The sequence below is a fragment of the Arachis ipaensis genome, chromosome B5, assembly GCF_059453495.1.
Source record: "Arachis ipaensis isolate K30076 ecotype BB chromosome B5, ASM5945349v1, whole genome shotgun sequence".
In the NCBI taxonomy this organism is placed as follows: Eukaryota; Viridiplantae; Streptophyta; class Magnoliopsida; order Fabales; family Fabaceae; genus Arachis; species Arachis ipaensis.
Window position 1 is genome coordinate 23118604 of NC_142440.1, and position 72089 is coordinate 23190692.

Consider the following 72089-nt stretch of genomic DNA (forward strand, 5'->3'; position numbering starts at 1 on the left):
TATATCATTATTATTCTAGCTAAAAAATATTAATTTATAATCATATAAATAAAACAAAAAATATAAGTAAATGATGAGAGAAAAATGTCCATTATCAAAAAATGAAATTAGATTATTAATTTCAAATTCTAATTTTTTCTAACTATCTTTCCTATAATATGTATTTCTATTTTATGTGTATATTTTTTACTACTCAATCCTATCTCTCGAACTCTAAGTAAAATCTCCTTTTATAGAATAAAAAATGCATCATTATCAGCCCCCTAAATAAAGAAAATAAGATCGTGGCATTTGAAATCCAAAACCTAGCATGCATCATTATCTCCCATTCGATCTAGTGTCTATATTGAAATCCAAAACTCTTTGTTTGTGGACCAATAGCTTTATTGTAAGAAGTAACAACTAAGAACCCTCTTCTTGAATTTAAAAATGAGACGTGCTACACATACAAATTTTTTTGACATACAAGTTTATACAAGTTAATTCTAATTCAATAAAATTCATTTTTATAATGCAAGGAAGAAGAGGAAGAGTTTTGAATTATATAGAACTTATCAATACACATACATAAAAAATTCTTAAACAATACAATATAAATAATTTGTATGGACTTATATGTGTAAATGACTTGTATGTAGAGAATAATCCTTTAAAAATATCAGTTAGTCAATTCATTGCGATTATTTTTAAAGGGTTCAAAATCAGCCGCTCCTCGATCGTATCATATGCATAAATAACTTACCTATTAAGATGTGACAAACGTTATTTATTTATTTACTATTATTGTTGTTTTGGTATATATATTAATATTGCAACTTTTATATTTATCAAAAAACATTTTCTTTAGTGTTTATAAAATAAATCATCTCTTGTGTTGTTTGGATTAGTTTTTATAAGGATAATTTTTATATATATAAATAAGTTAAATAATTTATTTTTTAACATATGTAGTTTGAGAGATATTTATCAATTTACGTAATATTTTTTATCTCGTTAATGGTGCAAATGAGATAATTATGAACTAATTGCGTTTTCAATGTAAATGAGATAAGTCATAAATATTCATATCTCGTTTATAGTGTAATATACACATATCTTGTTTATATTATAAATGAGATATGATCAATTAAAAATTTTACACATCTAGTTTGTACCTAAGATATGGTGTAAAAAAGATAATTTATCTCGTTTACAGTGTAAACGAGATATGTGTATAATTATCTCATTTACAGTGTAAACAAGATATGTGTATAATTATCTCATTTACAGTATAAACGGAATAAAGAATATAATATAAGAATAAAGCTCTACAACTAATTAAACAAAATACTTAACTAAGTCTAACCAAGTTGTTATAACCATTTTTCACATACATCACACGCGTGCACTCTTCTTCATCCTCCTTATACTCTTGTTATTGCTACTCTTCTTCGTCCTCCTTATACTCTTGTTATTGCTGCTGCTTCTCTCTCTTGAATTCCTCCTCCTCCTCCTCCTCCTCCTCCTCCTCCTCCTCCTCCTCATCATCATCATCATCATCGTTATTGTTATCGTCGTCGTCGTCATCATCATTATTGTTATCATTGTTATCGTTATCGTCGTTGTTTTCTTCTTATATGTAAATAACATTGTTCATTCTTTTTTAAATTTTTTTTTGTTCTGGTTAATTTCGTTGTGTTATCTACAAATTTTTTACTTATTTTATTTTCTATCAAAATTTGTAAGTTTGCAACTCAAGTCTTCATGAAATAAATTCTTACTTTCATTACATCAGTTAGTTAGAAATTTTGGTCTTAGAGTGAATTCGGTATTATTTTTTAAAAATTTATGTGTTTTATATATCAGATACGTCGTCCTCTTCTTATATATAAATGTCATTGTTCATTTTCTTTCAAATTTTAACATTTTTTCTACTTAATTTTACTGTGTTATCTACGAATTTTTTTACTTATTTTCTTTTCTATTAAAATTTGTGAATCTGCAACTCAAGTCTCCATAAAATAAGTTTTTAGTTCTATTATCACATCATTTAGTTAAAATTTTGGTGTAAGAGTGAAGATATTTCAGTGTTATTTTTTAGATATTTTTATGTGTAATTTTATATATGAGATAAGCATTCAATTCATTGAATGCGTAATATTTTATAGAAAGATTCAATTTTTTTTATCATGTTACTGAACTTCTAGTGTCGGTGTTGTCTTATTTCATTTATAGAGTCTGATCTATACAATGGAGTCAGATAGCAGAGTGTATGATAGAGTAATGATTAAGCTAAATTGAATTAGTTACACACTCTTTTTCTTAGTTAGATTAGTTACAAGCTAGCTGTTAGTGTAAACTCTTCTTTCTTCTTCTTCAATTCTCTCTTCTTGTTCTCTATTTCACCACTCTTCGTTCCTCTAGTTTAGTTTAGCACTGATACTTTTCATGGTATTAGAGTTGTAGTTCGTTCAATAATCATAAAGGTAAACTTAGGGATAGCTGAAGCTCATGTTCAGCACCAACCTAACTTCACGTCCTCATCAATTTTGATGAAACTTGATGAAGACAATTTTCTCTAATGGAAAGATCAAGCGAAATCGACAATCGAAGGACATAATCTATTAGCACACATCACAGGAGAAGATATTCTAGCTCAGTACACAGCTTTAGGATAAAAGAATCCGAAATTTGTGAGGTGAAAGCGGTAAGATGCTCTGCTCAAATCTTGGTTATTAGCGTCAGTGACCAAGCCTTACTTGAATGGTAGGTTGCCTGTACACATATCAGGTATGTAGAAGGTTAGAAAGTCACTTTGCATAACAAATTAGAACAAGAATTCTGCAATTAAAGAACAAACTAAGTAGCATTAAAATTGAAAGTTCTACCAGTAGCTATGTATTAGAAATTAAAGAAACAACTCTGATGGAACACTCCAGAAGTACAAGGCTAGGCTGGTTGCCCAAGACTTCTCTTAGAGACCTGGGTTTGATTTTATCAAAACCTACAATCCGGTAGTGAAACCAATTTAATCAGGTTAGTCTTGACACTTGCATTAGCAAACAATCGGTCAATTAGACAATTGCATGTAAATAATGTGTTTTTGCATGGAGAGTTACTTGAGGATGTAATATATACAACATCTACAGGGCTATGTACAAGGTGATGAAAAATTAGTCTGCAAACTTACCAAGGCGTTGTATGGTTTGAAACAGGCTTTGAGGGCTTGGTATCATAAGCTGTCTACAGCTCTGCATCAATTTGGATTCTCTGCCACAGCCTCTGATGTTTCAGTCTTCACCAAATTTGATGCCAATGTCACCACCTTTGTTCTAGTATATGTAGATGATGTGATCATCATTGGAAGCTTAACCAGTGCTATGACTGATGTGGTGAATCAGTTGAATTGCAAGTTTGCACTCAAAGATAGGGGAGACCTTCATTACTTTCTAGGCATTCAAGTTAGCAAGACCAATGGTGGAGGACTATTACTCAACCAAGAAAAATATGTCAATGATTTATTGGGTAAGGCAGGTATGATAGGTTGCAAACCTTGTAAAATACCTCTCCAATCATCACTAAAAATCTCTCAGTTTGGTGGTGACATGTTTGATGAACCAGCACTTTATCGCTTAGTGGTAGGAAGTCTTCAGTATCCCACAGTTACAAGGCCAGAGCTCGCTTATGCTGTGAGCAAAATCTCTCAGTTCATGCAGGACCTGTTAGAGTCTCATTGAAAACTAGTAAAAAGAATCCTCAGGTATATAAGTGGCGCTATCAAATATGATTTACATCTCTATAGAAATGACTCTTTGAATATCACTGCCTACTATGATTCAGACTGAGGGGGACACCTTGATGACAGAAAGTCGACTAGTGGTATGTGTGTTTTCTTAGGAAGGAATTTGGTCTCTTGGTCGTATAAAAAGCAGTCTGTGGTAGCTATGTCAAGCACAGAGGCTGAATATAGAGCTATGACGGATCTAGTTGCATAACTAATTTGGATTAAGAATCTACTAAGCAAGTTAAAGGTCATAGCCTCTACTCTTACCATATACTGTGATAACCTGAGTGCTATACTTTTAGTAGCCAACTCCATTCTACATTCAAAGTCTAAACACTTTGAAACTGATATTAATTTTGTAAGGAATTATGTCACAAAGAAAGTAGTGCAAGTCAGTCATGTTCCGGGATATGTTCAGTTGGCAGACATTCTTACAAAAGAAATTACTTCTGGATCATTTGATAATGTTAGGACAAGGCTAAATGTTGAGCCAAATTTGTCATGCAATGCCACTACTGAAAGAGCGGTAGAAACAATTCATGAGCTAAACATGTCTAGTAATGAAAGCATTCTATAGAATTGCAGAGAAAGCTTAAAGGCCTTAGTAGTAGAGTGCATGATAGAGTAAATGTTAAGCTATACAATAGAGTCAGATAGCAGGTGCATGATAGAGTAATGGTTAAGCTAAATTAAATTAGTTAAGCTAAGTAGCTAAGTCAGCAGAGTTAGTTTTCTCTCTCTCTCTCTCTCTCTCTCTCTCTCTCTCTCTCTCTCTCTCTCTCTCTCTATTAAATTAGTTATAAGCTAGCTGTCATTAGGCTCAATATATATACTTCTAGCTGTTAGTTATAGAGTCACTGTAATAGTTCAATTCACCTTTACTAAATCAGTAAAACCATTTTCTCTTCTTCTTTAATTCTCTTCTTCTTGTTCTCTATTTCACCACTATTCATTCCTCTCATTCAATTTAGCACTGATACCTTTCAGAGTTAATGTGTTCTTTTAGTACGTAATTTACTTTCTATATTCTGTATCACTGTATTTAAATTCTGGTGTCACTTTAAACAAATGTCTATGCTATTTTTATTTTTGACAAGAATTAAATTCAATAAGTATGAACCTACATTTATTCAACTAAATAAGATTGTAATACAGACATGTTCATTCAACTCTAATATAAAAAGCAATGCTTCTAAAAGAGGAAGTAAGAACAACAGAAAAAAAAAGATAGAAAGAAGAATAATAATATAAGAAGAAAAAATACAGCATTAAAGAAGATATTTCTGTATTTTTGTAGCAAATTTTTTGTGTCAAAATTAAGAAATTTTAGTGTTATTTTTCTGCATAGTTCAAAATTTCTTGTTTCGCATTCTCATAATTCTTGTTTTATCCTCTTAATAAAAACTTATGTCACAGTTAAGAAATTTCTGTGTAAAAATCGAGAAATTTCTATTTCACGATTAAAAAGTTTCAATGCTATTTTCTGATATATTCTGCATAACTAAAAACTCTTCTTCTTCTTTATTATCATCATCTTCTTTTTCTTTTTCATCTTCTTCTTTTTTGTTTTACTTTTTCATAATTCTTCTAATTTTACCATCTTAACAAAAATAAAAATAAAAAAATCAAACAAAGAAGTAGAAAAAATACATAATGCTGCAAAATCACTAGAAAGAGGAAGAAAAGAAAAAATACAGCAACAATAGCAGCAATAAAAGAACAATAATAAAAAAAAATACATAAAGAAAAAGAATGAACGCTCGATACAAATATTTACATTAGTAGGAATAGTTAGAGTGTGTATTTACGCTCTCAAATAAAACTTATTTTTGTTGAGTTTGAACCAAATTAATTGGATTTGTTTGTCAAAAACATTAGATGTATAACAAAATTGATGATATAAATTGATAAATATTTCCAAATTACATATGGAAGTAAATAAAATATTTAATTTGTTTATTTGAAAAAATCCGTTTTCATAATTGAATTACATCTATTTAATTATAATAATATCAAATTATAAAGTTAATATTAGTTCAAATATAAAATAATAATTTGTCTACACCTTCGATAGTCAACCTACTAATATTAGATTTTAGTAATTTTACTATATATCTTTCTTATATATTGATTTATGAAAAAAAAAACCAAAAGAAATAAAGGTTCGATTACTAATATCTTAACTTTTGTGGCGAGTGATAGTGTGTTTATTAGCACATCTAAGAATCAAGTGGCATTATTTAACAAGGTACAATGAGAGATAATAAACCAATATTTAATGTAAACATAAGCAACTTCAGCCTTTATTGGTTTGGAATATAGCCTATGGCTTCAAGTCTTCAACTTCATATGATTCGATCAGTATTGCCGTCGGGGGTCCCACAGTGTTGAATCCCACTTCCCTAACGCTAACAGACACATATATATGAACAGAAAAAATTGTGTCACAATCATATCATACATCATATTATAATTATAATTATTTTAAGTCCATGCTGTGTTGATACTTTATTAAGAGAAAAAGGATCACATGTATTCTTTTAATCAAACGTCTCTTCCAAAAGTAAAAGCAAAAAATCTACATCCGTTCTTGCTTAACAATTTCTATTATTGGGCTAGCTAGTACTTGAAACATAAATAATAGATATGATGTGTGTATTTTACTTAAATTAAAAGGCTTTTTAATTATCTAGAAGAATGTTATTATGGATAAATTTTTTAATTAATTCTTTTTAAATTCAGAAGTTTAAGTTGAATTTAGTATTAATATAACTAACTCAATCAAGATTAAGGTATGTACATATTTAATAATATTTACTAATTGTCTATTAAAAAATAAAAATTTGCATTGTTAAACCGACTTCTATACACAATATTCCAAATTTTTACTAGGTGATCGAGTTGAGATATTTCTTCGTTTCTTCAAAGAAGCAACAAAGATATGATAACAAAGGAATCTAGGTTAATAAGGATGTTTTAAAGAAAAATGTTATATTTTGGATATATAGTTTTGTACTTTTTATTTTTACTATGAAAAGTAATTGATAAAAAAAAAAAAATTGTACCATAAAAAAATTATCAAAAAATTTTAAAATCAAAATTTTTTTATTAATTTTGACCAGCATTTAACGAATACTAATATTAAATTATTTTTTATATTAATTTATGTGTATAAATTTTGATAAATATAATTACAAATTATATTATTATGTATATAAATTTTGGTAACTATAAAAATAAATAATATATTTCAGTGTGTAAATTTTTATAAATATAAATATAAATTATTGCTAGCCAAGCATTAAATTAAAATAATAATATTTATTGTCCAATAGCATTACTGAAAAATAAAAAATAATAGAAATATATATATTTTACTTCAAAAGCTCCTTAACTTGCTCTAATTAACCCTACTCACTTTGTTCTCTCTCTTTATTAATTCCTTCACTAGTTGACAGATTAGTTAGTAATCTCTCTCATGATGAAGAACACCATGGCTTCTTTTACTCATCAACTCCCTCTTCTGCTTACCTTTGTGGCATCATTTGCATTTGTTCTTACCACAACTAGTGTGTTCTCATCGAAAGTTTCAATGAAAGAAACAATTTTGGAACCTTTCAAGTGCTCCACAAACATAAAAACATGCAATGCCTCACTCTACCACATAACCTACGGTGATAATGATGATGACCAAACCATACAACATTACATATCTTCCAATTACACAAACTCCTCCCAAATCAGACCAATCACACGTGGCACAAGACAAGACCACCTCATAACAGTGCCTTGTTCATGCAGAAACAACAACAACCTCACCGGTTATTACTATGACACAACCTACACTGTGAAGCCAAATGATAATTTCTATGACATTAATAACTTTGTTTACAGTGGTCAAGCGATGCTTATAAATGGTGTTTTGTACCCGGGTCAGAAACTGAGTATTCATATTCCTTGTGGGTGTTCAGAAATTGAGTCACAAATTGTTGTGACTTACACGGTTCAAAGAAATGATACCTCATCTGAAATAGCTAAGCTTTTGAATTCTACGGTTGCTGAGATGGAGAGTGTGAATCATCTTTTGGATCAGAACCCATCATACATAGATGTGGGTTGGGTTTTGTTTGTTCCTAGCCATTTTAATGGAATTCCACTGCCTCCAACAAAAGGTGATTATGAGTTTGACTTTCCATTATTTATTCGATTTTTATGCTTGTGTTTTATGTGCAACAACTTTTAAGTCCCATATATAGGTGAACAAAAATGCTAATTACATATAAAAAATTAGTCATTAAATTAATTATTTTATAAAATATTTAAAATATAAAATACACATTAAAAAAAATTAAATACTACATAAATTATACAATTATATAATGATTGATTTGGTAGAATTTTAATATATACATAATATTTTTAATTTTTCAACAAAAATATTAAATATATATAAAAATTAGTCATTAATATCACTTACCATTATATTTATATATGAATACATGTATAATATAATTTATTTTTAATATATATTTTATATTTTAATATATATTTTACACTAATAATTAATATTGATAGTCAATTTTAATATACATCTATATAATCAAATTTCCAATTATATACTTATTATTCTAATTAAGGCTTATCGTTATCGGCCAATATACAAAATTTAATCCATTTATTAGTTCTAAATAATTTGAATCTACTTTAGTATTTTTTTTTTATCCAGATATAATATATTTCTTTACTAATATATATAATAGAAAATTCTATGTACTACCCAAAATTGTTTTTAATAAAATACAAAAGAAAAAAAAACTATAGAATCTGAGTTCAATTTTTAATTATATATGTAAACTCATGGAGTTTAGAAGTATGATAAATGTAAAACCTACTTAAACTTTTTTTTTTCTATCAAAATGTAAAATTTTTTACTTGAGTTCTTTACGTTATATACATATTCTTAAAATCTTAAGTAATTAATGAATCAAGGGAAGTTCTGTTATGTAGTTTGTAATTTTTGCTTTACAATCAAGGGTTTTTTTTTTTTTTCGAAGAAGCATTCATTAATAACTAAATTTTAATTTTTCAATATTTTTTTAGAGGAGTATTTAAATTTTGTGATTTGTAGTCATTAACTAATTGACTAAATACTAGTCAAATACCGGCCAAATTTTAATAAAAATACTACCCCTAAACTTTCTCTTTTTTGTTATACAAAATTGATAACCCATACTAATTGACTAACATATATATCTATCTGTTTTTCTCTAATTGAACGTTTTACTCCTAACCAATCTAAAATGCACTAGACACTATTTCTAATACAAAATGTTAAAGGTCCATTTTGCTTGCATTTACTCAATCATCTATTTAAACTAACTTCATCAGCAATGAACAATGAGTATATGTATCTTCCATCTTATTGCTTTTTGGCAGAAAAGAAACCAAAGTGGCAGATAATCATTGGGGTCTTAGTGAGTGTGACATTACTTTCAGTGATTGCCGTCATCTTTCTCATTCTCAGGAGAAATAGGGATACCGCAGCATCCGCCACAAATAATCCAAAAAGTGTCACTAAAAGATCAATTTCCAAAAAGAACTCTGACATTCATAAAGAATACATGCAAGGTATTAGCTTACTTCAACATATAGAATATAAAGTTTTCGAGTCTCCAATAACAGGTAGAAATTAAAGAGCTTGTTTTATTGATAGTAAATGTTGGTGCAGATGCTACATCATTTGAGTCAGAAAGACCAGTAATTTACTCAATTGAGGAGATAGAAGATGCCACAAATAACTTCGATGAAAACAGAAGAATTGGGGTTGGTGGATATGGCAGTGTATATTTTGGAATGTTAGGCCACAAGGTACATGAAAATCGCATACACCTTATGTATCTTGATTACTATTCTTCAATGGAAAAATGCAAGTAGAATAAATTGTTTTAAACATAAATTATTAATTCATTATCATCAGGAGGTTGCTGTGAAGAAGATGAAGTCCAATAAATCCAAGGAGTTCTTCGCAGAACTCAAGGCCTTATGTAAGATCCATCACATAAACATTGTAAGTACATATTTAATTAAAGAAGTTTTGGCTACAAAATACTCAAGGCCTTATGTAAGATCCATCACATAAACATTGTAAGTTTGTAAGTACATATTTAATTAAAAATACTCAAGGCCTTATGTAAGATCCATCACATAAACATTGTAAGTTTGTAAGTACATATTTAATTAAAGAAGTTTTGGCTACAAAATAATATATTTGGCCCATGCAGGTCTCGAACCTGCGACCTTCGCGTTATTAGCACGACGCTCTAACCAACTGAGCTAATAGGCCTTGATATTTTGCTTGATTATTAATTATGGATATAATAACCAGTTTGTTTCATATATATAAGGTGGAGTTGTTAGGGTATGCAAGTGGAGATGACCACCTTTATTTGGTGTATGAGTATGTTGCAAATGGATCTCTGAGTGATCATCTTCATGATCCTTTACTTAAAGGACATCAGGCTCTATCTTGGTGTGCTAGGACTCAGATTGCATTGGATGCAGCAAAAGGAATTGAATACATACATGATTACACAAAAGCACAATATGTTCACCGTGATATAAAGACTACTAACATTCTTCTTGATCAGAAACTCAGAGCCAAGGTAGTGTATGTGCTTCAATTCATTCATATGACTAATCTACTACTCTTGGTTGCTGCTTTAATTTAATTCGATATATACTTATTATTAATTAGGTAGCAGATTTTGGCCTTGCAAAACTGGTGGAACGGACAAATGATGAAGAATTCATTGCAACAAGGCTTGTTGGAACACCAGGCTACCTTCCACCTGAGTAAGTTACGTTTTTCAATTTCTTTCTCCGAATGGTTATATAAAGATGGTAAACAAGGTGAAAACTTAAGTGCATTCGACTTCACGTGAAGTTGATAGTTGAGAGTCATTAGATGAAAATTTAGTCAAATCAGTTAAATCATCTAACGGCTCTCAGCTATCAACTTCACGTGAAGTCGACTGCACATAAATTTTCACCAGTAAACAAACCCAAGTCTGTGGCACTGACCTGTTTAATCAACCATAAAAGGTGGGCCGAACTAAAAAATAAACCTACCTTTTTAAAATGATGAAATTATATGGTAAATATGTGAGTTTACAGATTTTTTTTATGGGATGAAAGAGAAATTAAAAAAGTTAGGACTCATATTTTAAATAACAATAAAATAATAAAAAATAATTATAAAAAAATTTATATTCTCTTAATATTCGTTTTAAAATATATCCACCTAATCAGTCCCACTTAATTTGTAAAAAAAACTCGTCAGGACACCGCTTTTCTTTTTCTTTTTTAAATAAAGAATTCAATTTATGTCCTATTAAAAAAAATCTATAGACATAGTTAGACTAAGATAAGACGACATGAGACATAACAAGACAGGATGCATTAGTCTATTTGTCATTTAAGATTCAAATTAAAAGACAAAAATTTAGATATTAATCATTTATGAATACCACAATACCACACTCCAATAATCAAAATTTGGTGGAGTGGATGTTGTTAACATATAGTATGATATCAATTGGATGTTGAGAAGAATATTTTTCTTTGTTTCTTACTAACACATTGTTACACTTTTTTTGTGTGTTGATCCCATTAAGATCTGTGAAAGAATTACAAGTGACCATAAAAACGGATGTGTTTGCATTTGGAGTAGTTCTATCAGAGCTGATAACAGGAAAACGTGCGCTATTTCGTGACAGCCAAAAACCCAATCAAATGGAATCTCTTATTTCACTTGTATGCCAAACTCTTTTCTACATTACTTACACTCTTTTCTCAGAATCAAACTATGACTAACTGATGCTGATTATATATATTTTTTCTTTCCATGAGATTGATTCAGGTTAAGAAAATATTCCAAGATAATGATCCCGTCACTGCTTTAGAAAATGTTACAGATATGAATCTTCAACATAACTATCCTATAGACGGTATCTACAAGGTCAGATTCAAGTCTTTTTGTATTATTATTAATATTATTGAAGCTAAAATGTGATGCAATAATAAGAAATGGTGTTTGGTTGGATACGAATGAAGATGGGAGAAATAGCAGAGTGGTGCATGAGGGAGGAACCAATGGAGAGGCCTGAAATGAAGGAGATAGTTGGCGCGTTGTCACAGATAGTTATGACATCCATCGAGTGGGAAGCATCGCTCGGAGGAGATAGCCAAGTTTTCAGCGGCGTATTTATTGGAAGATAACCATTCAATTTCAAGGATTGAAACGTTTTATTTTTATTGTAAATGCTTTTTATTTTTTTGTGATTATTTTTTATTGTAAATGTTTTATTTCATCTTAATTTAGTCTTTTGGTTATTTTTTTTTTAAATATTTTTTTGTTATGATTTTTTTAAGGTAATAGCAAAATACAACTGTAGAGTTATAACGGTAATTTCTATGATGCACGGATACTGATATAAATATGAGATACGACACGACACACGAATTTTAAAATCTTATAAGACATGAGGACACGCATATATATAAAATATAAAGTATGTTTTAAATAAATTATAATGATATTTTGTTATTTTATTGATATTAAATATAAATTAATTTTTTAATTATTTTTAATATCTTATTTTAATTATATAAAGTATTTAAAATATTTTTTTGTTTTAATAAATAATAATATATACTATTTCTAAATTTATTTCAAGATTACATGTTAAGAATAAGGTTGGACACGCTCATACGTGATGGTATTTAGATGTATCTAAGCGTGTCTAGAGTATAATTTTTTATTTTTTATTTTTTATTAAGACACGGTTGGATAAAGCAGACACGCATGTCAAACGAGTATCGTGTCTTAAATGTATCCAACACACAAACACAACAACTCAGCAAAGTGTCCGTACTTAGGTAATAATTTAAAAGTAAAAATAACAATTAAAAAATAAGAGAAATGAAAGGATAATAATTAAAAAAATATATTTAAAATAAAATAAAATATTTAAAATATTAAAAAAATTAAAACTTAATTGAAACCTTAAAAACTAAAATAACACTCTATATAATTTTATATCTCTCTTTAACAGATATTCCAACATCAACCACTCAACTAATCAATCCTAATTATTTTTGGTATCTTGTGGAGTGTTGAATATTTAGGGCTGTTGGTCGGAAAATATAATTTCAAAGCTATCGAGGTTAAGTTTTGATAAACATTATTTTGAAGAATGTAATCTTTATTGAAAAAAAAATCATCGAGGAAAAGAGGTAGAATTCAATCGAGGAGCATGATCGAAGAAGAAGAACAAACAGAGTTGATTAATGGTAGTTACCTACGTTATACAAAAGAGTAGGAATGGTTACTCAAAAATCAATGCACGTGGGAGTTACATTTGAAGCTGATTGATTAAATATTTCTATAAATAGGTGAAAGATCAAAGAAAAAAGGGTTGAAATTTCTTGTTAGAAAATATTCTTGCTCACTCACATCCCCAGCGAATTTCTGAGTCTGCTTAGAACTTTCTTTTTTGTAGTGTACCTGACTTCCTTCCACTATCTTTACTTTTCATTTAAATTTCTCGTTATCTTTACTTTCTTGGAAATTTACCTTTCCAACAAGTTTACTTTTTCCATTTTCTTTTAAGATTAAGCACTTTATTTTTTATTTCGAAGTCCTTTGATCTTGTCAGAGGCAATTTACTGCTTTATTTAAATTCAATGCCATTTATTTCAATTTCAGTCATTTTACTTTCAAGTTTACTTTGCTTTTCTTTCAGATTTTCTTTTATTGTTTTGTTCAATCGAAAAACCTTTGATGCACTTTCGAAAATTGGTACTCGCAAAACGAGTAAGTTTTGCTCCCAAATCATTAGATATCGAACTGTTTCGATTTACTAAAAATTGATAAAATAAATTGGCATGTCCGATGGGACAGTTTTTAAAAATAAGTGTGTTAAAAAGTGTTTTGAAATGATCTAGTGCATGCAACTTAGAAGTAGCAAGATTATTTGAATGGCAAAAGAAGTTTCTAATACTAATGTGGAATTATTTATAAACGATAATGTTGCTGTGGTTGCACCAATTCTGATGGAGACATCGTCACATGTTGAAAATAGTACAATTGGGAAGAATGTAACAGTTACTAATCCCCCAATTGGGAATAGTGGACAAAATCTACGTCCACGGATTGTTGTAATGCAACCGTCAGTAACTGCTGGTTGGCCTCCTTATGGCTTTCTTCCAGGTTATACTCCACCTGGGTATGCTCCTCCAGTTAGATTTGGAAATTCATCAAGTTTTGGTGGTAACACAGGGCCTCCATTGTATTCTGAGTTTTCTCGGAATTATCAATTGGGTTCTACATCGAATGCTTCTAGTTTGATGGTTGTTTTTCGACAACATGTTGATGAAAGTCATCATGATTTGGTCAATTTATTGACCTAACAGATGACTACAATTTTGAATCCTATGATGGCTGATCAATAATTGAAATTTGAGCACCTTGCTAGGCAAGTAGAGAGAATTGCTCGAATTATAATGAAGGAGATCAAAATTTACAAATGAATCAGGAGGATGGGATGCCTAAAAATATGAAAAATAATATGCATTTTGAAAGAGATAATCTTCGAATTGTTCATCGAGACCAAAATATGTATTGGCACGAATGAGAATTAATCAGTGTAGTGAGAGATATCAAGCAACTAGCCATTCAACTAATAATTGTATCCGTTTCAGGGACTTGATTCAAGAAGCGATTATGGAAGGGAGGTTGAGGTTTGATGATAGCAAAAAGGACATGAAGGTTGATTCTGATCCTTTCGATGTTGGTGCAAATTTTGCGAAACTTTTTCTAGGGGTTAATATGGTTGGTTTTTCCTATGAGTTCGATACTGTTTTGGGGAACTTCGAAACTAATGTCCGATCAGTGTATCCTAGTGTTGGTGAAGGATTGTTGGAATTTTTGATGCAGCAAAATTTAAAGGATCGAGATGTGTCTTTATGTCCTCGATGTAATGATGTATTTGATGCTGATGCTACAACAATTTTCAAAAAAGAGAGAATGAAAAAGGAGTTAGCTCATAAGGAAGAACAAGTTCAACAAAGACAACCTCCTTGAAGGCAGCAGGGACAAAGTTCTGGTGTCCCTCAAAGGAATTTTCCTCCTCCAATGAATTGTTCTCAAGTTCTGGGTGTGCAATAGATTCGAAATTGTCAAGAGTTTCATAATTGAGATGCATGATATAGGTATAATCCTCAGAGGGGTCATCGAGGTTTTCATTGTGGCCACTATCCATATCCTCGAGGACGAGCCAGAGGAAATCGAGGAGGGAGGAATGGACGTCAAATGAGATAAAGAGAGCCATTGAATAACAAAGGCAAGCGGGCAACCCCTTCTGTTCTTTCATGAGTATTTTTCCCGTCTGATGGGGAAATGGTTCCTAAGGAAATCCCATCACCAGCTAAGTTCGAAAAAGGTAAGGCTGTTGCTGTAGCCCAATCGATAACAAAGAAAAAGATGTCAATCTAGACGGAGAGTATTTTGAAGAGGGTGATGAAGAGATGGTAAGCACCATTTTGATTATACCAACTGAATATTTGGGTGAATATGAAGGAAACCCAAATGAAGATTATGATGTAGATGACGAAGAGGCATTTGCGTTCATTCGGCCAAAGGATGAATTGAGATGCTTTCAAAATCTCACTGAAAAACAAAAGTCACATCTTCGACCGTTACATGTCACTGCTTTTATGAGTGGTATTTGTGTTAACAAAGTTCTGGTCGATGGAGGGGTAGTGATCAGTTTGCTGCCAGAAAGGATGTTGACAAAAGTGGGAAAATATTTTGATGATTTGGTTCCCATTAACATTTCAGTAACTGATTATAACGGTGTATTAACTCATGCAAAAGGGTTAGTGACCCTTCAAGTGCAAGTGGGATCCTCACATCGAAATACTATTTTTGTTGTGGTGTCATCAAAGACCAGTTATAATGCACTACTGTGACGAGACTGGATTCACGGTATTGGAGCTGTACCTTCGATCGTGTATCAGAGTATTCTTCTTTGGACTGATGAAGGAAAATCTGAAGTAGTTAAAGCGGATTCGAGCTTATATGTCAAACAGTTATATGTTGATTTCATGGTGTATAATCAGAAACTGAAACCTCTTTATGTCGACAGTGTGCTTAATTCTTATAATTGTGAAGACTGCTTTCTAACTTCAGAAGGACTTAACGTGAAACTTCGTCATCCAAAGCTCGATTTTCCTCCTACTGGATGGGAGTAGTGCCTCTAAAAAGGTTGGTGGTTTGAAAATCTCTTGTCATGCCTGAAAGTCAAGATATTTCAGATTATTTGATTTTTTTTAAAAATTATTAAAGTAATTTCAATTCTGGTGAAAGTTTTTCTCATGTTAGAAGTGATTCTTCTGATGAAGTTGAGTCACTATAGGGATTTCAATTCTGTTTTTTCAATTTCCAGTACAAATTTGATTTCTCAAGTCAAATTTAGGCATAGTTTAAATTCTAATGTTTTTTCCATTCCTGCAAATAATGTCATTAACCAGTCTTTTGTCAAAATATCTCATGGTCTTTATGTTGAAATTAATTTGATTGTTGATTTGGTTAATAATAAAGCTTGTTTATCTTCAAATGAGTTGATCGATTTATCTTTTGATTGCATTTATGATTTAAAACTTTTGGGTTTCGAAAAATATTCAGTCAATGATGATAATATGGAAAGAGGTTTTGAGTCTCAAGATCCTCTTGAGGAAAATAACTTAGGATCTAACAGTGATGTTAGACCTACTTATATTTATAAAAATATCAATGAGCGATTTCGAAAAGAATTAATTAGTCTTTTAATTAACTATAAAGATTGTTTTGTTTGGGATTATCATGAGATGCCTTGGTTCGATCGTTCTTTGGTAGAACATCGGTTGGCTTTGAAGCCATTTGCTCGGCCAGTGAAGCAAGCGCCAAGACGCTTTGCACTGAAATTTATCTAAAGATTAAAGAGGAGATTGAAAGATTAATCAAAGCAAAGTTCATTAAATAGCTCGCTATGTTGATTGGGTGTCAAATATTGTACCGCTGATGAAGAAGAATGGGAAGTTACGAGTATGTATTGATTTTTGAGATTTAAATAATGCCATTCCCAAGGATGAATATTTTATGCTTGTGGTGGACATGCTAGTTGATTCTGCAGCAGGAAATGAAATTCTAAGTTTCATAGATAGTTATTCAGGATATAACCAAATTTTTATAGCCAAGAATTATGTCTCGAAAACTTCTTTTCGATGTCCTGGGGCATTAGGAACTTATATGCCTTTTGCTTTAAAGAATGTTGGTGCGACGTATCAACATGCTATGAATACCATCAGAAAATTTATGGAGGTATATATCGATGATATAATGGTCAAGTCAAAGTCGATAAACCACCATCTCGATCATTTGCGGCAAGTGTTTGATACTATGCGCAAAAAGGGTTTAAAGATGAATCTTTTGAAGTGTGCATTTGGAGTCTTAGTTGGAAATTTTTTAGGATTCGTGGTCCAAAAGAAAGGGATTATTGATCAGAATAAAGATAAGGCAATCTTGGAGTTACCTCCACCAACGTCCAAGAAAGAGGTATAGTCCTTTTTGGGGAAAGTTAATTTTCTTCGACACTTTATCTCTAATCTTTCTGGATGCACACGTGTTTTCTCATCTTTAGTTAAACTTAAAGATGAAATGCAGTATGTTTGGACAGAAGAACCACTATAAGAAAATTATGTTTTAGCGACAAATTTTTAGTGGCAATAACATAATGGCCACTAATTTCTTAATTTAAGTTATGTTTTTGCGGTAATTATATATTTGCCATTATTACTGTATGTTTTAGTGGCCATTATTACTATTTTCAAAAAATTATTATCTTTTTTTTTTACTTTTAATTTTAATTTTTTTAAATTATTATGGTGGCTATTGTCATTATTGCTGCTAAAATCTTATTCTCACCTTATTTTTTATCTCATCCAAATTGAAAACACTGTAAGAGAAAGAAATGAAAATTTCACTTTTACATAATGCGTCTCGCCTTCCTCTTTCACCTGCGAGCTTCCCCAAACCCTTTCCATCCCTTGTTTCTCTTCGCTTTCTCGCTCTCTCTTTTCTTCATCAACGAAAGATTGATTTCGCTACTGGCCTAGGTTAACTTGCGTAACCATTGCCATCGCCGACCACCATCACCACCACTGTAACCATTGCCGATAGCCGCCGTCCATCATCCTACTCCTTGGACTTTGTTTCCATCCAATCTGCTTCAGATCCGCATCTCTGTCATTGTTTGTTCATCTTAGATCTATGTTGCCAAGGTCTTTCGGTCACCGTTGCTGCTCTTGTTGCAACACCACATCTCCGCCGCTTGCACTGCTGCCGTTCTTGCACGTAGACGCACAAGATCGTCGCCGCCGGTAGGGCTTCTCTTGATGTGGAATTCTGCATAAATTTGATAATATCTAATAGTTAGGGTTAGCTGAACTTGATTTCATTACAATTTTGAACTCTGGATTTTGAAATTAGGAATTGTTACACCGAATTGGATATTATCTCTTAATATTAATTTGTAGGATTTGAAAGATAGGAAGCTCAAGCGTCAGCTATCTCTTAGAGAATAATTATATGGCAATGCTATGAAAGCTGCTTCTAAGGCGGAAAAGGTAAACTGTTTTCCATGTATCTTTTATGTTCAACAATTGAACTAAATTTATCCTTTTGTTTAATGATCTCTATATGACATGCTATAGGAAGAATTCAATTTTAGTTGTGCATTATATTCTTATTCAAAGAATTAAAAGAAATTTGATGTGTGAAGAACTTTGAGAATTAAAAGAAATCGTGTGCTCTGGTCTCTTTCTAATTTTTCCAACATTAAGAATCCTAATCTGATGATGGACGACCACATTCACTTCTCTGCTTTCTTCAAATATGATAATCCACCGCATAAGTTCCTTCCCGCCACAGCAGAGCAACCAATAAATTTGCAACATCCCTTGTCTTAAATTGCATCTATGAGCCTGTGGCAATTTCATTTGATGGCCAAAATCTTTGCAGCCTAGAGTCAATTGCAAAACAAAATTTTTATCATTCTATTGTATTATGGTGTACATAGGGAGGTATAGGGGTGTTCATTACTTTATTTGATATCAATCACAGAAGTGTGAAGTTGTAGGTTTCTATTTCCTGTGAATGCTAAGTAATGTAAATGAATGCTAAGTAATGTAAATAGGTTTCATGGTTTGGATTATAGGAATTATCAAAGTAAAATGCTGTTGTTTTGGGCATAAAAAATACCCTTATTCAAGAAGTGAGACTTAAAGAAGAAGAACCCTTATAAAATGCAATGCAATTTCATCTTCCTGTTTCATAAAATATTTAGAAAGTATTAGCTTTGTATTAGAAGAAACTTCCATTTTGTTGCAATTGATAGCTCTGAAATATATCTAGTTGTAGTGATTTTTATTTCTAACTTTTTTCATTTGCCTTATTTAACTCTCGACAATTAGTTGTAGTGATTGACTACTCTCAATTTTTTTTCTGCTACACATAGGTCGCATTGTAGATGAGGAAGAAAATAAACGTGACTTGAAGGACCTTACAGGGGAAGGAAATATTGAGAGCATACGTTTTGTCGAGCAAGGGTTGCGGGAATTAGCTTCACTAAAGGTGTCTTTTATATCTTTAGTTTAAAATTGTCCAGACATGCCCTTCTTTTAGTTTAGTTTAATGGTTTTATATGCTTTTATATTATTATAAAAAATATCCTTATTAAATTAGTGCTTAGGCCACTTATAATATTCTTGATGTATCAGAATCTTGGCTTAGTATGTTCTTGTTTTGTTTTTATTGGATTACCAAAGCTGTGATGGGATTTGTCTTTTGATTGTTTCTAAAGCAAGTGCGCATTGGTTTCAAGATTAAAATATTAATTACAACTAATTCTTAGCCATATATGGTTGGTATGATTTTTAACCTTATCATAGTCTCCTTTGGTTATTTAAGGCACTGCAATTTTTCTGTCAGACTGTGTCATGTGACTCAAGTCATTTTTTGCCACGGTAATTATAACATTACTATTCCTACCTTTTAGATTTAAGTATACTTCCTAGCTCCTTCATTTGCATTGATTTCATTCTGCTAGTCTTATTTTCTCTAACTTCTTGTTGATTATCTATCATCTCTACGTACATTGGAACAAAGCAAGCTGCACATAGGTTGAAGATTATATTTGGATTAGCTGGTCTGAAATCTGCTGAGCTTCATGAAAATCTTACTCAAGCCCAGCGCCTTGAAGTATGTTTCTTAAATTAATAAATTGGCAATAAAGTTTGCTTAATATTTATATTTGTGTTATGCTAGGATTTTTTTGCTCATGCTTGGTAGGCTTTGGAACAATTCAGGAAGCAAGAAGTTGACTTTTTGATTGCAACTGATGTGGCTGTTCATTTAAGAATCAATTAAAGTTCATTTTTCTTTTATTGGGTCTTTGAGTCCCACATTAATATTAATCATTCCGTTACTTTGTTTGTACCCTTTATATTGGGACACATTGTAAGGATAGTGAACTTGCTTCAGTTAGATAGAAACATCCAAAGTTGTCACAGTGACTTATTAGCTTTTTCCTTTGGAATTTTGGATATATATTTGACCCCAGTCAACCTATTTTACCTATAGGGCCTTGACATCATGGGTGTTCAAACAATTATCAACTATGCATGTTCTCGCAATCTTTACCAGGTAGAGTCTGTGATTCATGTTGTTGTCAACTCTGTTTTTGATGAATAAAATTTTGACATGTTTCATGTGTTACAACTCTTGTTTTGCATCCTTCAGTTTGTTTCGCTTACCTTAATTGTTACTTGTTACAATATCTCATACTGGTCTAATGGTCTTGCCTTTGACATCATTTTACAATAAAATTTTATGCTGGTCTAAAGGACATAATCTTTCTGTTAAAGCTAGTTTTCAATTGATTAGGAAAAGAGAGCTGGTTCAAAGCTGAAGAGCCGAATTGTAGCAGAGCGATCCATACATAAATGGTCTCATATAATTGGGCAATTTGGAGGATCAAATTGCAAAAATACTTGAAGAATAGAGGTTTTTGATTGTTAATGGTTCTCTTATTTTAACTACTGTACTGTATTTTTGCATCTCAAATTCTCAATTTTCTTTTTTTGGGGTCCAGGGAAGGAAGAGCCCTAATAAAAGCTGAAATAGGGGCCACAAAGGTATAGATTAGCGATTCATTATTTTATTTACTTGGAGTTCTGGGATGCCTTGGATTACAATTCTGTGTGTTCACTTCACATTATTGTTTAAGAAATAGTACTTCCTAATAGTAGTGTTATATTATGTGGCTTTGAACCTTCCATTTACTCTCTGCATTTTCTCATTCCTAAGATTTTTCATTTAAATATAATCATGCTCTTATGAAATGGGCAGGCTGAAAACATGATTACTCATAAGGAAGAGATCTTTTCCCACCCAAAAGAACCTGGTTTGTAACAGAGATAAAAAAAGAAGGTTGCTGCAAAAGCAGCGAAGGTAAAATTTCTTGTTTCATTGTTGTGATATTCCTCAAATTTGATATATATTATTGTCTCACATAATAAGAACGTGGTTTTTATTATTGTACCTATTAGGATATATATTCAAACTTGTTTCCATGCATTATTCAGTAATTGCATGATGGATTTTTAGCCAATGCATAAAAATTTGCCGAGAAAGCATAGAAAATTGGAAGTGGCTAGAGAGATGTTGGAAGATGAAGGAGATGATGACAAACCTGAAGTATGCACTTCCTGTTTGCATTTAAGGTTGTAATTTTCGTCATGCATCAGGAGAGATGTATCTAATATCATGAGCCTTGGCTAAATTTGTATCAATAAACAGGTTGGTACCAAATTTTACTGTGAAAATTCTTAGCTACCATCCAACTGTGTATATAAGTAAATCTTGTTCCCATTATAGCTTGACAGATTTGTTCTCTGTACCTATGTCCAAGATGATGTTCGTGCTGGATACTGGTTAATTAAAAATTGGGAACTTTGCTTCATTCTCTCTGCTGAATTATTGTATTGCATCTGTACTAGGCTCTATTTGTTTACTTTTGATTATTAACTATGTGCTAATCATTGATGTAACATAGAATTATAGTATTTGTGTTGTTTAAATTTGTATTATACTTTATTACTTTTCAAGAGAATTTTTGTATAAATATTTAATTGAATTTAATAAAATATTTTATTTTGTAATAATTAATTTTAGTATATTTATATTATGTACAATAATAATAATTGTTGGTAAAAATAATTTGAAATTTTAGAAAAATGATAGGTTGTTATTTCTAAAAGAGTGAGTATAATTAAAAAAATCTTAAAATTTTAGCGACAATAGTAATGGCAACTAAAAGTAAATAATATTATAATTTTAGAATTATTTTTAGTGGCCATATAAATTGCCGGTAAAATGAGTTTTGGCGGCAATAGTGATGGCTACTAAAAGTGAATAATATTGCAATCTTAAAATTACTTTTGGTGGCTATATAAATTGCCAAAAAAATGGCCACTAAAAATTATATACTTTTTGCGGCCATTAAAAGGTCTTTACCGGCAAATGTTATAATTGCCACTAAAACCTTTTAGCGACGAAGCATAAGACGGCTAATGTCTAATTATCGATAAATGTATTAGCGATTATTTTTATTACCGCTAAAAACAAAATAAATGGCCGCTAAAAGTGATATTTTTTGTAGTGAACATCTAAAAGTATTTGATTCGATCACAGTTTATCTGTTTAAGGCATTGATAATAGCAACCGTTTGTCCTCATGAACCATTAAAGTTATACATTGCAGCTTCAATGAATACTATAGGATGTATGTTAGCTCAGGATGATGAGTAAGGTCATGAAAGGGCTATTTATTATTTGAGTAGAATGATGACCAATATTGAGTCGAGATATTCTCCTATCGAAAAATTGTGTTTGTCTCTTTTATTGTTTAAAATAGTGAACTTTATGTTATGTATTAGTCCCACATCGTCTAGATTATGAAGACTTTTCCTTCTCCCACTAGTATAAATATAACAACCAAAATTTTTAAAATTAAATTTTATACTTTGAATTAAAAAAAAAAATTAATTTAATTATGACTTATTCTATTATTTTGAATTATCTATTAGAAACTATATTGATAGTTACAGTCTAAATTAATTATTATTATTATTATTATTATTATTATTATTATTATTAAAGTTTACTAGAAAAAGAAAGAAAATTAGAAAGAATGGACGAAGCCATTAAATGGAATCAAAGAAAAAGGAAAGTTAAACTTGAATTGTTATATATATATATATATATATATATATATATATATATATAAAAGCATCATCTTGTTTGCGTATTTACATTTGATTGTGTTTGTTTTATTTTATTTATTTGTGTTTGTGCTGTTGTTTTGGTGATGTGCTTACGTGTTTTATGGATATTTTACTTGTTTGTGTTGTGGTCTTAATAATGTATTTAGAAATGATGTTTATGGATAAGGAATTGTTAATGTGAAATTTCTTCCTTGGTTGCTTGTCGTAAGACTCTTTGTTTCAAACTTCTTTCATGAGATATGGTTTCTTTCACATTTGCAAAACTGAACATGCCACACCTCTTTATTTCTTTTCTTCGATATTTTTGAAAATGGAGTTGATATGAATCTTTTTCATCTTATATCAATTTTCGAGGACGAAAATTTTTGTAAGGTGGATAGGATACAACAACCCAAATTTTTAAAATTAAATTTTATACTTTGAATTTAAAAAAAAAATTTAATTTAATTATGATTTATTCTATTATTTTAAATTATCTATTAAAAACTATATTAATAGTTACAGTCTAAATTGATTATTATTATTATTATTATTATTATTATTATTATTATTATTAAAGTTTACTAGAAAAAGAAAGAAAATTAGAAAGAATGGACGAAGCCATTAAATGGAATCAAAGAAAAAGGAAAGTTAAACTTGAATTCTTTTATATATATATATATATATAGGAACACATGCACTTGAATCACTATATGAATCCCATTTCCTTTTCTTTCCTTCACCGAAACCAAGGGACAAAAGAAAAAGAAAGGAAACGTGGCTTGTATATATATAACACTTTGACACCTAATGAGTTTTAGTATCACAAAATTTTCATTCAATACCCTTAGCCTTTAATCACATTCATCTCTTTCATATCACCGAACCACTAAGAAAAAGAAAGAAAGAGAGAGATCGAGAGTGTGGCTGAGGAGAACCGTGAAACCTTCGAGTTTCCGGTTTTGATTTCTTGTGATTCATAGCTTCAATAAAAAATCTAATCCGGTAAAAGTGTTCGTATCTTTTTTCTTTATATGTTGGCGTTATTTTTGTCCGGTGGAAGTCGACAGTGACGTAGCTCTTCTACCCTTTGAGCTCGGCCAACTGGAGTTCTACGAGGCATGGAAGATTTCGGACGTTTTTTCTTTCAGCAGCTCGGTCAAAAAGTTTCTCCGGAATTTCGAGTATTTCGATTACGTACGAAGGTAGGGGATTTATTTTTAAAGATAAACGTTTTTAATTTAGAATGCCTACAAAATTAATTGAATAATTACAAAAGTAATGTTATTGAGTATGGATTATTGCTGTGAATGTGACTGTTTTATGATTATTAAGAATTTTGTTGATTTGAGAATTGTTGAGGAATAGGAAACCTGTAAGGGTGGTTTAGATCGAATTTTAGAAAAAATGCCGCCAAAATTTTATAAAAACTGAGGTTTTATTTGAAAAGTTATTTTAAAAGATTTGGTTTTCGAAAATTAAATTATTTAAAATATATTTAGTTAAGAAAAGATTTACTCTATTTTAAAGTTTGATTTATTAAGAAAAATATAATGTTTTAAATCCAATCTTTTAAGAAGAGATTTTGTTTTAAGTAAAGATTTGAGCTCGGTTTATTAAGAAAAGGAATCTCTACCACAGGAGAGCAGAGAACAAGGATTTAAAGAATATATTAATTAATGAAGTGTCTGCCACAGAAGAGCAGATGTGACATTGTTTGGGCCTTAGTGCCAAATGTAAAGTGGGGACGCCCACACACTGAGAACTGTTTTCCAGATGTACGCTTATTGATTTGAAAAGTCACACTGATGCGGCCTAGCCGTACGACTTATAAGCACACTAATGCATCTGGAAAGCCATATCTGGGACTTGTGACCGGGTAATGTCAGGAGCGGGTAGGCAACCGACACATGAGCTCATGGCCTGCGTTAGGGATAGACATGCATCATGTTGTTTGCACATTTGCATTTGATTGCGCTTGCTTGTCTTATTATTTTGTGATTGTATTGTTTGTCTTGTTGTGACTTGCTTGTACATTGAATTGAATCTCTTGCTTGCACTACTTGTTTGTGAGTGTATTAAAGTAATTACGAGTTGACATTTGACTGAGGATTAATATGTGGCTGAGAGACAGAAAATGTGACTAATTTATATTTAAGTTTTGTTTTGAGTTAAGAGCATTTTCAAAGGGTTTGATAAAAATATATTTTTTATTGAGTAAAGTTAATTATTTGCATTTTATTCATTACTTTTACGGCATTCCCATTCCCTACTGAGAACATGTGGTTTGTTCTCACCCCAAAATCTTCCATCCTTTCAGTGACACAGGTTCGAAGATTCAGTTAGAAGATGCAGACAACCAGTAGATTAACTTGTGATTCTTGTTATTTTTATAGAGTTCCCTCGCCCTTGTTGCTTTAAGTTTTATTTTATCCAGAGGGATAGGTATTGTATTTGAGTTTTATATTAAATTCATTTGTATAGCATTTACTATTATTAATAATTGTGTGATTTTAATTACTAAAATATTTTTCTGAAATTTTCTTAAAAACTGAAACGCGGTATCGACGTAAAGGCTCAATAGTAAATTTATAATAAAGGAAATCAGGTCCGTAACGCCTTACTTTTGGTACGATCATGACGTGTTAAAAGTTAGGGTGTTACAATAAATAACTCATGTACCTTTTATTTATGAAATAGAGTTGAAGTTGATTTGAATATGAAATAGGTTGTGTGCTTATTTTCCTCTAGATTCTTTGAGAGTAAGAGGTGCATCATTGGCTTGATCAATCAAGGTAGGTTTATGGCTATTTTCACCATAGTGGGGTTGCTAACCTCGCCAAAATTGGTGAATCTAAACTATGTCACCATAGTGGAGTTGTTAATCTCGTCAAGATTGGTGAATCTAAACTATGTCCCTATAGTGGGGTTTCTTTTATTATTTTGTTCACTCGAAAAATTTTTGATACACTTTTCAAAACTAGTAAGGAGTAGGTTTCGCTCACAGATCATTAGTTATCGAACTATTTTGATTTGTTAAAAATCGATAAAACAAGGGCATATAATTATTTTTAATTAAAAAAGATATATCATAAAAAAAAAATTTGTTAACTAATCAGATACAAAATTTTCTGTACTTATTAATTATTAGTATATGGGTTGTGCTATGGTGCTGAAAGATATTTTTTTCAGCAGGTATTGAAATATGTTGGTAACATGAAGAGAAAGACACGTGTTTATATTGTTGGGACATGCGCAGAGAGAAAAATGAAGTGAAAGATAGTGAAGTGACGCAGTGGTGTTGGTAAATTGTGAATAATTAATGTTAATTTTAATAACAATTGGGCTGATTTTTTTATTGTATTTAGGCCTCTTTTTGGCAACTTATACCAAACTGATAATGTGACCAATTTATCTATTTTTTCAGATAATAATAATAATAATAATAATAATAATAATAATAATAATAATAATATAGCTTAAACAAAGAAAGAGAGAGTTATGATATGAAGGAAGAGAAATGAATTTTTAATAATCATGGCAAACTCTCATTCTTGCCACATGTAGCATATTAAGCAAAAATTCAAACCCAATAACATTTAATTAAATAACTTGGATTACTAATAAATTTATCTAAACTATTAAATAAAAGAGAAAAAAAATTCAATACCACTGACATTAATATCAGATTCCATAATACATAAACGTCTTTATCATTTTTAATAATAAAAATAAATACATTTTATTCTCTAAATAAAATAAAAAAATTAATACAACTAATATAAATTCTTCGTAATTATTGTTAGGATTTGGTTGAATTAGTTCCACATTGCTCAGGATAGCAAATGGAGTGGGTGGCCTAGGCTATAAATATGAGGTTAAGTTCTCCATTTGTTTTTGCACCAGTCAGAAACACTTTAAGCTTGTATCTGATTTTTCTTTTCCTCTGTACTCTTTGATTAGAGAGTGTTGTGAGGTGTAGTTAGATATTTGCTTTGAGAGAGTGTGGGTGTACTGGGGTGCCGGTGTTAGAGAGAAAGAAGTCTATGTGTTGTAACAATTTTCACATAGTGATATTCTCTGGTTGTCATTTGACAACGGCCGTGGTTTTTTCTCCGGTAATTGGAATTTCCACGTTAAATTCTTGTGTTGTGATTGTGTCTATTTTATTTCTCTGTCAAAGGTGTTTTCTCAAGGGGGAATGGTGTCTTATTCCCAACAAGTGGTATCAAGAGCTTCGATTTGGTGGGATTTATTCTTAGTATGCTCTGTGGTTGCAGCCTAGTCTGACCTTCCACATCAGAAAAGAATTTTGTCCTGTGGCTTGAGGTTGATCTTTGGTTGCTGTTGTTGTTGCTGGAAGGCAGTGTGACACTGTGAGAGTGCAGTTTGGAAATGTTCTGGCTAAGGAAAGACCTGGTATTTAAGTGTGTCCATTGTGACCCACCTCTCTTTCCTGGGGACCCTTCCTAGTACACGGTCTACGGTTGAGTTATACTATTCCAGTATACGGTTGCAACAATGTCAGGATATTCAAGTGCTGTGAAGCTTGAAATAGAGAAATTTGATGGAAGAATCAATTTTGGCTTGTGGCAAATACAAGTCAAGAATGTGTTGATACAATCAGGTTTGCACAAGGCGTTGAAGGAGAAGATCTTTGGTTGCTCTCTCTATGAGAGAAGATGATGTTCTCTAGAAAACAAGAAGTATCCTCATGGTATTGCCGCACTACCATGGATAAGGATGAGTTGTGGCAATTGGGTCCACAATTGCACACGGGCATTGGTTGGCGTTGAGATGCAAGGTGTGTGGCGGAGTTAGGTCGATGGCTGAAGAACTTCCAGGAAAAGCCAATTTGGAAGTTGCACCATGAATTTTCAGCAAGGTTTCGATCTGTACCAAGGCGAAATGCTTGGAGTGGTCTAATTCCAAGTGAGTATACTTTCATGGTGGAGTATGATAGTTCTCTGAACTATGATTGTCGGTATAGACAATGGCAGCAAAGAATTGTCGGTGTTGACAATGAAAGCTGAAGATGTGTGACTATTTCAATCAAGGTGGAGATTGTAAGGATTTGGTTGAATTAGTCCCACATTGCTCAGGATAGCAAATGGAGTGGGTGGCCTAGGCTATAAATATGAGGCTAAGTTCTCCATTTGTTTTTGCACCAGTCAGAAACACTTTAAGCTTGTATCTGATTTTTCTTTTCCTCTGTACTCTTTGATTAGAGAGTGTTGTGAGGTGTAGTTAGATATTTGCTTTGAGAGAGTGTGGGTGTACTGGGGTGCCGGTGTTAGAGAGAAAGAAGTCTATGTGTTGTAACAATTTTCACATAGTGATATTCTTTGGTTGTCATTTGACAACGGCCGTGATTTTTTCTCCAGTAATTGGAGTTTTCACGTTAAATTCTTGTGTTGTGATTGTGTCTATTTTATTTCTCTGTCAAAGGTGTTTTTTCAAGGGGGAATGGTGTCTTATTCCCAACAATTATCTATTATTAAGACGAAAAATATAATACTAAACCTGAAAAATATAATAATAAAAATAAAAATATCATATTTTATTTGTTATTTATACTTTATCACAATCATTTTATTATTATTATTACCAGCATAAAATAATTTAATATTAAACATAAAAAATTAAATATAAAAAGTATGAAAAATAATTTATACAGTAGCATAACAGATTTATTATTATTATTTATTATTAATATAAAAATTATATAATATATTATTTATCTTTTGTACAGTATATATATATATATATTTTTTTGTATAAAGCATTGGTATTTTAGTAATCAAAATCCATTACTACACCAAAAAGTCCATGTCCAAAAAGACACATTTAACTTAAATACATAATTATCACTAAAGCTTAGGCTGTTTAGCACTACTTAATTATCATAAAAATTGGTCAACTATTCTCTACAAACTATCACTTCACTCTGACCACTTTTTACTATCATTCAGTTTTTATTTACGTATGTGCCAGCAACACAAACATGTGTCTCTTTCTATATATTAACAACACATTTTAATATCTGCTAAAAAAATGTCTTTCAGCACCATAGCATTGACCTTAATATATATGCATGCAAAGTATTCACTGGATGCATGTATATATACACTACAGAAGTTTTGGAAACAAAATATGATCAAATCTTGATTTTGGAAACTATACTATTCTATTAATTATTAGTATAGTTAGTGTTTTTTCAAAAGTAAAATTTTATTAATTAATTTCAATAAAAAATAACATAATTTTTTAATATGAATATAAAAATAAGAAAATGGAGTCTTTCAAGTTCAGTTAAAGAAGCCAAATACAATAAGCAGCAAGACTAGAAACTATGAGAGAAAAAAAAGTCAATAAAAGTATGATCAATTTAGTTCAAAAATTTAGGATTAAACAAATATATTTGTTGAATTTTTTTGTTTAATATTGAATATATAGACTCCAGTTTTAATGGTTTCAAAATATTTAGATTACTAAATGGTTTTAGTAACAAAATATATTTTTTTAAATTTTTAATGTTTATTAAATAGTTATTTTTTAATTTTATTTATTAATTAATTTTTTATATATTATTTAATTTTAAAATTTACTTTTTATTTTATAAATTATTATTTTATTATTCATCATATCTATTTTATCTTTAAAATTCTATCATTAATAATTTAATGTTTTATGGGTATCTATTTTTAATTTCTTTCTCAATTTTATTTTGACTTTAAAATTCTAATCTTATTTTTTCAATCCCAAAATTAGTAATTTCATAATCTATCATTAATTTCTTTTTTAATTGTCTAATAATATAATTATAATTGTTTATAATTATCCTTCCATAGTCAATTTGTTATAGCCATTGATCATTGTTTGTCAATTATTAGGTATACGTTCTTCGCATTTGTAAAAATTAGGGGTGTCCATGGATCGGATCGTATCCGCAGATCCGCGGTAAATATCTGCATCCGATCCGAAAATTGCGGATACGATCCGATCCGCAAATTGATCGGATCGGATCCAATCCGATTCGCATTCTTTGCGGATCGGATCGTGGATATCTGCTCTACATCCGCGTATCCGATCCGCGGATCCGTAGATCCGCACTATAATAATTAAAAAATAAATAAATATATATATATGTTTGGTATTATATTTACTTGTTTGTATATTTTAGTTAGTAATTCTTATTCATATATTGTATTATTTTATTTTTGTTATTTAGAGAGAGTTTGATTAAAAATATTTTAAGAATAAATAAGTTTAAAAGTATGAAAGAAATATTTTTATCGAATTTTTTTACATAGAAATATGATTAAAAAGAGAATGTTTAATTATGCGGATATATCCGATATCCGATCCGATCCGATCCGCAAATGTACGGATCGGATCGGATCGGATCCGGCACTAAAAAGTGCGGATATCATATCCGATCCGATCCGATGAAAATTGTGCGGATCGGATCGAATTTTCGGCCATATTCGATCCGATCCGATCCGCGGACACCCCTGGTAAAAATGCAATCGGTAGAAAATCAATCAATTTTTTTATTGGGATAATTGATTGGTTAGTGAATGAAAGTGTATGTCCTTTTGCGTTTAGAAAACAATCGATTTTTTTATTCAGTTAATTGATTGGTGAATGGAAATCTTTTTTTTTTTTTTTGATAATTTTCAGAAAATAATCAATTTTTTATTCAAAGAATCGATTGATTAGTGAATAAAAATCTTTTCTGTTTATGATAATCAATTATTTTACAAACAAAAGTTAATTTTTACGCAAGTCAATCGATTTTATTACATAATTGATTACTTGAGGAATTCAATTAATTGGTTGAAGAAAACAATTGGATTAACAGCAAACATGATTTTTCAATTATTTATGCTATTTAACAAATCAAAACAACAAACGAATTCAAAAATAAAAATTTGTTGATTCACTTTTTTTCTTTTTCTTCAATTCAAAAGAATTATTTGACGTTGAATCTTAATTTTATAATATAACTTGAGTTTTAAAAATTAAATTAGTTGAAGTTATTCACAAATCAATCTCATAATCGTATCCATAGACTAGAGTTAATGGAGGAATTATTAATGATATAATTGTGAAAATAACATAAATGATGAATAATAAAATTATAATTTATAAAATAAAAGATAAATTTTTGAATAAAATAATATATAAAAGTATAATTAATAAATAATATTTAACTAAAAAAATTATTTGATAATTATTAAAAAATATATAAAATATATTTTATTACTAAAATCATTTAATAGTATAAACATTATTGGACTATCTAATTCTTTGTTCCTAAATTAAAGATGTTATAATGAATAGGAGGTGAACTACTAATCTTTTTTAGTCCTATCTCTTAATAATACATCCATATAAATTTAATTAATTATGTTAAAATAATTTATTTTATATTTGATAATGTATAAAAATAAATTATTAACTTAATAAGAATAATTAAATAAATAACTAAAATTGTACATTTGACAAATATAATTTTATATTTTAAACTATTAAAAATATATTTTAAAAAATAAACCAAATATTTTCTTTTACAGACCAATCAAAGCCCTTAACTTCTGACTTCTTCTTATAATTTAGTTGGGCATTTATCTATGGATTAATTATTTGAACACACATCTAATAATAAAGATTAATTTTCATCTAACAAATATGTATTCATTAATTTAACTTCTATTTCCTATATTTCTTGTAGCATTTGAGATTCTGGTTAAGAATTCATTGAACACATCATCGCTGCTGAGCAAGCTAATCCTTGCATACTTTTGATCAACACCAAATCGCTTTCCTCCTCTTACAAGCACCTTTAAATTCCTCAGATAACTCTCACAATCTTCTATGCTCCCCTTGCACTTCATCCAAGCAAATGCTGCAATAATATATATTAATACACTAGTCATAATAAAAAATGCATGTTGAGTCATATGTCGCCTTGGACGCTAAGTAAAAAAGAAATGAATTTTGTTACCCGGGTAAGATTCAGATGTGTGGTTAGTGAAGGTGCAGTAGGCCTTAGGATATTTGGCCAAGTAGAAGAGGTTACTTTTGTCAACAACTGCCCTTAGTTTCTCCCACCTTTCCCTCAACTTGCGCCTCGAATATTCAAAGAAGAGCTCATCGGGATCTAAGGACGATCCTATTTCCTGATAACTGTCACAGATCACTCCTATGATCTTAGCAACTCGGATTTGAGATTCTTTTGACACTCCAATTGAGTTCATCTGAATGAACCTTGTCATCTTCTTTGCAACTTCAATATCTTTCACAATTGCCCATCTTCACATACCAAAATCAAAATATAGTTATTAAAAAATTATTTTTTAATTTGTTAATATTAGTCTGTTTTATTATTATTGTAACATTATTTTTTATTTTTTACTTTTGAAAATTCATACATAAAGTACCCATATACATGTTGACTATGGATTCGGTTGCAATTGTTTAGATGGCAATCATTGGAATGCACATTGCAACGCAAAAATTAAACTTTACATTGTTGGTAGCTATTTTTAAAAAAATAATTGTGAGAAATTAATATTTTTTAGAAATACAAAATAAATGGTAATCACATGATATTTTTATTTTAAAATTTAAAAATTAACTATTTTTATGCTCTGTGCCAACTGCAAACAATCTACTTGTTATAATTGATGAGTGAGATGTCAGCACATAATTAAATTAAATTAACGATAATGTTAGAGAAACAAAATAAGTTGTTAGTATTTTTAGTTAATATTTTTTATTATTAAACTTTTCGTTAAATTAAATGATTAGAGGGATACGTTGATTGATGAATACTAACCCAATGCGGGAACCAGCATGGCCAGTGCATTTGGAAAATGTGAACAACATAAGATCATGGTCATACTGTTGAGTAATGGGAGTGTATTGTGGCCAATAATACGCAAAGTCATGAATCACTTTCCCTTCAGCTTCTGATGAGTTTGCCACTCCTCTCCTCATACTTCCACAAGGGTTGTTAGGGGCGGTTACCACCTCTATATATGCCTCATTCTTATCGTACTCCCTTGCATCTCCGCCCCACCGATACAATCCCGAACGCAAAATCTCAACCTCATCTTGATATTCCTGCAATAATAATAACAAACGGTCAATAATTTTAAATGATTTTATTTGACTTAACATTTATAATTTTAACCTGTTAAAATCAGACATTCATAGTAATGATAAATGATTAATAACGAAAGAATCATATCATTTGACGCTGTTTTATGTGCAAATTAAATGGCACTGTATTTGGATCATCATTCATTAAGTCAATCACTTTTAAAATGAATTGATTGGAAATATTAAATATTAGAGTCATGAGTGGTTCATCCAAGAGTGTTAGTTAATCAAATAATTAAGAAGACAGGAGAGAGACACGGCCATGTTACAATGTTTGCATACAGTGAGATAGAGAATCTAAGGATCCATGTGGTTCTAAGTGAATCATGTGTTTGTTGCATGTTCCCTTAGAAGCCTAGTGTTCCCAATAGACATGTTTGTCATATTTTGGTCTCCTAATAAGGTTTTCTACACAACACCCTTCCATTCCTCATCATCACTTATTTAAGATTGATTCACTACGACTAAATTATATATGTATGGAGAATGAATTTCTCACAAAAATATGTTCGATTGTTTATACAAATAATAAATTAAATGTAATTTTTTTAAATAAAAAAATAAAAATAAAAACTGTTGGAGTAATTATTTAAGGATATGACAGCCAATCAGCCATAAAGCAAATTAGCAAAGTGAGACCCCGTAGTGTGGGCCCTTTAGGTGAGCAAAAGAGACATGGTGTTTACAAGTGTTAACATGTTATTCATCTACCATACATGACAACGCGCGCAAAACATAAAATAGGCCTCTCTTTTTTTTTTTTCTAAGATATATATTAGCAATCCAAAGGCTGAGTGCTGAATGATTAGATTGTTTTTGGGTATTCTGTCCTAAAGTTTGTAAAATAAAATTAATTTTGTAAAATTGATTTTAACTAAAAGTTTGTTGGTGTCAATGTAATTTATATTTGTCAATTTTTATATCAAAATATATTATAATAAATTAAATATGATTTTGAATAATATTACTCAAAATTATTTTTAGATAAAAATTATTAAAAAATATAAATTTTAATAATTATTTTATTTTAAATATTTAAATAAATTCTAATACTATTTTTTTTTAAATATTTTTAGTATTTTTTAGTACTCTTTTAGATTTAATTTTTTGCTATGATTTTAATATTATTTTTATGTTAATTTTTATTTAGTTTGGTCTTTCTAATGAAATTAATAGAATCGCAATAAAAAACACAAAAAAAACTTCATAAAAAAACTCATATAAACAAGAAATAATAAAAATTTTATAAAAAATTAGAAAATGTTATTATAAAAAAATTATAAAATTCATTATATAAACAATAAATTATATAATTAGTAGATAGAAAATAATTTTTTTAATTAATGATTTAATAGAAGAAAGTGAATGCAAAAACTAAACTTTTTAATTTTAGATAATATGAGTTAGACTATAAAATTACGTTTGAATTTAGAGGATGAATTTTTTAGAGAAAACTAAACGAACAAACATTAAACCAAACAGATTCTAGATGCTACATATAATCAAATATTGTGACATAAAAAGTATTAACCAAATATATTAAATTTACTGTTCAAAATTAACAACTTATTTATGAAATAATTTATATATTAAAAAAATATTAAAAGAATCTTCATAAATTACTAAATATCAAATTGGACCCAAAAAAACTTTTACATAAAATAGGAAGACAATTTTCAAATCTTTTATATATTTTTGTTATGCTTTAAAAGGGAAAACATTTTTCCCCAAAGAAAAAAGAATATACTACTCGCTCGGTAGTTTTTTTATCAAGAACTTGAAAATCTTTGAAACATTCAACTAAAATTATATAGTATTTTTTTTGAGACTAAAAATAAATAATATTAAATGCTTATAAAACTATTTATTATTATAAAATATATATTAAAATATAAAATGTATATTAAAAATAAATTAAATAAATTATGAGATACACAAATATAACATTTTTATAAATATAACAGAAATTAAATCTATTAAATCAAATAAGATATAAAAAGCAATAATAAAATAAAAAGTAAAATCTATTACATCAAATAAGATATAAACAGCAATAACAAAATAAGAAATATTGTAAAAGCAAATCTAGTGTAAAAACTATACTCAAAATGACCATAAAAAACCAAAAAGGGGCCAAATTAGTGATTCAATTTGACTTGTTAGTTAAAGCAGTGAGGAATTACATTTGAAGTAACAATTATTGAGACGAAAAAGTAACAAACCGAGTAATAAGGAGAAGCAGCAACGACATTGATGGGATTGGGAGAATCCGAAGGAGAGAGAGCAAACAAGGCAGCCTGGAAGAGCTGAGTGGAGCCAGTGCCCACCACGATGTGCTTGTCCATGCCGACGGAGGCGTTCCCCACCACGCGGTGGAGCCGCTGGATGGCTTCCCTCAGCTCCGGCAGCATGAACCAGCACACGTTGCTCGTGTCGCTCAGGTAGCTCATCAAATCCTCGCCGTTTATCACCACCGTACACTCTTCACTCTTCTTCCTCCAGTATGATCTGAACACCTCTGGATCACCTCTGAATTCAATTCATTTTATTCCATTAAAACAAATCATATATTAGAGTAAGAATAATAATATTATTTTTTTAATAACAATAATAATAATATGCATATATTAGTAACACTGTCATATAGAAAGAACGAACAGAGTATGTAGATATATGTAACGTGGGATGAAAGAAAAAAGAGAGACTTATATATAGGATGAGGGGTTATATGATTACTGATCAAGATTGATGAAGGAACTGGGAGATGGGGTGATAAGAGGCTTGATGGTGCCATTGGAACAAGGGTAGCCATTATTAATTTTGTTGACAGAAGGAACAGTAGGAGGAGAAGCAGCCTTCAGGACAACCATAGTTGAATATCAGAAGAAGTGACAACTCTTTCTATGATTTAAATATAATAATGCTTGTGATAAATTCTATTAGCGAGTATGAATATATATATAAGAGGAAGAGAGGTCTATGCACATACATCTCAATCAAGGTAAGGTCCATGCATCATGTATGAATGCGTGATTTAATTTTTTTTCTCCATTTGTATTGGGTAAAATATTTTCTGACAGATATACCATAAAAAGAATATATTCTTACTAATTTGGTTTGACAAATGACTTGCTGAATTGCTGTACATGACTCCTCTTGAAAAATTTGACCTATCAACAAATAAAAAATAATATATAAAATGATTTTTTAACAAAAATATAAGACAGACAATTAAGATACAACCATCACTAAAATCACAAAATATCAAAAACAGATATAGTTATATCCAATAGATTTCAACAGTCCAAAAAGTGTTCAAATTTTCTATTTTTGACATTATTCATTTTATCTAGTTATTTAATTTATTTTAGCGCTGGTGAAATCCTTTCACCCATAATTATTAGATTCGACTCGACTCGGTAAGTTTGATCGAAAATATGATCACTTAATCGAACCGTACCATTCGTTGAACTGTTTATGTAATAGACCCGGTAAAACCCGGTTCGATTCGATGAATTTTATGCGAATTCAGTGATCCGGGCGGTTAATCCAACCCGGTCCGGGTCATTTTTATTAATTTATTATTTATTTTTTTTGAAACGGCGTCGTTTCAGGCCACCCCCATCCCCATCCCCCTGTTTGAATGAACCCTGAGCCATTATTCTAAACTTTTGAGTGGAATCACCCCCTAACCGTAGCCAGCCTTATCTCTCTGCTCTCTCGAACTCGGTGTCGATCGGCAGCCCCTCACCCTCACCTCGTCACTCTCTCGTCTCTCCCCTCACCTCGTCAGTCGTCAGTTAGTCACTCTCAGTCTCTAGGCCTCTCACCTCGTTGTTCTCTCGGTCTGTCACCGTGCCCTTGCGTTCGCTTTGTCGAAACCAGTGAAGCAGCATCTGCTCCCTTGGGTGATGGTGGTGGTCGTCTTTTCAACCAGGTGAACTCCAGTTTTTGACCCTGTTCTTTCTTTAGTTCAATGTTGATTTCAGTGAATCTGGTGGTTATTGAATGTGGTTGTTGCTATTTTATTTAGTTTTTAGAGTTGTTGTTGCTGTTCTTTCTCTGGTTCAATGTTAATTTCGGTGAACCTGAGCAAATTTTACTATTTTAGAGTTGTTGCTGTTCTTTCTGTTTGTTGAATGTTGATTTTTTAGAGTTGTTGTTAGTAAATCTGAGCAAATCTTAGTTAGAATTATTGTTGAATCTGGTAGTTGCTACTATTATATTTAGTTTTTTAAAGTTGTTGTTGCTGTTGTTTCTCTGGTTCAATGTTAATTTCGGTGATCTTGAGCGAATTTTTGAGTTGTTGCTATTCTTTCTGTTTGTTGAATGTTGGTTTTTTAGAGTTGTTATTGGTGAATTTGAGCAAATTTTAGTTAGAATTGTTGTTGAATCTGGTAGTTGCTGTTGTTGTATTTGGTTTTTTAGAGTTGTTGTTGAACTGAATCTGAGAAAATTTTAGTGAACTTTGGTTGAATAGTTAATTTTGTTGTTGATTATTATTAGTGAACTTTGGTGGTTATTGCTGTGTTTCTTAAAAACTCACTTAGATAAATCTTTTGTGGCTAGAAATCTTTTGTTTTTTTTTGCTAAAATTTAAAAAATGTCTTCATCTCAAACACCATCAAACACGCTACCATCTCAAGAACAAGCATCATCAGCAACTCCTGATGTTACAACTAAAAGAGTTTATAATAATAGAGGGAAGACTGATCCTGCTTAGGGTCATTGTAAACAAATTGTGGAAAAATCACTATGATATGCATATATTGTGACAAACCTATTAGGGGAGACTGATCCTGCTATGGAAGATATGGATTACCGGTCATATGACCAGGTTGATTACCAGTTTGATTTTGATAACTATGCTTTAACCCACCTTTCCAACTCATCTATAAAATCAATTTTGTTAATGTTATTGAATGTGCTGTCTCTTATATTTATTCATAGAAACTAATATTTGGTCAAATTTTCATTTAATGAAACATATATATATCTCATCAACCATGTTCTAAAATAAAGCATATCCCATGATTTTTGTTTAGTAATTGGTGTCAATTATATGTTCATAGTTTCAATTTAAGCAATGTTCTGGAAATCGGATTAGACCAGTCAGTTCAACTGGATTAATTGAAAATCAATATTTTGATTGGTTGATGCCAAGAATTATTCTACAAAAAACCGATAAAAAAATGACTAAATCAGCGGTTAACCAATGAACCGACAAAATCGGTCCGATTTTTAAAATTTTTAGATCTCTAATCCAGATTAAAACGATATATATATATATATATATATAAACCCAACCCAGTAGAAGTCCCTCCCCTTTATCTCTCATAATCACAATGCAGAAGAATAATCTAACCCTAAATGCATCAAAGGAGCAAAGCCAACCAGCCACTAAGTTACTATCAGCCCCCACCATTATCGGCATCAGCGGTGTGCTCTTCTCTTCGCATCACCAGAAGGTTGCTCTTCTCTTCAAAGATGTGCTCTTTTCCTCGTGTCGCTAAAAGGTTCGGAGCTTCTATTGGCTTCGCTGGCTCTATCCTCGTTAAGTCCACCTTTGTCTTCGTCGTCGTCGAGCCATCTCTCTCTCTCTCTCTCTCTCTCTCTCTCTCTCTCTCTCTCTCTCTCTCTCTCTCTCTCTCTCTCTCTCTCTCTCTCTCTCTCTCTCGCCGTTGTGGACTTTTCGCGGTCTCTCTGCCACCATGGAATTACACAGGGTGATTATGTTATTCAATTCTCTCTATTTCTTGAGTTCTTCAAAAATTTAGTTTAATTTTTTTATTTTATTAATTATAATTATTCTGAATTGTTGTATTTTACATTTTACTATTTTTGATTATGAATTTTGGTTATTGGACAAAATAGATTCTGCATTTAGGTTGATTATGTTTGATATAATTACTGGACAGAATAGTTCAATTTGGTTAACTCTGTTGAATCTTGAATGTGTTTTTACTATTTTTTATTAATTTTGTTCAGTTTGATTAACTATCTTGAATGTGTATTTTTTTATGACCGAGGTTTTATTTTTTTTTTTTGGATTACCTATTTATGATAGGGATATTGGAACACTTAATGATGATTATGATTTCTGATGAGTAATATCTTTGTTTATTTAAAAATTTGTTTATTTGTTGTTTCTTTTGGTTGTAGAATATTATGTATTTGTCATTTATGTAGGTAAGATTTTCTTTAGCTATAAACTTTGATGTTTAAAGTTATTTGTGAACTTTTAATAATAAATTATGGATAATTTATTATGTGAAATTGTGAAATTTTAAATTTTGTTAGTTTAAAAATTATTAAATTTAAATATTTAAAATTATATATTAAATTTTTAATAATTTTATTGTATATTTAATTAAATCGATTCAACCACAATTCAATTCCGATAGGACTATTGAATCATTAAATCGATTCAACCACAATTCAATTCCGATAGGACTATTGAATCATTAAATCGATCACTTGACTGGTTTAATAATCGATTCGATTCTCGTAACCTTGAATTTAGCTTTCAACCTAAAAGAAAAAAAGAATATGTAGCATTTTTTTATTAAGAAAAAAGATCACCATTTATTTTATTTCTGTAAGCATTGCCCTTAACAATAATGTCAGATAGACAATCAAGATATATCCAGTAAAACCACGTATATTAAAAAGTCAATAAGATATAACTTAAATGGCATAGTCTTCCCGTCTTCACTTAGAAGTTTTGGATTTGAGCCTCACTCCTAACTTTAAAAAATAAAATTAAAAAAAAAAAGAGCAGCCACCCGTTTAGATAGTATTATTGTAACATTTTAGTTTTTTTTAAGTCATATTATTATTCAACAATTAATTAATTAAAATTATAATAATTTAAATTTTAAATTTATAATAAAAAAATTAGAAGATAATGCACTTGAAAAATAAACATCTTTAATGAAATTTAAAAATATGAAAACACTAGTTTTAGTGAATTTCTAACTGACAATAAACAACCTTTTAAGATATACTTATAACTAATTCTATAATTATTGGATTTGAATAATCTTTGGTTATATGAAAATATGAAAAAACTATCTTTATTCTTGGAGGCCAGTACAAAATTAAATTCAAATTTAATTAGATATATAAATCTATTACAAGTTCATAGTAGAAAATCGCGTTGTAATAAACCAGCCTAACACACCAATAGTATTTTGAAAATATCTCAAGTTACAGTTATTCGATTGACTTGGTTCTAAGTTTGTTTTAAAGCTAACTCAATTCTCTATAAATTTGTATCTAATAGGTATTTTCAAATTCTAAAGGTAGAAAACTTTATAGAGTTTTCAAAGTGACGATTTAGATTGAAGATTTCACCTAAACGCGAATTAGATTTTTATAACACAATACACATACCTTAGAGCCATTTTAGTCCTTTCTTTCTCATTCTATTTCCCTTTTCTATACAAAAGTGCTAGGTGACCTATCTCTCCTATCTTCTATTATTTCTACATATTGTCATTCATATACTTTCTCCACTTTAATATAAGAAAAACCCTTATCTTGTCTCACTTCCATAAAATCATTTTAAACTCTTCACGAAACTATTCACAAATTTCATTCATATATTGTATGAGAAGATATCATCTCTAAACTATGCTAACTATGAAGACCAGGAATTTGGAGATTTCCTTTCTATAATAAATTCAACACGTTCTACAATAAAAATGTTGAATATCGTTAAATTTAGCGTCACACATTAGCGGCAAATTTATTGTCGGATTTATCTGTGGCAGAGGTGTCAAATTCGTCCGATCAAAACAATACAAGCAGATTTATTCTTTTCTAATGATAAATTTTCAAGTAATTATTGGAGATAAAAGTAAAAGAATAGGTGCAAAAAGTAGGGGTGGATTCATCGTTCGATTTATCTGCCGGTAAACTCATTTAGTAGAATGCTATGTCCTAACGCACTGGAATTTATTACCATCGGATTTATCCACTAGTAAATTCGACGATAAAGCTGACCTAAATTTAAAATGCGTGGCTCTCCACCCTCAATTTTGAAAATGTGTGGAATCACTTGCATCCTGCTTCGTCGCCTCAAACGAAGTTGCTCCCTCTGGCTCCGCCAATGTTGGAAGAGTTGTCACCATTGCTCCCTCTGTTGCCAGAGCTACGTCTTTCCTCTATCGTTTAGCTGGAAGGTTGCCCTCATCCCTCTCTCTATTCCATCCTATTTTTTTAATAAAAAATCCTAACTCCCTTTTTGCACTACAAGAAAAATACTGAATACTAAACATATTTACCGACAGAATAACAAATATAATCCGCCGGTTACTCATTAAGGTTACAAAAATATGATACTGGTTACAAAAATCTAATATTTGGAATTAACGTCGAATTTTTGCGGTGGATTCTGACAGTAAATTTGACGATAATCTATTTTTTATTAAATTGGATGATCGTTACTGTTGGGTAATTCAGACGGCAGCTTTATTTTTTTTAATTTTTTTTGAACTATAATAAACCCCGATAATTAATAATTAATAATCAACTTCCAATTAATAAATAATAAATTAGTAATTTATTTGAAAACAATGATCTATATAATGTGAAATATTAAATATACAAAATAAAAATATTAAGAAATAAAATACTGCTGAACATATCAAAATGAAGCCCTAATAACTATGGGTCTTGATAGTTATCGTCATTGTACTCAAAACAAGGCCTGCTTGTGACACGTCAACCTGTCGTCATGCCTACCTGAAACAATATAATTATATCATAATATAATCAAAGCTTGATAAAGAAATACTTAAGATATAACTAAGGTTAGCGTGCGATGTAGTTATATATGATCTTACTAAATAAAGATTAAACATACAACAAGCTAGTTAAACTATATTTAGGTTTACCTTATGTAGACTCATCATCTTCTTCCTTTGGTTCATCCTCCTCTTCCGAGGTAATTTTCTGATCATCGAACTCGTCTTTTTCTTCTTTGTCTCTATTGACCCCCTTTTCTTTTTGAATATCGTCGTCCTCTAGTTGTATTGTCTTTTCATCTACCCTAAGGTCAATGATGTCATCATCCATAACAACCGACCTAAGGGTGATCGGATCACTAGTATCAACTATCATTTTTGAAAGAGTTAGGTCATCAATTTGGTAAGATTTTTGACCCTCTGTCCCATTAGACTTGATGTGATCTCCTGGCTTAGTCTTAACCACAACTATCCAACTAGACGTGCATGACCCCGGATAAGGCAAATAGTATACTTATTGTACATTTTGAGATAGAATAAAAGGATCATAGTGCCTATATTTCCTGGTCACATTTACTTCAGTGATATTGTAGTCCTTGTGCTTTCATGTTCCTAGTCGCAAACTTGAATTATACCATTCACATTTAAAGATGCATATCATACCATACCAATCCAATCAGAATGACCACCGCCTACATCCTTACAAACCTAGACTCTGGTGTTATCTATTTTCTTTTCCACCGACAATTGTAAAGAATGAAACATATATCCATTAACATTGTAGATTAGGTAGCTTGTGCCTTTATTCATTAGGCCCCAACTAAGTACAACTAGTTCCCATTCTGTTGTGCCACTTAGATTCACTTTGACGTATTCTCTGAACCAATGTGAAAAATTGTTGAATGATGTATCATGATTTATTTTTTGGAATAACCTATTATAAAATAGGATAACTAAGAAATTTTTAGTGTACTAAAGTTTTGATTACATGATGAAGTTATTATCTCACTAATTACAATATTTATGAAGATTTAAAAAACTCACGCCTGGTAAGGTGAAACCTGATCACGGTTAAGCAACACATGCAGATTGTAACAGCCCAGACCATCCGCTAGAACGATATTGTCTGCTTTGGCACACAAGGCCTCACAGTTTTGCCTTTGACGATAGGGATGATAGCCGAAGCCCCCACACTCACTCATCAAAACGCGTCATGCTAGGGAGAGGTATCCACACCCTTATAAGGCATGCTTCATTTCCCTCCCTAACCGATGTGGGACCTTACAATCCATCCCCCTAAGGGAGCCCAGTGCCCTCACTGGCACATCGATCCGGGCTCCGGCTCTGATACCATCTGTAACAGCCCAGACCACCTACTAGCACGATATTGTCCGCTTTGGCACACAAGGCCTCACGGTTTTTGTAACACCCTACCATACAGGGTCTTATGATTAAGTCATAATTTCGAGATGGCAAGGTATTACGACATCTAGATTTAAAATTTAGTACGTATAGTAGTATGAATGATTGATTATAACTAGGAGCCTTTGTAGAAAAAGGGGTAAACAAAAACCATAACTCGAAAGCGCAACACTCTGATCAATAACGTAACGAACAAGGATAAGCTAACGCGAGATTATATATATATGAAAGAGTGTCAAAAACGGGAATATCAAAACTCAAAATCCGGATGCGAAGATAACCGGTCCGAGCATAGCAATATATACATATAATAAAATAAGGAAACCCCAAAGGAAACCCAAAGGGACACAAAAACAAAGAACCTAGTCTCCAAAATCCCCTCTAAGAGGAGTCATCACAGTTTGTATTATTCAATGGAGATAAAAGTATCTAAGAGAAATCAAAAATCAAAACAGAGTCCCGAGAACAAGGATCTTCGCTAATCCAGAAGTCTCCAGCATGCCTCAACGAGAAGCCTCGCGTCCTGCATCTGAAAACCACAAAATCCGCATGGGTGAGAACCAGAGGTCCCCAGCATGGTAACAGTTCCCTATATATAACATGTAATAATAGAGGAAAGCCGAAGGCAATCCTAGGACTTCCTCCAGATAATATCAAAGCTTATAAACAAGCTAAACCATAAGTGGCAACTGACTAAAGATCCTTCAGTCTAACTAATACTTCCCTTTCCAATTCCTTCAGACCTCCCAACCACCAGCAGGAGTATAATGTAGCAAACACAGCTAAATCAAACAAGAGATATACAAGTAGGAACAGATAAGGCATTTAGACAATTAGCAAGTAATATGCAGTCAAATAGGAAATCTCAAACAATTCATATAGTATGCATATGATGAATGCCTGTCTCTAGTGGCTGATGATATCATCTGTCGGTTATAGAGCCAACCCGACAAGTCCTGATAGCTAACCATTGGACTGTCCCTCTGTCGTGTCTCCCCAACTCGAGTTATACTCAACAAATCGTGATCATAATCATGATCCATATCCATCACCCTCACTGGTGAATATTTATGAGGGTGAGCTCATCCGGGGCTTTCACAGTGCCCGGCCACCCTGACGACATAAGGCCAAAAGAGCTTCGAGTCTCAACCTGGAGCACGTGGTGGCTAGCCACTGCTTCCTCCCAGGGAAACCCTCATCTCCGATAGTGGAAGTGTAAACATTCACAATTCATTCAACATCATATATGCATTTATACTTAGCCATAATCATGGCTCCGCCGTAACACGGCAATGATCCAGCCATCTGGCTCACGGTTAAATCCATAACCAGCCAATTCATTAACAATTACGGCCCTTCGGCCCATGGCATAACAAGCACTTCCACCGCCATCCTCCGCATCTCACATAATCATCTTTGATCCTCATTGATCATTCATTTTCCCTTGCTTCACTCGCAAGTTACCACATTCACTAGCTCCTTGTCTCATTGCTAGGCATATCATAATGATTTAAGACATAAGTGGTGAGATCGGAGGCTTAAAAGTATGAAATTTGGCGTTTAAAACTCAAAAATCAACTTTGGGATGAAAACAGGGCCACGCGTACGCGCACTCCACGCGCACGCGTGGATGGCCACAAAACTCATCGACACACAAGCGTCATACGCACGGATGCGCGGATTGAAAAATAGCCAAACGACGCGCAAGCGTCAGCCACGCGTACGCGTGGGTGCTCTTGCGCCCCAGGCACAAAATTGGCACAACTCTGGCACAACTCTCGGGAAAATAGCTGGGCATTTGGTGCAGCGCATCGACGCGCCCGCGCACACCATGCGCACGCGTGGACGGTGCTTTCTTGAAGAATGGCGCGTACGTGCTAAGTGCGCCTACGCGCGGAGGGTCATTCTGCTAAAAATTTTCTAAGTTAAAAGCTGCAGAATTCACATATTCAACCCCAAATATTCCGACGGACATAACTTTCTCATTTTAAATCGTTTTCCGCCCGTTCTTTCAACGACATGGACATCCCGGATCCAATTTCATTTCTAAATAAGTTTGGTACAAAACGGGGATTCGTAGTCCAAGTTATGTCCCATTAAAACATGTCTGAAAACCATGTTTTCATACAAAACCACAATGTGCCATTTTCAAAACAAACCATTTTCAACTCTTTTCAAAATCAACCAAAACATGCCAATTTCTCCTTTTTCGAAATCAATCAAAATGTACCAAAATCAACATCAAGCCATCCTTAACTTACACATTGACGCTTTACAAAAATTCCCAAAACCACCGTCCAACCATTTTAACACTTCTCAATCAAATGGCTACAGGGCAAACATAATATCATATCACACATCCTTCCTCATCCCAATTTCCGATAATACTATTTCCAAATCAAACATCATTATACATAATCATCATCATACTCACCATCAACATGGTACCACCCACCAATTCAACCTCAATCATTCATCAAGCATATATCACAACATGCAGTTTCTCATGTATCACACAATCAAGGCATCAATATTCATAATCACATATATGATCACATCATATATCTTAACCATTCAACAACATCATCAATTCAATGCCTATCTTAGGGCCTCTAGCCTAAGTATTTTCTACCACATTACATATTAGATACGAGAAACCAAGACCATACCTTAGCCAATTTCCCAAGCTCAACCGGAGCACTTCCAAACCACTTGTCAACAAGTCCTCTAGGTCTCAACACCTCCAAGAATAGATTTTTACCACCAAAAATCCCTTTTCAAGCTTTCCAAGGTCTCAATCAAGCCCCAATATTCACATATACACAACCTAAGCCACAATCATCATACCCACACACAACATCTCAATACCCAAACATCATAGAACAACAAATTACACTAGGGTTGAGAATATTACCACATCCAAGGTCCAAGGAGACAATATTAACCTTCTCCTTCAAGAGAGTTGGGTCCTATAACATCAAAGAGTCCAAAATCTCAACATTTTTGCTCATGAAACTCGAAATCAAGGCTGGAAATTCGAAGAGCAAAACGTGGCTTACCTCAAGATTGATTGTATGAGTTTTGTAGAAATCTCCACGATGAACGCGTGGCCACAAACGGTGCGGCAATCGGAGCTCTAGATCAAAAGTTATGGTGGTTTGAAGATCAAGTGAGAGATAGAAGTTTGAGAGAGTGTTCTTCCCCCATTCTTCCCCTTTTCAGCGTGTTTGAGTGATAAGTGAGGAGAGAGAGTGCTGAAATGAGTGTTTTAGGGTTTAGTTATGTTGGGCCAAGGGCCCACTTTGGGTCCGGTTGGCCCGGTTTAGCCCGTTCGGTCCAATCTTGGTCCGATTTCTATAAAATTGGTACCGAAATTCTCGTCTCAATCTCCTCTATCATATTTAGCCATAAAAAAAAAAAAATCATATTTTTGGCTTTCTAGAATAAATTCTCATTTATGGGTTAATTAGCCGTTAATTAACCGGGTTTTACATTCTACCCACCTAATTGGGAATTTTGCCCACAAAATTCAAATTCAATTACCTGAGAATAAGTGCGGATAATCCGATCGCATCTCCGACTCAAGTTCCCAAGTGTGTTCCTCAACACCGCCTCGACTCCATGCCACCTTGACTAATGAAACCTCTTTCCCACGCAACCGTTTGATACTAGTATCATCAATTCTGACTGGAGCCACTGGAAGCGTCAAATCTTCCATTAACTGAACCGATTCATGTTCTAACACATGGCTAGCATCAGGAGTGTACTTCCGAAGCTGCGACACATGAAACACGTCGTGCAGGTTCGAAAGATGAGGTGGTAGAGCCATCTGATATGCCACCGGTCCAACCCTTTCCAGGATCTGAAATGGACCGATGTACCGAGGATTCAACTTCTTTGCTTTAATCGCTCTACCTACTCCCGTGGTTGGAGTAACCTTAAGGAAAACATGATCTCCTTCCTCAAATTCCAAGGGCTTCCGCCTCTGATCGGTGTAACTCTTCTGGTGACTCTGCGCCGTAAGCATCATATCTCGGATTTTCTTGACTTGTTTAGTGGTCTCAGCTATCATCTCTGGCCCCAACAAGCCTTTCTCTCCAGCTTCATACCAATATAGCGAAGATTGACATTTTCTCCCATACAAAGCCTCATACGGAGCCATTCCGATACTCGCATGGTAACTATTATTGTATGCAAACTCCACTAACGGCATATATCGATCCCAACTCACCGGCTGGTCCAGAACACAAGCTCTCAACATATCCTCTAGTGTTTGGATCATCCTCTCGGATTGACCATCTGTTTGAGGATGGTAAGCCGTACTCAAGTTTAGTCGGGTTCCGAAAGCTTTCTAAAATGCACCCCAAACTGGCGTGAGGCATACGCCACCACATTATGATGCTGCATCAGCACGCATCCTAGACCCTTTAGTGAGGCATCACAATACACCTCAAACGGTTCGTTCGGCTCAGGTAACACTAACACAGGTGCAGTGGTCAACTTTTTCTTCAATGCCTGAAAGCTCTCCTCGCACTCAGGAGTCCAAACAAATGGAGTGTCTTTGCGAGTTAACTTTGTCAACGGCAAGGCTAATTGTGAAAAGCCTTTGATGAACCTTCGATAATAGCCAGCTAAGCCCAGAAAACTCCTTATCTCAGTTACTGTGGTTGGTTGCTTCCAATCTATCACAGCCTCCACCTTAGCTGGATCTATAGCTATCCCCTTCTTACTCACCACGTGACCCAAAAACTTCACCTCACCCTTCCAAAACTCACACTTAGACAGTTTCACATAGAGTTTCTTCTCCTTTAGGATCTGCAATACGATCCTCAAGTGTTCCGCATGCTCTTCTTCAGTCTTGGAATAAATTAGTATGTCGTCAATGAAGACGACAACGAATTTATCCAAAAACGGACGGAACACTCTGTTCATATAATCCATGAATACTACATGAGCGTTCGTCAACCCAAAAGACATTACAGTGTACTCGTAATGACCATAACGAGTCCTGAAAGCGGTCTTAGGGATATCCTCTCCCCTCACCCTTATCTGGTGATAACCGGATCGCAAATCGATCTTGAAGAAAACCCCAGCTCCTTGTAACTGATCTATGAGATCATCAATCCTCGGCAACGGGTACTTATTCTTTATCGTGACCTTGTTCAGCTACCTGTAATCCACACAGAGCCGCATACTCCCGTCCCTCTTCTTTACCAGTAACACTGGCACACCCCACGGTGAAACACTTGGTCGAATAAAATTCTTACCCAACAGATCCTCTAACTAAGACTTTAGCTCAGCCATATCCAACAGTGACATTCTATAAGGAGCACTTGAGATTGGTCCCGCCCCAGGCATCAATTCAATAGCAAACTCGACCTCTTGGTTAGGTAGAAATTTATCAATGTCATCGGGAAACACCTCCTGAAACTCACACACCACCGAAATCTGTTCCAACCTTTGATCATCACCCGAAATACCCGTGGTTAACAATAGGATACCCTGACATTCGATTCCGGAACAGTTCACTATCATCGAATTCAAGTAATAATTATTTACCACGGCCGGCCCTTCTGTATCTTCCGGCATAAAGTACATCAACTTTGTAGAACAATCAAGCAGGACATGATTCTCAGATAACCAGTCCAATCCCAAGATAAGATCAAAACCGATCATCGGTAAGCAGATTAAATTATGGACAAAATCACGCTGCTTGAACCTAAATGAAACTTTCGGGCATCCTAGCCTAGTTACCATGGCCTCATGGGTAACATTATACACTTTTAGGTCATAACCTAAGGTTACGATCTTCAATCCTAAATCATGGGCTTTCTCAAATGCAATGAATGAATGCGATGCTCCCGAATCAAATAAAGCATTTAAAGTTTGACCAGCCATTTCACAGTTACCTCGGATAAGTGTCTCGGATCCCTCAGCACCTATAGCTGAAGTGGTGAACACCCGACCAGTCTGCTGTGCCTTCCCGGCACCTTGTTTCTGCTTCTCCGAACAATTTGCAGCTCTATGCCCCGCCTTTCCACAATTGTAGCACAAACCCCATCCGGCCTTGCACGGTGCTCCCGGATGGTGACTTCCACACCTAGTACAAGCTTGATCATTCTGAGGCTGCTTCCCAAACCTTTTACCTTGGGAGTTGTTGTTGTTGGGCCTCCTAAAAGAACCTCCCCTCTTGAAAGATGGACCTCTAGGTGCAAAGCTCTTCCCTCGGTTCTATGGGAATGATCCTTTGTGACTCCCTCTCTCAGCAGCTGCCTTCTTCACACACTCTTTAGCAACCCTACACTTGTTCACCAACACAGTAAAAGTTCTGATCTCCATTGGTCCTTGAGCTCCATTTCCGTCGTTGCCATGGTTGTTCATCTGTTGTCCAAGAGCTTCAGCAGTGGCTTGCATAGCAGCAGCCATGTTCTCCAACGCAGTCATAAAGTTCACCGGGTCATTAGGGTTAACCTTCGGCACACAAGCATTAGTACGACCTCTACCACGGCCTCTACCGCATCCACGAGGTGCCATCTGATTCGTATACACACCAAACAATCGATATTAAGTTGATCAGTCTCAATATCGGAAGTTTAGTGCTTCAAGTCCCAAATGCATGCTCATGAACGTTTATGCCAACTATATCAAGTAGATATACTAATAGCACATAACACACACACAGAGAATGCACATAAGCATAATCAGTCCATCCCTCAGGCTCTACAGGAACGAACTGCTCTGATACCATAATGTAACACCCTACCATACAGGGTCTTATGCTTAAGTCATAATTCCGAGATGGCAAGGTATTACGACCTCTAGAATTAAAATTTAGTATGTATAGTAGTATGAATGATTGATTATAACTAGGAGCCTTTGTAGAAAAAGGGGTAAACAAAAACCATAACTCGAAAGCGCAACACTCCGATCGATAACGTAACGAACAGGGATAAGCTAACGCGAGATTATATATATATGAAAGAGTGTCAAAAACGGGAATATCAAAACTCAAAATTCGGATGCGAAGATAACCGGTCCGAGCATAGCAATATATACATATAATAAAATAAGGAAACCCCAAAGGAAACCCAAAGGGACACAAAAACAGAGAACCTAGTCTCCAAAATCCCCTCTAAGAGGAGTCATCACAGTTTGTATTATTCAATGGAGATAAAGTATCTAAGAGAAATCAAAAATCAAAACAGAGTCCCGAGAACAAGGATCTTCGCTAATCCAGAAGTCTCCAGCATGCCTCAACGAGAAGCCTCGCGTCCTGCATCTGAAAACCACAAAATCTGCATGGGTGAGAACCAGAGGTCCCCAGCATCGTAACAGTTCCCCATATATAACATATAATAATAGAGGAAAGCCGAAGGCAATCCTATGACTTCCTCCAGATAATATCAAAGCTTATAAACAAGCTAAACTATAAGTGGCAACTAACTAAAGATTCTTCAGTCTAACTAATACTTCCCTTTCCAATTCCTTCAGACCTCCCAACCACCAGCAGGAGTATAATGTAGCAAACACAGCTAAATCAAACAAGAGATATACAAGTAGGAACAGATAAGGCATTTAGACAATTATCAAGTAATATGCAGTCAAATAGGCAATCTCAAATAATTTATATAGTATGCATATGATGAATGCCTGTCCCTAGTGGCTGATGATATCATCTGTCGGTTATAGAGCCAACCCGACAAGTCCTGGTAGCTAACCATTGGACTGTCCCTCTGTCGTGTCTCCCCAACTCGAGTTATACTCAACAAATCGTGATCATAATCATGATCCATATCCATCACCCTCACTGGTGAATATTTATGGGAGTGAGCTCATGCGGGGCTTTCACAGTGCCCGGCCATCCTGACGACATAGGGTCAAAAGAGCTTCGAGTCTCAACCTGAAGCACGTGTTGGCTAGCCACTGCTTCCTCCCAGGGAAACCCTCATCTCCGATAGTGGAAGTGCAAACATTCACAATTCATTCAACAGCATATATGCATATATACTTAGCCATAATCATGGCTCCGCCGTAACACGGCAATGATCCAGCCATCTGGCTCACGGTTAAATCCATAACCAGCCAATTCATTAACAATTACAGCCCTTCGGCCCATGGCATAACAAGCACTTCCACCGCCATCCTCCGCATCTCACATAATCATCTTTGATCCTCATTGATCATTCATTTTTCCCTTGCTTCACTCGCAAGTTACCACATTCACTATCTCTTTGTCTCATTGCTAGGCATATCATAATGATTTAAGACATAAGTGGTGAGATCGGAGGCTTAGAAGTATGAAATTTGGCCTTTAAAACTCAAAAATCAACTTTGGGATGAAAACAGGGCCATGCGTACGCGCACTCCACGCGCACGCGTGGATGGCCACAAAACTCATCGACACGCAAGCGTCATACGCACGGACGCGCGGATTGAAAAATAGCCAAACGACGCGCAAGCGTCAGCCACGCGTACGCGTGGGTGCTCTTGTGCCCCAGGCACAAAACTGGCACAACTCTGGCACAACTCTCGGGAAAATAGCTAGGCATTTGGTGCAGCGTATCGACACGCCCGCGCACACCACGCGTAGGCGTGGACGGTGCTTTCTTGAAGAACGGCGCGTACGCGCCAAGTGCGCCTACGCGTGGAGGGTCATTCTGCTAAAAATTTTCTAAGTTAAAAGCTGCAGAATTCACATATTCAACCCCCAATCTTCCGACGGACATAACTTTCTCATTTTAAATCGTTTTCCGCCCGTTCTTTCAACGGCATGGACATCCTGGATCTAATTTCATTTCTAAATAAGTTTGGTACAAAACGGGAATTCGTAGTCCAAGTTATGTCCCATCAAAACATGCCCGAAAACCATGTGTTCATACAAAACCACAATGTGCCATTTTCAAAACAAACCATTTTCAACTCTTTTCAAAATCAACCAAAACATGCTAATTTCTCCTTTTTCGAAATCAATCAAAATGTACCAAAATCAACATCAAGCCATCCTCAACTTACACATTGACGCTTTACCAAAATTCCCAAAACCACCATCCAACCATTTTAACACTTCTCAATCAAATGGCTACAGGGCAAACACAATATCATATCACACATCCTATCTCATCCCAATTTCCGATAATACCATTTCCAAATCAAACATCATTATACATAATCATCATCATACTCACCATCAACATGGTACCACCCACCAATTCAACCTCAATCATTCATCAAGCATATATCACAACATGCAGTTTCTCATGTATCACACAATCAAGGCATCAATATTCATAATAACATATATGATCACATCATATATCTCAACCATTCAACAACATCATCAATTCAATGCCTATCTTAGGGCCTCTAGCCTAAGTATTTCCTACCACATTACATATTAGATACGAGAAACCGAGACCATACCTTAGCCAATTTCCCAAGCTCAACCGGAGCACTTCCAAACCACTTGTCCACAAGTCCTCTAGGTCTCAACACCTCCAAGAATAGATTTTTACCACCAAAAATCGCTTTTCAAGCTTTCCAAGGTCTCAATCAAGCCCCAATATTCACATATACACAACTTAAGCCACAATCATCATACCCTCACACAACATCTCAATACCCAAACATCATAGAACAACAAATTACACTAGGATTGAGGATATTATCACACCCAAGGTCCAAGGAGACAAGATTAACCTTCTCCTTCAAGAGAGTTGGGTCCTATAACATCAAAGAGCCCAAAATCTCAACATTTTTGCTCATGAAACTCGAAATCAAGGCTGGAAATTAGAAGAGCAAAAAGTGTCTTACCTTAATATTGATTGTATAGATTTTGTAGAGCTCTTCGTGATGAACGCGTGGCCATAAACGGTGCGGCAATCGGAGCTCTAGATCAAAAGTTATGGTGGTTTGAAGATCAAGTGAGAGATAGAAGTTTGAGAGAGTGTTCTTTCCCCATTCTTCCCCCTTTCAGCGTGTTTGAGTGATAAGTGAGGAGAGAGAGTGCTGAAATGAGTGTTTTAGGGTTTAGTTATGTTGGGCCAAGGGCCCACTTTGGGTTCGGTTGGCCCGGTTTGGCCCGTTCGGTCCAATCTTGGTCCGATTTCTATAAAATTGGTACCGAAATTCTCGTCTCAATCTCCTCTATCATATTTAGCCATAAAAATCATATTTTTGGCTTTCTAGAATAAATTCTCATTTATGGGTTAATTAGCCATTAATTAACCGGGTTTTACAGTTTTGCTTTTGACCATAGGGATGATAGCCGAAACCTCCCACACTCACTTGTCAAAACGCGTCATGCTAGGGAGAGATATCGACACCCTTATAAGGCATGCTTCGTTTCCCTCTCCAACCGATGTGAGACCTTACAATGGGATGAGTCTAAACTTCTGGGACTGTACTAATCACTTTGGAAACTTTGGTTAATCAAAGAAAGTTAGGATTTTGGTTTTAGAAGAATTTTATACGTGAATATAAAATTTGACATGAAGGGTTGTTAAATTGCTTAATGCAGGATTTTCTGCATATTTGGCAGCAACTTAAAGTAAAAACTGGGAGCAATCTACACGTGATTTTCAATCCAAATTATTTTTCTATCAAACTTCAGGAAGTCACGATTTCTATATAAAAATTTCAAGGAATTTGGCCAAGTGATTTGGAAGGTATGAAGTTTTGAAATTTAGTGGTTGCTGCAAAATTTTCTGATTTTCGAGTTCTGCAGTATCAACTTCCAGCCACTAGAACTTTTGATCTATTTGACATTTTGAGTTGCTACCAAAGGGATTTTTGAAGGTCTGTAAGTCTACTTTAATTGAGTATAAATTTCATGTCCATATCTATTTTGTAGAATTAATTAAGTCACTTGGAAGCTGGGTTGCTTGCTGGGGATTCCGAACTGATTTCTAAAAATGGAACATCACTTCCAAGTGATAATTATTAATCAAATGATGTGATATGAAGCTAAAACTTGATTGTTCTAAAACTTAGCAATGTTGATCGTATCCTCATTAAAATCTAGAAGCAACAGATTAGAATTGAATTTACTATGGATTTTTACCAAAATAAAACTGCCTGCTGTTTCTTGAATTTTCATGGGTGCAGCAGCGGAATTTCAAAGTTGTTATCAAATTCAATTCTAATATGAATGCAGTAAAACCTAATCCAAATTAAAGACTAGGATCTCTAGAATGCCCTTGTCAAGACAGTTAGCTCATGCTTAAACTTTTCGTGAGGTGAAACCACATAACAAGACAGCAGAGTGCTGTTCCAAAAGCCTAGAATAATAGTCTCGATTTTTCTTCAATAGCAAGAGTTAGATTGTTCAGAAAAATACGATTCCTAATTCTTTAGAAACTTGAGATCAATATAAATCCGTGGACATAAATTTTGCAGAAGTCTGAGTTCATTTATTATATTAATTGTTTAGTAGAAGACTTGTCGCCACGGAGGTATTAGGCTAAAGAAGCCGGAAAAATAAATAAGAATGTAAGTTACCCCTAGGAAGGTTTAAAGTTGAAAGGTGATGTGGAGGTATGATGTAAGAAAGAAAATTAAGAAGAGATTGAAGGGGGACAGAAAAAAATATGGCTACGAAGTTTGTAAGGAATGTTACTGGAGTCTGAGACGGGATTTGATGCCGTTAGGTGATCGCATATCGAGTGACCAAGTTCACTTATCTTTTGCCTAGCGAAGCAAACTATTCATTGAAGAAATTGGTGAGACTAGACGTAAAACAAGATAGTAAGGTTATACAGTGTGTGAATTGCCTCCGTATTGAAATATAACCAGAGAATCAAGCGTTTTGGTTTCCGAAAAGATCAGGATGGATTAAGCGAAAATCGAGTTAAGGTTCTAACTGCACAAGCCGACCTAAAAGTTATGTAGACCAACGGAGTGAGCCTAGAGAGTGATCGACCTAAAGGAGTTCATTTCAAGGTACGATGGGCCGTCTGAAGTGTTGGAACAATTTGAACCAGTTCAATTCAAAAAGGATATGAAGTTTCAAGTGACCCCAATCAGGATTGATGACGTAAACGTAAGGAATTCTGAGGAAAAGAAATCTCGTTAGAGAAGGTGTTCATACCCTGGGTCGAGCTGTTTGACCCGGGATATTTAACGACAAGTTGACCGACCTCTTCAGGTCAGGACTATCCGACCTCTTCTCAAAGAGCTCAGCCAAGTTACCAGGAAAAGCCCAAATAGGGCCCAAACAGAGGAACACGACCCAAATCCAAAGGCAGTCCAAGCATACAGAGAAAAGGGCGATTCCCTTGAAGATAAGATGACCTCACTCAAAGATAAGATAAGATAAGATAACTATCTTATCTCCAGAAAGGTCACTCCTCATCATTATAAATACACTGGAGCACCCAGGTATAACTAATACTCTGATTCTACTAAAAACCTACTTAATACCCTTGCTAACTTAAGCATCGGAGTCCCTTGCAGGTACCACCACCCTTCGGTGACAAAGGACTAGCAGCATAGCCAGCTCAATAAGTCGGACACGACAACTCCGGCTGCCACCCACCATCCGGACACGTCATCTCCGATCAGTACAGAAGATCTCGTCCGAGATCGACCTACAGTTTTAGGTAACCTTCGAAACATTGGCGCCGTTGCCGGGGAATCTGGAAGTCATCCCATCATCATGGTAGACAACCTTGACAATGACCACAATTCTAATTTAGAGAACAAAATGCCACATAAGAATGCAGAGGTCATAATAGACGATACTTCTCAACCTAACAAAGACAAAAATTCACCAAACACGGGAGCTATGGAGGCACTTCAGGATCGCCTAAAACAACTCGAAAAAGAGGTCGAGTATCAATGGAAAGCCGAAAGAGACCTACAAAGGAAAGCTAGGCGACGCCGCGAGTTAGAAGACAAGCTCCTAAAGCTCGAAGCCGATCTCAAGGCCAAAACTACTCGATCCAGCCATGAAGATAGCTCCCGTAAGGACCAAGACCCATTCACCAAAGAGATCATGAAGACCAAAATCCCAAAGGACTTCAAACCTCCCGACATGACTCTATACGATGGCACAGCAGATCCCAGCTATCATCTTAGTAATTTTAGAAGTAGAATGTACCTCGCTGACGCCTCAGATGCAGTCTGCTGCAAAGCCTTCCCGACTACCTTAACAAAGACAGCAATTAGATGGTTCGACAACCTGCCCCCTAGGTCCATCTCAAGCTTTGACGATTTGGCCAAGAAGTTTCTAGCCAGATTTTCCATCCAGAAAGACAAAACTAAGCATGCCCCATATTTATTAGGGATCAAGCAAGGAGATCGGGAAAGTCTCCGCAGCTACATGGAAAGATTCAACAAAGCATGTCTGGATATACAAAGTCTGCCAACAGAAGCAGCCATAATGGGTCTCATCAATGGCTTACGAGAGGGACCTTTTAGTCACTCAATCATCCCACATCCCTGAATAAAGTACAAGAACGAGCAGAGAAATACATCAACATGGAGGAAAACTCTCGACTAGGAGAGACCTCAAAGTCCGGATTCTCCTACTCCTCCCGGGACAAGGACAAAGAGACCAAGAAAAAAGAAGATCAGCATGGAGAAAAGATCAAGAAATACCACAATTACACCCCTCTTCGGGTGTCTCTTGTAGATGTCTATCGAGAAGTATGCCATACTGAAAAGATAACCCCAGCTCGCCCACTCAAAAGCAAGAAAGGAGGAGGAAATCGGACTGAATACTGTGGATACCATTGAATCTATGGACATTCCACCAATGAATGCTTCGACTTGAAAAATGTCATAGAAAAATTGGTGAGAGAGGGAAAATTAGATCGGTACTTAGCCAGCAGAGCAGATGAACCAAGAAAAAGAAGAAGGGACGAAGATGTCGGACGAACTAAACGACCACCTCGTACACCGGAGAGATATGTCCACATGATACACGGAGGATTTGCGGGAGGAGGAATCTCCAAATCATCTCGCAAAAGACATCTTAAAGAAGTATATCTTGTTAAAGGAGGAGAAGAAGCACCCGACATCCCCACTATCACTTTTACTAAAGAGGACGCAGCTGGCATCATTCCAGGACATGACGATCCCATGGTCATCACTATCATATTGGCCAACGCTAATCTCCACCGCATACGGGTAGACCAGGGAAGCTTGGATGACATCTTGTTCAAAACCGCCTTCGACAAACTCAGCCTGGAAGAAAAAGAACTCAGAGCATATCCGAACAGCCTATTCGGGCTGGGAGACACTCCAATCCAACCACTTGGATACATCTCACTACATCGTGGTCAACGTGAGTTCAGCCTACAATGCCCTAATAGGTCGGACAACGTTAAATTATCTCGGCGCAGTAGTCTCGACTCCACATCTGTGCATGAAGTTCCCAACCACAGAAGGAATAGCTACGATAAAAGCAGACCAGAAGACGGTGCGCCGCTGTTACAACAAAAGTCTAAACCTTAGAGGCAGAGGAGAAGAATTCCACACCATCGAACTCGGGGGAGTTCGAGGGCGGGAAGAACTTCATCCACAACCCGAAGGCGAAATAGAAAAAGTCCAGATCGAAGATGTCCTAGATAAAACAACCAATATTGGCACAATCCTAAAAGGGGACGTAAAGGAGTCACTCATATAGTTCTTAAGAGATAACGTCGACCTCTTCACATGGAAGGCCGCAGACATGCCAGGCATAGACCCTAAGTTAATGTGCCACAAGTTGACAGTTTATCCAGGATCTCGGCCAGTACAGCAGAGACGCAGAAAGCTCAGACCGTAACGATCCCAAGCTGTGGAAGAGCAAGTACAAGCAATACTGGAGGCAGGATTCATAAGAGAAGTTAAGTACCCACTATGGCTAGATAACGTCATCTTAGTGAAAAAATCAAACGGGAAGTGGCGGATGTGCACCGACTACACTGATCTCAACAAAGCCTGCCCAAAAGATCCTTATCCACTCCCAAGTATCGACACTCTGGTGGATGCCTCCTCCGGATACAAATACCTCTCATTTATGGATGCCTATTTGGGATACAATCAAATCCCGATGTACCCACCTGACCAAGAAAAAATCTCATTTTTAACCCCGAAAGCAAACTACTGCTATATCGTCATGCCATTCGGACTTAAAAACGCAGGAGCCACTTATCAAAGATTAATGAATAAGGTCTTCGCAGACCACATCGGGAAAGTCATGGAAGTCTACGTGGATGACATGTTAATAAAAACAGAGTGAAGAGTCGTTACTGTCCGACCTCACCCAAGTATTCGACACTATAAGAAGGCATGGCATGCGACTTAACCCTGCAAAATGTACCTTCGCAGTAGAAACTGGCAAATTCTTGGGTTTTATGCTCACACAAAGAGGAATCGAGGCAAATCCGGATAAATGTCGGGCCATACTCGACATGAAGAGCCCGACTTATATCAAAGAGGTACAACAACTCAATGGAAGATTGGCAGCCTTGTCTAGATTTTTAGCTGGATCGGCAATAAGATCTCTCCCCTTTTACGCCACTCTAAGGAAGGGAAAAAGGTTTGAATGGACGATGGAGTGTGAGCAGGCCTTCCAAGATTTCAAAAGATTCCTGGGACAACCACCTATTCTAACTCGGCCACGGGAAGGAGAACCACTTGTATTATACCTCGCAGTAGGAAATCAGGTAGTAGCCTCAACACTGGCCCGAGAAGACGACAGTGGACAACAACCTGTATACTTCATCAGCAAAGCACTACAACGGTCCAAACTGAACTATCAAAAAATAGAAAAATTCGCCTATGCTCTCATACTAACATCTCGACGACTTTGCCAATATTTCCAAGCCCACATCATCAAGGTTCGGACTAACCAGCCCATAAAAGGCATTTTACAGAAAACAGACTTAGCAGGAAGAATCTTTCAATGGGAAGTCGAGTTGTCCGAATTCGACCTTTAGTATGAAGCTCGGACAGCCATCAAATCACATTATCTGGCCGACTTCATTGCAGAGTTTACGGACACCCCAGAAATCCCAACAGAATGGAATCTCTACGTAGATGGTTCCTCAAACAAAACCGAAAGTGGCGCAGGCGTGATAATAGAAAGTGATCAGGGAACCCAAATCGAACTTTCCCTCAAATTCGGGTTCCCTGCTTCAAACAACCACGCTGAATATGAGGCACTACTAGCTGGTTTGAAGCTGGCTAAGGAGGTTAGAGCTCAAAAGCTTATCATCTTCAGCGACTCACAAGTAGTCACCTCACAAATAACAGGGAACTACCAAGCCAATGATCCTACCATGAAAAAGTACTTGGACAAAACCAACGGAGTAGACTATTTTACAAAATGGATTGAGGCAGAACCCCTAGCCAACACCACTGCTCAAAGAAGTCAAAAATTCTTATATAAAAATATTATCACAAGGTTTGGGGTCCCATACTCTATCACCACAGATAATGGCACTCAATTCACAGACGCAGGCTTCAGAAAATTAGTGGCCGACTTGAAAATAAAGCACCAATTCACATATGTAGAACATCCCCAGGCCAATGGACAGGCAGAAGCCGCCAATAAAGTTATATTAGCCGGGCTAAACCGGAGATTACGGGATGCAAAGGGAGCCTGGGCTGAAGAGCTCCCACAAGTCCTATGGGCATATCGGACAACTCCACACTCTACCACAAAGGAATCACCTTTTCGATTAGCTTACAGAATAGAGGCAATGATCCCAGTGGAAGTCGAAGAAGGATCACCCAGAGTAATCCACTACAATGAAAAGGCCAATTCCCTACTTCAAAAGGAGGAACTCGACCTACTTCCAAAAATTCGAGAAAGAGATCGAATCAAGGAAGAGGCGTTAAAATGTCGGATGGCCTCAAGATACAACCGAAAAGTAGTACAGCGAGGTTTTGCCGAGAATGATCTCGTCCTAATCCAAAATGATATCGGAACAAGTCGACCTGGAGAAGGAAAGCTGGCAGCAAATTGGAAAGGACCCTACCGAGTCGTAGAAGTGCTCGGAAAGGGATACTACAGGCTGACCGAACTCGAAGGGCGAGAGCTTCCAAGGTCATGGCACGCCTGCAACTTAAGAAGGTATTACAGTTAGGAGGTAATAAAAGATCTTAGGATGAGGTACACTATTTTTCCTGAAAAAGGTTTTTTAACGAGGTACCAAGCCAAGATCCATGAACTGCCTGACTTAGAGGGATAAAATGGCCACATGTATATATTTGCATTTTCTTTATTTTGAATAAAGTTTTTAGATTTTCTTCAAATCCTCTTATCAAGACGCATTAATCTGAAACACAAAAAATTCATCGCTCGATTATAAAGCTACAGATCGGCAGAAAGTGAACATCAAATTCACTGCTCGATCATGATAAAGACCAACGAAGATGAAAACCAAATTCATCAAAAGGTCGACCAAACGGGGATCAAACCCAATTTCTACAAAATCGGCAAAGATGAAAAGGTGACAAAAATAGAATAATGCAAGAAGTTATCGAAAGTGATCCATAGAAAGGACCTGACGAGGTCTTAATAAAAATAGGTTGCTAAAAATAACTTAAAGATAGGTCGACGTAAAGAAGTCGGACCAGTCGACCACAATAACCAAAGTTATAAAAAGTGAATCCCTGGAAAGAGGCCTGGCCAGCCCTAAAAAAGAGGATTACTTGAAATAACTTAGAAGGTACCGACATGACGAAGTCCGCCCAAATCAAAAGTTATGAAAAAGTAATCCATAAAAGAGACCTGACCAAGGTCCAAGAAAAATCGATTACTAGAAATAACTTAGAAGGGACCGACATGACAAAGTCAGGCCCAAACCAAAAGTTATGAAAAAGTAATCCATAAAAGAGACCTAACCAAGGTCCAAGAAAAATGGATTACTAGAAACAACTTAGAAGGGACTGACATGATGAAGTCGGCCCAAACCAAAAGTTATAATCCATAGGAAGAGACCTGCCAAGGTCCAAGCAGAAGGGATTACTAGAAATAGCTTCAAAACATGACCAAGTTTAAGAAGTCGGACAACAGAAGGCAGGCGCTATAAGGGACCCAAGTCGGACCCAGAAAGCATGACCTCAAGAAAATCAAATTACAGGCACCGTATCAGAGAATGCAAAAAAGACTAGTTGCACGAAGCTAGCCTCAACTAAAATAGAAAATAAAACATAAAAAGCAATCAAAAGAGATTGGACAACAAGGCTCCAACACTCCCAAGATTCCAGAAGGTGTCAGAAAGGTGCAGACAAGCATATCACAAAAAAAAACAAGGTTATTATAATAACAAAACTCAAGAGGCCACCTAAAGTCGACCCCAAGAGCCTGAGAAACTACTTTGTTTTTTTCCAAAAAATAAAGTTGCTAACAGAAAAGAAACTAAAGTATCCAGAAGTCAAGACTACAAATTACAAAAAAGAGTTTAAAGCCCACAGGTCAGGCTATACACAAATGCATCAGAAATAATTAGAGAGAATCCAAAGACTTCCTAGTAGCAGCATCCCGACCGTCCCATCATCCCAGTTCAGGATCTGGACATCGGGATCAGCATCAGGCTGACCGACCTCAGCTGCCAGAGTTGAAGAAGGCAGGGCAGCCGAGACTTTGGCAGAAGGTACGGGAGGAGGGTCGACATCATCATCATCAGGGTCATCAGGGACAATCTTACCACCTTTTACAACATTATCCAAGCTAAAAAGAGTAAGGTCAAGCTCGGGCGCAAGAACTCAAACTTGATCCTTCAAATTCTCATAAGCAGCATTTACACTGCCTACAAGATGACCCTGAAGCTCGGCATAGTCAGCTCGGGCAGACTCCAAATCCTCCCTAAGACCCATCATCTCCCTATAAGTCGTGACATAGCTCTCCTTATGCTTCAACGCCATATCTTCAGACAACTTGGCAGAAGTAGCCAAGGCAATAGCCCGAGTCTTCTCACCCTCTAACTATTTCTCTAATTTGGCCACTTTCACCTTGAGCTCCTCCTTGAAACCCTTGATCCTGTCATATTCCAACTTGGCCTTCTCCATAAAAGCCTTCGTTGCGTGAACTGGGACATCTTGGGCAGTCCGAAGCAATGCTGCCCCCATGTGTGCCATTTTTATACCACTCCGAGTAATGAAGTCCAAATGACGAAGGATAGACACGTCATCAGTAGGAACAACACCATATGGAGCAATTTTTTGATCAACAAAACCAACAGCGTCAAAGTCAGAAGCATCCAGGTTAAAAGGTTCCACAGTCCTCGGCTTTTTCGGGAGAGGGCCGGCAGAAGGAGAAGAGGTAGCAGTAGAAGTCTGAGGGGGATCAACCAAATGAACTTGAGGAATAGGAATCAACTTCCTCGGCCCAGCAGTATTCAAGACAGGCTTCTTGGGAGGAATCTGGGAAGATCCTTCTCCAGCAACTTTGGCCGAGATGTGCTGAGTTGTTGTAGCCTTTCTTGCCTTCTTAAAGGCCTTCATAGATTCATTATTTTTCACCATCTCTGAAAAAACACAGCAAAACAAGTTACAAAACTGAAAAATGCAAACACAAAAAAGAAAGTACAAACGAAGCCAAAGAAGTTGGTCACTACCCAACTCAGCTCGGATGAGAGAGGGGCCTCCCAAAAATCTCTTTGTATCGAGATGGGGAGGTTCCCCCCAAATATCTTCTAACACAGTTATAAAGGCCTGCTCAACCTCATCAAGCATCTCCCATGAGTATCGAGACACCACAATATTTCTTTGCCAACACAAGGGGAAGGCAGGCTCACCATTCGACTCCAGAAAAAACGGTCGAGCTCCCTCAACAGCTCGGACCTTAAAAAAGTAATTCTTAAAATTCCTAAAGGACTCATCATACATAGCAAAAACTTTATGCCCTTGGGGAGATCGAAAGGAAATCCAAGAAGCTTTCTTTTTTGAAGAAATCTCGGGCTTAGTCAAAACAAAAAGATACAGAAAGAGAGTCTGAGAAGGTTTAACATCCAGCTCTTGGCAAAGCAATTGAAAGATCTTGATAAAACCCCAGGAGTTCGGATGAAGCTGGGATGGAGCTACGTTACACAACCACAACAAGTCGGTCTCAAAGGAGGAAAAAGGAAGGGTGATGTTCATTTGACTGAAAAAGTAATCGTAAGCATAAAAGAAGGGGCGTTCCTCCTGGGTCAGAGCCAGAAAGCAAACCCTTTCATCAGAATCAGGTGCTACCAATTCATAGTTGTTCTCCTGATCTCTACTACTACAGATTCGATGATTTTTCTAAGCTCCGCACATAATTCAGAATTAACTACATAAACACACATAAGGACGAGGGAGTCCAGCCAGTCGGACATACCCTCAAGAACCTTGGAAGACGTCTGGACAATATTTTTGTAAGAAGACATGGTTAACTAGTCTTACAGCCAGAAAAAGAAGATGGATTACTAACCAAAATAGCTCAGTCAAAAAGAAATCATCTCGGACAAAACATGACTCAAGCATACAAACAGTAAAAGAAAAACCCCAGGACATACATTAAGGTCCAGGGGTATCCCTTGGAGGCAGTAACACAGAGCAAAGACTCAGAAAAATCTACAAGGGCTAAACATCCCAGCAAGACTCTAAGCAACGCTTCAAGAAGAAAGACGCAAATCAAAGAAAATTATCAGAAAACTATTGCCTTCTACAAATCTATCAGCAAAAGAAAACTATCAAACAGGGCTAAAATCAAAGAGCAATCTTTGATGAATCAAACAAATGCAGTTCATAAAACTCAAAATACAATCAGAAGTAGTAAACAGCAGGCGAAACCCTAAAAATATCAAACTACTAAGGAGTCCACCTAGGAGCATACATAAAGTCAAAAGAACACCAGAAAGCATGCGTCACAGCGACAACCAAGCATGGTAATACGAAAAAGTTCAAGCTTTCCAACGCAAACTCAAGCAAAATCGAAACTTTACCAAGAATCGAACAATATAAGCACAAGGTAAGAGCGACGAAAGAATTAAAAGAAAGAGATAGAAAGAAAGAACCAACCTGCAAAAGGAGGAAAGTGCTAAAAGTGAAGACGAAGAAACAAAATCCGGAATCACCCTTCAAGCAAACAAAGCCATAACAAACTACCAAAGGCGTCGCAGAGAGAAAGCGTGAAAAAACGCAAGTCCCAGGCAAGCCAAACGAAACAGAAAATGAAAAGAAAATGGGAAGTTACAGGAAAACAGCTTTTGGTGTAAATTCAAAATGAAAGTGGGAGGCAAAAGAAATGGAACATTAAAGAATTAATGGGTTATTAAACTCTCGCACGTTCCCAAAGCAAAGAGACGCGCGTTTCCAAAGGATAAAGGAAAAAGAAAAAGACGTTCCGCATTCAGAGGGATCTCTACAAAAAGAAATCGACAATGCTCGAGCTTGGCTTCTACGGAGAAGGATTGAAGTCCTGAAACTAGGGACTCGACCTCAAAAGGAAGACCACGCTCAAGCAGGGGCACTGTTCATACCCTGGGTCGAGCTGTCCGACTCGGGATGTTTAACGACAAGTCGACCGACCTCTTCAGGTTAGGACTATCCGACCTCTTCTCAAAGAGCTCGTCCAAGTTACCAGGAAAAGCCCAAATAGGACCCAAACAGAGGAACACGACCCAAATCCAAAGGCAGTCCAAGCCTACAGAGATAAAGGCAGTTCTTTTGAAGATAAGATGACCTCACTCAAAGATAAGATAAGATAAGATAACTATCTTATCTCCAGAAAGGTCACTACTCATCATTATAAATACACTGGAGCACCCAGGTATAACTCATACTCTGATTCTACTAAAAAACTGCTTAATAACCTTGCTAACTTAAGCATCGGAGTCCCTTGTAGGTATCACCACCCTCTGGTGACAAAGGATCAGCAGCATAGCCAGCCCAACAAGTCGGACACGACAACTCCGGCCGCCACCCACCAGAAAGACACGTCATCTCTGATCAGTATAGAAGATCTCGTCCGAGATCGACCTACAGTTTCAGGTAACCCTCGAAACAGAAGGTGACTTGGAAATCAAGTCAGGATGGAGAAGCACACCGAAGAACTTGGATTAGAAATGGGGGCAGACTACCCTCACCTATCCTTAGGTAACTGAAATAGAATTTTGTGGGCAAAATTCCTATTTAGGTGGGTAGAATGTAAAACCCAGTTAATTAATAACTAATTAACCCATAAATTAAAATATATTCTAGAAAATAAGAAATGAGGTTTTTATGGTTTAATATGATAGAGAAAATTAAAACGAGAATTTTGACACCAATTATAAAGAAATCGACCCAAGATTGGATCGAACGGGCCAAACTGGGCCAACCGAACCCATGTTGGGCCAAAGGCCCAGCCAAGCCCCACTAATCTAAAGAGCTCAGCACACTCTCTCCCCTCTCAAACATACACATGCTGAAACACAGCAAGGGGAAAGGGGGAAAGATTGAAACCCTTGCCCTCGTTTGCTTCCAACTTCCATTCATCATAACTTTTGATCCGGAGCTCCGATTGACGCATCGTTTACGGCCGTGTGACCGCGGCGTCGAGATCTACAAAACCCACACAATTATTCTTGAGGTAAGCCATGATTTCAATTCGGTTTTCTCAGCCCTTAATTTCAAAAATTTGGTGGGTAAAGTGTTGAGATTTTTGAGTTTTGATGTTATAGGACCCGATTAACTTGAAGGGAAGGCTTAGTCTTGTCTCTTTTGATCCTTGGACTTGGTAAGTATCTCAACTCTAAGTGAAATGCTTAAGTTGATGTGATTAGATATTGAGTTTGTATGGATGGATGTATATTATGTGTGTTAGGCAAGGTATATATGTGAATGGATTGAAGTTTGATGGAGATTTTGAGAACTTGAGGTAATATACAAGTTGGAAATCTGATCTTGGAAGCTTGGAGCACTACAACATTTTGGGCCTATGGCCACGGTTTTTTTGGTCACGGTAAAAAATTGTGACCATAGACGCTCTATGGTCACGGTTTTTTACCGTGACAAAAAAAAAAGCTATGGTCACGGTTGGTAATATACAAGCTGGAAATCTGATCTTGGAAGCTTGGAGCACTACAACATTTTGGGCCTATGGCCACGGTTTTTTTGGTCACGGTAAAAAACTGTGACCATAGACGCTCTATGGTCACGGTTTTTTACCGTGACAAAAAAAAAGCTATGGTCACGGTTTTTTAAAAAAAGGGTGATCATAGAGTATCTATAGTCACGGTTTTGGGGGTGACCTAAAGGGGTCTATGGTCACAGTTTTTTACAGTGACAAAAAAAGATCTATGGTCACGATTTTTCAAAAAAGGTGACCTAAAAGTGTCTATGGTCACGGTTTTGGGGGGTGACCTAAAAGGGTCTATGGTCACGGTTTTAGGGGTGACCAAAAGGGATCTATGGTCACGGTTTTTTACAGTGACCAAAAAGATCTATGGTCACGGTTTTTCAAAAAAGGGTGACCTAAAAGGGTCTATGGTCACAATTTTCGGGAGTGACCTAAAGGGATCTATGGTCACGGTTTTGGAGGGTGACCTAAACGGATCTATGGTCACGGTTTTGGGGGTGACCTAAAGGGGTCTATGGTCACAGTTTTTTGAAAGGGTGACCTAAAAGGGTCTATGGTCACGGTTTTGGAGGGTGACCTAAAAAGGGTCTATGGTCACAGTTTTGGGGGTGGCCTAAAGAGCTCTATGGTCACGGTTTTAGGGGGTGGCCTAAAGAGGTCTATAGTCACGGTTTTTGGAGTGACCTAAAAGGGTCTATAGTCACGGTTTTTGGGGTGACCTAAAATTTAAAAATTTTAATAATTAAAAACTAATAAAAATTTTATATGATTTACTTTAAATATTAACATTTTAAATCTAATTTCATAAATAAAAAATTAAGTTGAATATTATTAATTTTAAATTAAAAAATTTAAAACTTAAAACTAATTAATAAATTGACAAATAAATATTATATTTTAAAATAATTTAAATAAATTATAGTTAATTTTTAATTACTATTCTACCTTTAAATTTTATTAAAATTTCTAAACTACTCTAGTCCTAACCCTAATCTTAACTCTAATTACTATTAAAAGATATTTTTGTAACTAAATCAGATTTTGATCTTTTGAATATAAATTAATTAAGATTCTTATATATTTTTTTATAATTTTAGGTCTCTCATATATTTAAAATTTAAAAATTTTAATAATTAAAAACTAATAATAATTTATTTATATAATTTATTTTAAATATTAAAATTTTAAATTTAATTTTATAAATAAAAAATTAAGTAAATACTATTAACTTTAAATTAAAAAATTATTTAAAACTTAAACTATTTAATAAATTAATAATTAAAAATTAATAAAATTTTTTATATAATTTAATTTAAATATTAAAATTTTAAATTAAAATACTTAATTAAAAATCAATAAAAAAATTAATAATTCAATAATATTTTGAAAATAATTTTTAAAAAATAAAATAAAATTTTAAATTATTCTATATCCTAATTTAACTAAAATTATCAAATCCTAACCCTAAAATTTAAATCACACACTAACCCTCACAAACTTATCCACTTACCCTTACCACTCACCCCCACCCACGGTTTGAAAGAAAGAAAGAAAGGAAGGAAGAAAAGAGAAAGAGAGGGAGCAGGGAGAAGAAGAGAGGGAGGTGACAGCACTGGCGGGCTGGATATTGCCGTCGCCGTCGTCGTTATCAAAACCGAGAAGGAAAGGGAGGAGACGTTGAGAGAGAGTAACGTCCTCTAGCCAAACACGAGAGAGAGATGGGGCCACCGCAATCCATGCTGCCGCTGGAGAGATCGTCGCACATAGCTCTTCCGTCAAGATCGCCGCCATCGTCGTCCAGTGTCGCCGTCGCGTCGCCATTGAAGAAGAGAGGGAGAAGAGAACGCAGGCCAGTGGCCCAGGGGGAGGAGTTGCCGCCGTTCGTGCCTCCCGTCACCGTTGCTCCCTCGCCGTATCCGCTGTTTGTGTAGTGACCGGAGGGAGCCGTGGCTGTCCGCGCCACCGTCGGAGCTGCTACTCCATTCCGTTGCTGTCTAGGTGCTCAGGTATGTTTGTTCCCTCTTCCTCTGACCCTTTTTCACCCAACAATGTACCAAATTCCTAAGCTAAAAGCAAATTGAGCTTTAGGGTTTTATTAAGGTGTAATCTAATAATTTTAAATCTGATAGCTTTAAAGCCTTCAAAGCCCTTAAAGCCCTGCTCTGCCGCTCTTCGCCCGTTGTCATTGCCAGGTTACTTGTTTTTTTTTACTTGTTCTGATTAGTAATTTAGGATTATTGAAACTTCAAATTGTTACTTGTATTTGGTTTTGATTTATTCTTAATTTAGGTGATATATTTCAATGATATTTGCCTCTTTGTTAAACAACACCATTATACTTTGTCATAAATCATGTTCATATACAATACTTCTACAATTTATGCAGTTCTATGAATATAATCTTAGTGTTACTAACTGATTTTTTTGTTGAATATTCCAAAAAATCCAAGTTAAGTCTTCCTCTCATGAAAATCCTTAAGGAAAATTTTATGGGGACTCATACTCCTGAACCAGAATTAATGAAAATTTTATGCTGCTCTTCTTCTCTTCATTCTCATTACTCTTTTCTAAATTTACCTGCTTTAATTTGTTCTTTGATCCTATCATGTTCATATGTTACAGAGAATTGATTAATTAATTAATTGTGTATAGTTAATATTGAACTTCTTGTTAATGAAGAGTAGATTAATTGATAATTTCTACCATTGAAATTTTTCTTGGTTTTGTAGATTTGTGATCTGGTTGCTGTTGCTAGGTTTTTAAATGTAACTCTCATAATTCCTGAAATTCAAGAAAGTACTCGCTCAAAAGGAATTAGGTATATGTGGCTAAGTATCTGCATTCATTACCGTGCCGTTGGGATTTATATATTAATATTTTCTTAATAATATATTCTTATACAAAATTTATGCTTTCTTACTATTTTTTCAGCTCTAAGTTCAATAGCTTTTCCTATATCTACAATGTTGATCAGTTCATAGCCTAAAGCAATCTAAGTTCTGCCAGAAGGTCTGATGGAAAGGAGAAGAAAAAATGAAATTCCTTCATTTAAGACTACAAGTTCTGCTTCTCCAGACTTTTACCTGGATCAAATTTTACCAAAGCTAAAGTAATCAAAGGTTATCGGATTAATTATTACAAATGGTGGGGCTCTGCAGGTATTACATATTACATTATTCTGAAATTGTTAATTAAAGCCATTGTTGTGGTCTTGTGGATTCTGTTCTTGTTATACTTTAGGACATCTTTATCTTCTTTTACTTGTGGTTATTAGTGCCATATATATAGTCAGTAGATTATTTCGTCTTTGATTGCTGTATGTAGTACTTAAGAGTGTAGAATCTTGTTTGGTATCATATTGTCACTTGTGCTTATTGCTGACTTGTATACCTGTCATGGACTTAAATACATATACTTTAGCATCACTCTTATGCAAATTAAAGAAGTTGGAATAAGTTAATATATGTGCAGTAGAGGGGATGTAGTTTTTTAAGTATTTTACCTTTGCTGAAAACCTTCATGGCCAAAGAATCATGTGTTCTTCTATTTTTGTTGAGCTTAAAGCTTCCTAGGTACCCACACTTTTTACTCATGATGTCTCAATTGCTTGTCACTTGGTATTTCTTTTGAGAACTTAATTGTCAGTTATTATAACAACCGTCTCTATATGAATATTTGCCAAGGTTTACTTGCTGGTGATTTGTAACATTATTTAAAAATTAATCCCACCTTTTATGTGCCAACTAATTATTAAATTAATAGTATTTGGTGATCACTGATTAGCACATAATTTGAACTTGGAATGGAAGTGAAAAATGAATTCGAATAAAGAAAAAGGAGTTTGACTCAGAAGAAAATTCGGCATATTAAAATAATGGTTGTGAATAATTCTTGAGTGTTACTGTGGATGAATGTTTCCCTTCTTTTGCTGCATATGTACTGCATCATTAAAAGTATTTTTGCTCTGTTCTAACATGTTTATTTCTTTTGCGTGCAGGAAAACATGATGTGATGAAAAAAATATGTTCCATACAAATATCACATAGGATGGGTCTTACAATGACCTTAGTTATGTAAATGTAATATTTTGATGTGTTATGTACTTTTTGAGGTGTTACATGTAATTGGAAAAATTACACTCTATTTTGATTTGTGTTGTTTAGACTAAAAATTAAACATATCTAGCTTATAATGAAACTTTTATGATTTAGATTTGTTGAATTTCTTATTTTTAGATTTATTTTGTGATTATTATCATTTTGGGATGTGATTATAATTTAAGAAGTTGAATCTCATAAACAACAACAGGCTATAGTCACTGTTTTAAAAAACCGTGACCATAGAGGCTATGGCCACGGTAAAAAACCTTGACCATAGATAAGGCTATGGTCACAGTTTTCAGGGGGTGACCATAGAGGCTATGGTCATGGTTTTAAGGAGGGTGACCATAGAGGTTATGGCCACGACAAAAATCGTAGCCATAGATAAGGCTATGGTCACGGTTTTGAGGAGGGGTGACCATAGAGGCTATGGTCACAGTGAAAACCGTGACCATAGATAGGGCTATGGTCACGGTTTTAGGTGGGGTGACCATAGAGTCTATGGTCACGGTGAAAACCATGACCATAGATAAGGCTATGGTCACGGTTTTAAGGAAGGGTGACCATAGAGGCTATGGCCACGGTAAAAACCGTGACTATAGCCTTATCTATGGTCACGGTTTTAAGGAGGGGTGACCATAGAGGCTATGGTCACAGTAAAAACCGTGACCATAGATAAGGCTATGGTCATGGTAAAAAAACGTGGCCTAAAGTGTCAGATTTTGAAAATTGAAACCGTGACCATAGACCTATGGCCACGAGAGAATAGGCCATGGTAAAAAACCGTGACCATAGGTCCAAAACCGTGACCATAGATCTATGGTCACCCTTTTTACTAGCTATGGTCACGGTTTTTTACCGTGACCATAGGCCTTTTTTTTTGTAGTGGAGACCTTAAAAGTTGAAATTGAGAGTGTTCCAGGTTGAGCGGAGAATCGGCCAAGGTATGGTTTCGGTTTCCTGTATCTAAAATGTAATGTGGTGTGAAAACTTAGGCTAGAGACCTTAAGAAAGGAGTTGAACTATTGATGTTGTTGATTGGTTGAAATAAATTGTGTTGTAGTGTATGTGATTAGTGGATTTTGAAATGTTGATATGGATTAAGTTGAATATGTGTGAATGATGATTGTTGGGATGGGAATGTTGCTAATTGTTAATGAGCATGTAAGGTTATGAGTAATGTGGGTTGATATGCCTAAGTGTTGGTAAGATTGAGGCTCTTGTTGATGAGCATGAATTGGTGTGTGATAATGATGTGTATACTCATGGTGATTGATGAAATTGAATAAATGCTTGGAAAATTGAGCTATGAAATGTTGATGATAAATTGAATTTATTGAATTGAGACTTGGTTCAAAGTGGATAATTGGTGGGTTGAGGATTGAATGAGAGGTTAGAAGTGCTTGATGTTGAATGACTGAGTTTGGTTGGTTTTTTGAATGAATT

At 34.6% G+C, this 72089-nt stretch overlaps 2 protein-coding genes, 1 long non-coding RNA gene and 1 other non-coding gene across 4 annotated transcripts; 2 read left to right on the top strand and 2 right to left on the bottom strand.

Annotated features, from left to right (window-relative positions):
* Nucleotides 1–7173: 7173 nt before the first annotated feature.
* LOC107643320 (lysM domain receptor-like kinase 3) lies at nt 7174–12154 on the top strand. The gene is made up of 9 exons (XM_016346934.3): nt 7174–7935; nt 9200–9391; nt 9492–9631; nt 9741–9830; nt 10168–10425; nt 10518–10615; nt 11437–11575; nt 11682–11780; nt 11876–12154. The coding sequence occupies exons 1-9, from the start codon at nt 7242–7244 to the stop codon at nt 12038–12040; spliced, it is 1875 nt and encodes a 624-aa protein (XP_016202420.2). The 5' UTR covers nt 7174–7241; the 3' UTR covers nt 12041–12154.
* On the bottom strand, nt 10033–10106 carry TRNAI-AAU (transfer RNA isoleucine (anticodon AAU)). The gene has a single exon. It is a non-coding gene; the product is annotated as a tRNA-Ile (tRNA).
* An 11915-nt stretch (nt 12155–24069) lies between the features above and the next one.
* LOC148563596 (uncharacterized) lies at nt 24070–25689 on the top strand. Its single transcript, XR_015883528.1, has 2 exons — nt 24070–24389; nt 25505–25689. It is a non-coding gene; the product is annotated as an uncharacterized LOC148563596 (long non-coding RNA).
* A 6093-nt stretch (nt 25690–31782) lies between these two features.
* LOC107641771 (L-tryptophan--pyruvate aminotransferase 1-like) lies at nt 31783–36264 on the bottom strand. The gene is made up of 5 exons (XM_016345237.3): nt 36091–36264; nt 35577–35883; nt 33029–33315; nt 32195–32502; nt 31783–32095 (listed from the first exon to the last, which is right to left on the bottom strand). Exons 1-5 carry the CDS (start codon nt 36222–36224, stop codon nt 31893–31895), a joined length of 1239 nt encoding a protein of 412 aa, XP_016200723.1. The 5' UTR covers nt 36225–36264; the 3' UTR covers nt 31783–31892.
* Between the last annotated feature and the right edge of the window lie 35825 nt (nt 36265–72089).

What these genes read in the sequence shown, in the direction of transcription:
- LOC107641771 (XM_016345237.3), bottom strand. Translation starts at nt 36,224, where the DNA reads ATGGTTGTCCTGAAGGCTGCTTCTCCTCCTACTGTTCCTTCTGTCAAC. An exon ending in CTGCTTCTCCTTATTACTCG is followed by an intron (nt 33,316 to 35,576) that starts GTTTGTTACTTT and finishes TTATTATTGCAG; the next exon opens with GAATATCAAGATGAGGTTGA. An exon ending in CACATCTGAATCTTACCCGG is followed by an intron (nt 32,096 to 32,194) that starts GTAACAAAATTC and finishes ATATTATTGCAG; the next exon opens with CATTTGCTTGGATGAAGTGC.
- LOC107643320 (XM_016346934.3), top strand. Translation starts at nt 7,242, where the DNA reads ATGATGAAGAACACCATGGCTTCTTTTACTCATCAACTCCCTCTTCTG. An exon ending in CCAGGCTACCTTCCACCTGA is followed by an intron (nt 10,616 to 11,436) that starts GTAAGTTACGTT and finishes GATCCCATTAAG; the next exon opens with ATCTGTGAAAGAATTACAAG. An exon ending in CTATAGACGGTATCTACAAG is followed by an intron (nt 11,781 to 11,875) that starts GTCAGATTCAAG and finishes ATACGAATGAAG; the next exon opens with ATGGGAGAAATAGCAGAGTG.